Source organism: Lotus japonicus, chromosome 4 (assembly GCF_012489685.1).
Source record: "Lotus japonicus ecotype B-129 chromosome 4, LjGifu_v1.2".
Taxonomy (NCBI): domain Eukaryota; kingdom Viridiplantae; phylum Streptophyta; class Magnoliopsida; order Fabales; family Fabaceae; genus Lotus; species Lotus japonicus.
Window position 1 is genome coordinate 35,031,405 of NC_080044.1, and position 72,089 is coordinate 35,103,493.

The window sequence follows — 72,089 nt, forward strand, 5'->3', positions numbered from 1 at the left end:
GTAGTCACATGTCAAAGCAGCTGGCTAGACAACTGATAGTTAACAAGATTCTTGAATTCAGATTGTTTTGTTGCAACAACAAAGTCCTTTGACCCCTTCTGATCTTCCTTGTTGGCAGCCTTATAGTTAAAACCAATCCCCTTCAAGCTCCTTCCTTGCTTACTTGTTTCTTTCAGAATTTCATCTAGCATGTCAGATCCACTATTCAACATACGAAGTGACTTATGTATGAGTGGCTTCAAACTTACTTTTCAGAGTTGTCACTTCCTCTTGAAGTTATGCATTGACCAACATCAATTTTGCCTTTTCCAAAGGGTCAACATTTTCAAGCTTGGATTGCCACTTGTCACAATCTTCTTTTAGCTTAGTACTGAGTTCTTTCAACCTTTCATTCTGAGTGGAGAGTTGTTCTATCTCACTTTCCTGTTCTTTCAAAAGTTTACAAGCTTCCTCCCATTTGTTATGCAACTGCTTATAAGTCTCAGCCAATTCTTCATCTGAGATATCCTCATCACTCGTTTCTGAATCATAAACAGTTCCAGAGAAGGCATTAACCTTGTTCACAAAGATCTCCTCCTCATCTTCAGTATATTCATCTGACCAAGTTACCACATGTAACACCCCGATTTCGGTGGCGTCACTTTAGTAACCAAAAGTAAACTTAATGCGGAAAAACGTAAATATTTTTTTTTGATAATAACTAGGACAAGACTGAATTAAATAAAACCCAAAAGCGAAAAGCAATAAAACTAATATATAATATATATAAACAGCCCCCGCTGTAAGTAGCAACCTCGTCACGAGTAAACCTCCAGTGACGGAAAGAAAAGTGTAACGCCCGAAGGCAAAAGGTACAATCCACAAGAAAGGTCAAGTGTCCGCAACACCATCCCTCAAAACTGAGAATAAGCTGGCCCATCGGCCTGAAGCAAGACCTCCTAAGTCCAACCAACTCTCTGTGATTCTCGTAAAGAACCACACAAAAAGCTATAGGTGGGAAACTACCCTGTCCCCAAAGAAAACAAATGATGTTCAGAGCTAAGACTCTACTCCTACACTAATCCCATCTCGAGGAGCTCACACCAGCACTAAAACCTACATGCTAGCATGATCGTCGCCCGAATCTGAATCCAGAACGACCTAGTCTATGTACACCATCCGTCCTCCTCTCGCTACCGCGATACGTTCCAGTTCCCGCATCTCAACCCTAGTTCCTCCCGAAGGATGAACCATCATGAATCAGCCCACCAAAGACATCTGACAAAGGGCGTTTGTTCGCCAAAGCACACACAGAAGACGCGAGGGTCAACTCCAAAGAATTATGTAAATAATAGCACCAATAGATATAAATAAGATAATAGCCACTTAGGCTTATAACTAGGGATAACATCCTAGGGTTGCATATTTCTCAATGAACATAAACGACAGTAAATCACAGTTAACATGCCTCAAATAGAATTAACAAGTACCAAAACACACTCATCAACTATGTCAGTATGCATGTTGCATGAAATGATATGCAGGTTAACCCAGTCAACCAATATGCAATCCGGAACGGATGGACATCAACGGATCAGCCCTTCACCAGCCACGGTGGTGCCATTTCGGCCCGCGTGCCTCTTACACCACACAAAGGTAGTCAGATCAGCCGTAACCCGTAGGTCTGCCATTTCGGTCTGCTACAAGAGACGTTTACAAACGCTCTTTCACGGAAATCCGGGTTTTATGACCATTTTGGAATCCGACGAGGTCCAGAGTACGTCCTGTGTTAATACCCCATTAATGTTGCATGAATGCAGGATGATTAGTCAACCAACGTCTCCGATCTCACTCGACACGTCGCCACGTGTTCTAGGTAAATTAAAGTTTCTAAAAGCTTACCCTAAGGTAAAGTCGATTCTGCGACAAAATACAATAATCATAAAATGAGTGCAACCACTCACGATGACTCTTCGGGTCATCAATGCTCTCACGAAGTCTCACGCTTCAGTGAAGTTTCATGCTCTCACAAGGTCTCACGCCTCAGTGGAGTTCCATGCTTTCCACAAGGTCTCACGCCTCAGTGGAGTATCCCGCATTCACAAGGTCTCACGCCTCAGTGAAGCTTCATGCTGTTCACGAGGTCTCACGCCTTAGTGAAGGTCCATGCTTTCCACAAGGTCTCACGCCTCAGTGGAGTATCACGCATTCACAAGGTCTCACGCCTCAGTGAAGCTTCTCGGCTCATCCCTTGGATGGCTAACAAACTGCTCAACGAGCGAAGGAGTACCAACATACTCAGAACTTACCAAACTCCTCAATACTTGGATCCGACAACACTCCTCGTTTTTCCAAAACTATGACTTGACTTCCAATGCCTTCCTTCGAGGTTGTTATCATTACTTAAAGATTTTGAGGTTATTTAAGGTCTTATGAATTTTCTTTATAAAATAGATTCCATTTTGTCTTATCGCAAGTCTTATACATTTGCATGATCTCCCAATCCCAAGTCGCTTCCAGAGGATGTCTCGATCCACTAAACAAAATTAAGGCCCGAACCTCGTTCGTCCTATCAAACTTTCTCAAAACTCTCAAAATAAAATCGGCATGACCTGCCCGCTATTCTCACCATTCAGAATCTCAGATTCCAGTACAGAGCATATTTAAATCATCACAATCAACAACATGTCATATATCAATAAATCGCATCATAAACACTTAGCACTTAGCATATAAAGCATGCACCACACATCCTAGATTACCCACATAGCACATAGCATGTAAGACAATCTCAAAAACATTCAGTAGATGAATCATCTACATTGTCAGCCGAAGCCTCAGAAAACATTTTCCAATCACACACAATTCCAGTGCATAAACAGTAAACAATGTCGAAACATCGACCCTAAGCATTAACTAGAGATTCAGTGAGAATCCCTCACCTGCAGATTCTCCAGGATTATCTTCTAACTCTTCCTCACAAGCAAAGCGTTGCTCCTCAGGAAATTCCTCAAAAGTTCCTTTAAAGCAAAGTCACAGAAATACTATCAGAATCTATCGAGAACTAAGCTATCGATACTTACTAAGGTTACTCGAAGTAATCTATACTCTAAGGTACGATAATCTAGCGCGAAAAGACAAGTTTTCGGAAAAGGAAATTTTCCTCTTCCCCCCTAATAGGGCTCGGCCACTTTAGGTAATTAGGGGACTCGATTTTTCTTCGATCAAACTTGGTTCCTATGCTATCATAAGCCGTAACTAAGGGTATTCTGAACTCGGAAAAATTATCGGATCAAAAACTGTCGCAGGGGTATTTTGGTCATGATTTTTAACTTAGAAATTTCAAAACTGAAATCCCAAAAACCAAATTTTGCAGGGACGTTACTAACGACGTTTATGACAACTAATCCTACTAACACTAAGCTAAGGCGATAGTTTTTAGCCTAAAGGTTGAAGCTTTACCTCAAAAACTCCAAAAATGGGTATTTTAGGTTCAAATTGATTCCGGCGGAATTCCGGCGACATAACGGAAAATCTAACCCGGCAGAAGTGATCTTGGGCACATATAGAAGAGGTTTAGAATCAGAAATGAAAGATTCAGGATAGTTTTGCAAAAACCCATAAACTATCCGCTCAGAAAACTCTACAGAAAAGCTATGGAAAAAGCGATCAGAGGTAAGGATTAGCGACTATACCTCGAAACCTTGAAGCAGCAACTGATTGATCGACGATCAAGCAAGGATTGAACAAAATCTCTTCTCCTCCTCTCCTTAGCAAACTCGCGGCCACCTTGGGAAGAAATGGGTAGTTTTTGTGTTTTTTTCTCATTTCTTGGCTATATATAGAGGTTGGAAATTCGCGGGAAAATGAAAGTTTCGCGAATCTGATTTTTCCGGCGTCATTCTCCGTGAATTAATAGATATGTTTTGGCAAAAGAATTCCAAACTATAAAGAGGTCTCCTTGTATTTTTGGCAACTAATGCATAGTCGGTATAAAACTATTTTACCCGATAAGTTGCTTTTTGCATCGAATGTCGGAATAGAAAACTTCCTTCGGAAGAAAGATTGAAATCATCAAGAGAAATGGGTGTACGCGTGTAGAATATTCATTTGAAGCTCTGAATAGATAAAGTCTTCATTGTCGAGAAATTCTAGGGTTTTGAAATACCAGGGTTTCGGTTTCGGCAAACTTCCGATGATTGGAATCGGACGTTCGTAGATCCTAGAGTTTCGCCTCGAAACGATTGTGATATATGGAAAAAGAGAAGTTCTAACATTTCTCTGAAGATTTTTGGAATTAACTTCCGTCGTGCCTAAAAGTGAAAATTAGCTATATACTAGGGTTTCTGACCTAGGTTTAAGCGTATAACGATCGTGCTATAACTTTTATCGACTTCGATACGATCCTTTGACTTTTCCTGAACTTTCTCCTTCCTAAATTTATTTCATTTGGTAAACTCTTGTTCAGGTTTCCTTTCACGATACATCAAGCCTAATCGTAAATGGAAATCTCTTCCACTTATTCTAAGCTTAAAAACATGGGTCTTACACCACAATACATTTCTTCTGCTTTTTCAGATAGGTAGCACATTCAGACCTAATGTGTCCATAACCTTCACATTCATGATACTGCACACCTTTATTCTGACTAGATTTGTCTTCTTTTTTGTTCTTTCTCTGAGAATTAACAAACTTGGGTTTGTCAAACTTCATGTCCTGGACATTCGACCTGGTTCTTCTATCAATCTTCCTTAGAGCTCTATTAAATTTTCTAGCAAGCATGGCCAATGCCTCAGAAAGATTTTCACCTTCACAGTCTTCATCATCACCCTCATCTGTGTTAGACACAAAAGCAATACTCTTGTTTTTATTTTTAGGCTTGTCACTAAGTTTCAACTCAAAAGTCTGCAGAGACCCAATGAGCTCATCAATCTTCATGCTCTCAATATCTTGAGCATCCTCAATTGTAGTGACTTTCATAGCAAAATTTTTGGGTAAAGACCTCAATATTTTCCTTACAAGCTTCTCATCTGACATAGGTTCTCCCAGAGCAAATGAAGAATTGGACAAATCACGAACACGCATGTGAAATTCAAAGATAGTTTCTTCTTCAGTCATCATCAGGTTTTCAAATTGAGTACTAAGCATCTGAAATCTTGACATTCTCACTCTAGTAGTTCCTTCATGTGTTGTCTTTAGTATCTCCCAAGCATCCTTGGCCACAGTGCAAGTGTTAATGAGCCTGAACATATTCTTGTCAACACCATTGAAAATAACATTTAGAGCTTTAGAATTCCCAAGAGCAGCTTCATCTTCTTCCTTTGTCCATTCTTCCTCAGGTTTCTCAGCAGCAATGATTGAAGTACCTTCAGCTTGTGCCTTGGTGGGGTGCTTCCAACCCTTGACAATAGCTTTCCAAGTCTTGTTGTCAATTGACTTGAGAAAGGTTGTCATGCGAACCTTCCAGTAGTCATAGTTAGTACCATCCAGAATGGGTGGCCTGTTGACTGATCCTCCCTCCTTGTTATCCATGAGAACTGAATTAGATTCCCTGGAGCTCACCCAATCAGAACAGGGTGCCTACTGTGATGCCAATTGAAATTCAGGTTCCCTTATAACAAATGTCATATGCGATGCTGGGACAACAAGTTCGACAATAGACTAACAGTAATAGCAATAACTGTAAACACAAGTAAACAAGACACAAGAATTGTTAACCCATTTCAGTGAAAAACTTCACCTACGTATGGAGAGTTTGCACCTAAAGAAAGGAAATCCACTATCTCAAGATTCAGGAATTACAAACACTAATGAACACCACAGTTCATAGTTTACTTCATAATCTACCCAGTGTATTTCTACTTAGTATCTCAACCTAAGTATGAGAGCCCCTCTCACTTTCTCTCAATCACTGCCACAGTGATTGGTAACTAACAATCAACAATCAGAGTTTGAAGAATCAAGCAACATAGATCAGAACTTTTCTATATAGAATCAGGGAGCAAAGTGTGATCACAAGTAACAAGGACAAAGAACAATGAACAATCCTAAAACACTTGATCTCTCTCAATTAGCTTCGGTAGGCTTCATGCTTTAGGTCTTCATCCTTTTATACACTTCAGCAGCGGGAGCATAGGTACTAGGGTTTTCTTGGGCTGAAGTAACATATTGCAACAACAAACAAATCAGAATTGAATCTCCAAGATATTGTTGCGTTTTTCCCAAGTAAAGATAGAAACAAATCTTTTATCAAAGATTGTTTCAACAAATAACAACCCACAATTAAAACCCTTATGGCAAGGCTACTTGAATCGCAAGTAACTTATTAAAACATATCTTCATAAGATCTTCAAGGGCTCACAATAACATTCCAAGCAGAGGACTGATGTCCTAGCTACACAAAGTCAGATGTCATGACATCGGCTTCGACATCCAGTTGTTTTTGACAAAATGCAAGACAACAAAGTAACAACACTATTGATTTATTGAATGACCGTTTTACCCTCAAAGATACAAAAACTTCACTTTTATATATTATATAGATATAGATAGATATAGATATCGATAAGCAACTCATTAGAAATACTTTAATATAGAAATAGTTTAACAATTTATATAAGCTCATTAAAACAAGCACACATTTAATTTTTATAAGCTAAAGATATATTGAATGGAAGTAGAAGAGATACTTCAACCCAATTTAAAACAAGGTTATAAAGAAATATAGGAAAAAAACTTCATAAATGATGCTTGTTGGTAAATCCGCAAGTGTACGAATCCACCCGGTTTTAAATATCGAACCACAGGGATTGTGAGTGAATAGATTAGGTTCAAGCTTTGAGTTTGAAGGTTTGTTTTATTGAGGCAAACATATGATGAAATAGTAATAAGGAAAAAGAAAATATAAATTCAAAAATGAAACAGAGAATGAAAAGAAAGAGTGGATTACTTTGGGTTCTTGCTCAACTAATCAATTCAAGCACATCATTCTAAGCACATGTTCTCATGAATCTCTCCTTGATGTTATAGCCTAAGCAACTACCTATCGATGCCTCGCATAGATAATTCTTTCAAACCAAAAGATTAGCCAAATTCCTTGTGTACTTAAACATTTGTTTGAAGCATAAAGATTATAAAGTTCAGGCCAACAAACCCCAACCCTTCCTCTATTCCTAGTAGCCAAGATTGAAGGGGCAATCCCAAATCAGTTCCTTAATCTATAACAAACTTCCGTTCTATTATAGTAAAGCATAAAGCTAGCACATGTTCTAACTTGAAACATAAAGCATGGATATGGGATTCAAGGAAAGAAGAAGAACATGTGGGAAAGAACTTAAGATTATAACTTAAAAGGAAAAGTCTTACAAGAAAACCAAAGTAAAGAAGAGAGATTAGCCGCCATGCTTGGCTAAGAACCTTGAACACAAACTTGGAAGCCTTCTCTCACTATCCTAGATGATCCTCTACCTCTGAATTTTACAAAGTATGAAAAGATATCCAATATTCCAAAAGAAAATGACTAAAATCCTATTTATAGGCAAAAATCACGAGTTTGGGCTGTTCCGGGCGCTCAGGCACCAATTCAGAGCGCCTGAGCGCCAATTCAGAGCGCCTAGGCGCCAATTCCAATTTCTGGAACAGGGCAATTGGCGCCTAGGCGCCAATGGAGCTTGCCTAGGCGCTCAGACTCGCTGGAAAGTCCCTCGATCTTCATTTTAACTCCTCTTTATGCCTCTTTAAGTCTCCCTTCTATTCACCAAGCTTCTTGACCTTCCTTCTTCTTCAGTTTCAAACCTGATTACTCTCATCAAAGCTCAAGGAAAAATATCAAGAATACCAACCATTTAATTGCACAAGGGACTCAAAACTAATGACAATTAACAAAAGACTCAAAACTATACTAAAAAGAAACTAAAGCCCTTATAAAACTACAAAATTACTAAACTAATGCAAATGCACAAATAAAAGTTAAAATGCATGAGAATGCATGAAACACTACATGAGACATAAGAAAAAGACTCAAAACTAACAAAGAAAAACCCTAAAAACATCATATAAACCCGGGTCATCAATGCTCAACAACACTAACAGTAGCTTATCCAAAGGTCAAGCATGTAACAAAATTTACCAATTCAATCCATTATACATTAAAAGATGCTCATTAACACTAACAGTAGCTTATCAAGAAGCTTTTTTTTAAAGAGAAAGAGTTGGGAATAAACTCTCTCAAAAGAGGTTCAAAAGCTAAACAAAGCAAAAAGGTATCCCTCAAAAGATAAACACAAACAGCACATTAATACAGCATGCCAGACATTGATCAAGAACGTGAAAGAAGAAGAGATGAAGGGGACAAAGATGGTAGAGGAAGGTGAAGGGAGGAAGAAGATGAAACAATACGTGAGCGAAGCGTTCTTGATGGATGGGGTTAGGGTGGAATAATTTTCAAGTGGCTAATACATCATGGCTTATCAGGTCTTATGTCACCTTTTGATGGTGGATTAAGTTATACATCATTTTAATGTATAAAGATGGTTTGATGGATAAAGTTGTCCAATACATTGTAAGCCCCAAACAACTGATAAGCCCATAATGTATTGTATTAGCTAATACAATGAGGCCTAATACGGTGCTTCAAACGGCCCTAATTATATTATTTACTGCTTGATTAAGTGGTAGGACCTTAATCATACTATTTTCTATCGGATTAAAGAGGATGGACCTTAATCCTATTATTTTCTTGTGGATTAAAGTGGTTGGACCTTAATCCTATTCTTTGCTATTTGATTAAGAGGATGGACCTTAATCATATTATTTGTTATTTGATTAAGAGGATGGACCTTAATCATATTACTTTTTATTTGATTTAAAGAATGGACCTTAATCATATTATTTGTTATTTGATTAAGAGGTTAGACCTTAATCATGCTATTTGTTACTGGATTAAGAGCATAGACCATAAATCCCTTTGTTTGCTATCGATTAAGGGCCTAGTCTTTGATCCTATTATCTGTCTCTTTGAGTAAAGAATATAGACCCTCATCGCGTTAGATGATTGACTCCTGGGTCGTGCAATTACATTAGTGACACTTGCTGCTACCCTAGCGAGGGGGTGGGGAATACACTCACGCGCAAGCGATGAGCGATGGATTGTTGGCTTGACGTTCAGATGCTAGAGATGGACTTACGTCGTCCTTAATAATTATTTATACGCTGCTTTATAACTATGTTGAATCTCGTTAGGACTTATATTACATTATTCTAGGAAGTTGACCCTTTCTTGCCTTGTTTATTTTGTTTGTGCTTGGGCGGTCGGCAAACTTCCAGCCTATAACAGGTAGTGTTACGAATAGTTGTTGGTCGCTGGGAGAAGGTGGTTGGATTGATTGACGAGAAGACTTCCTTGGCAGATTGTTGTACAATTTACTTGGGATTTGGGTAGGTTTCGATGCATTGCTCTTTTGCAATTCTCCATTGCGGGGACTGTAGGAAGTATCGACCGCGCGACTGATGGTTCAGCTCTGGGATCGGCGAGAATAGAAGATGTGAGACGATGTGATGCGAGCGCGGGATGAGGCCTTAGTGGCACGTGGATCATGAGTCGGGTATTGGGTGTGATAATTGAGTATGTTCTTGGGGGTGAGCCGAGTTTATTCATAGAGTTCGAACCTAACCTAGAGACCTTCGTGTTGTGTTGGCTCAAGGGCGGTCGAACACTAGTTTAAAAATTATGTTTTTATTTGAAAGAACCATTGTACGCTTCTGAAGCTTTTATTAATATAATGAAATTATTCAGTCCATTTTCTCATGTTACTACTTCTTTATTGTTAAGCTATGTTTTAAAAAGGTTTTATTTCGACTAAAATTCACCCACGTTTTTGAAAAGGTTACTAAAGTGACTCTCAAGAAATCGGGGCGTTACAGTTACTTCATGAAACATAAAACGATGTGGTAGAATGAATTTGAATTTGGTGTATTCAAAACGATATATAATTAGTTGCAGAAAACGTTTGTTCTTCCAAGGGGAAATCAAAGAAAATTATTATTCAATGCAAAAACAAACAAAATTTACCATATAAATAATTTCCAAGAAGAATAGTCGAAGCATTCTTTATGCTTTGACAGTATAAAGCCTTAATTGGTCTACTACTTCCAATCAAAATAATCTGAAAGCTTAATGAGGATTCAAAATGGGACTTAATTTAGATTCAATCTGATGGGTCATGAATGAGGTGGTTTTTGAAATAGCGAAAATGATTGTTTAAATTATTTTTACGAAAAAATTTGATTGGTCCATAAAGTTGTGGTGGGAGACAAAACTTGATTATTCAGTAATATGATGCATTAAAATGATTAAAATAATTCAAACTATAAAAAATTAAGGTGGCCTATTACATGTTTACCCTCAACCAAATTGAAAATTTCAATTGAGGCACTTAAAAATTGCCCAAGGCGAAAATAAAGATTTCTTTTTAATTTATTTAATTATTGAAAAAATGATTGAAAGGTGCCCCAATGCTTGACATCTGTCAAGATTTGCCTTCTTTCAACCTTTCTTTTATATTGTACTTAGATTTAGATTTTCAGTGATGCCACGATTTTATTATAAATGATTCGAATTTATTTTTAGGTCAAGCACAAATTTTATAAGTTAATTTAGTGTCTTTTTTGGTAAAAATAACTTAATTTAGTGTACATGATAAATATATGTCAAATATAATTTTCGTAGATCTCAAAAATTGTATATCCTCACACGTATTTATCTGTTTAATACAATGTGATGATTTATATGCAATATTTACATTTAATCAGAAACAACTAAAATAACATCTGAATATTTATACAATCTCTATTCATAGTTAAAAATAACGATCGTTCAGGATATCTTTGTGAGTCGGACCCCTATTGTTACTAAAAAAGATGGCGGCGATGGATGTGGAAGTGGACAAAGCACCACCTGATGATGGCGCCACACCGAAGATGCCGTTCCGTGATAAGCTCATGGGGGGGGGGGGCAAGGCTCCTCCCCGGAAGGACTACAAGGATTTGGTGGAGCAAGGGAAGATGAAAATATCCCTCGTCGAGAACAACAGGCTTCTGCCGCAAATAACAACTGATAAGGCAGTGCTAGATGAAATGTCTGCTCCGTGGAAGGAAGCCCTAGTGGTTTGTTTACTTGGAAAAACTCTTGGATTCCGCACAATGAAGTCCAAGCTTGCTTCGACCTGGAGGCTCTCAGGGGACTTTGACTTACTTGATATCAATAATGGGTTTAATATGGTCAAGCTTGACAACCAGGAGGATAGAGAAAAGGTTATCAATGGGGGACCTTGGATGATATTCGATCACTACCTAGCGGTATCTAAATGGAGTAGAGAATTCATAGCCCCGGCTTCTAGGATCACTTCGACCCTTGCATGGGTTAGAATCCCTGGGTTGAATGTGGTGTTTTATGATGAAAGTTATCTGCTCTCAGTGGCTAGAGTTATCGGAACTCCGATTAAGGTGGACAGGAACACGCTGCAAGCAGATAGAGGAAGGTTTGCAAGGATATGTGTGGAGCTAGATCTCACCAAGCCCGTGGTGGGTAAGGTGTGCCTCGAAGGTTATTGGTACAAGATTGAATATGAAGGTCTACATGTGATTTGCACTAAGTGTGGTTGTTATGAGCACCGGAGTAGGGAGTGTAATGCCATGCCGGTGAACGTTCCTCAGGCTGATGCCTCGCCAACCAACACTCCAAGGGCGGAGCCGTCAAACCCTAGTTCAGAGGGGGCCTTAGAGATAGCTGGGTGTGATCCAAGGGTAACGCAAGATCCAAAAGAATCGACGGTGGAGGATGCCATGATCGTAATGGCAGATACGACCCCGGTTGAGGAAACAACGAAAATAGGGGAATCTGGTGGGGCCGTGAATACAGGAAAATTAGCGGAGGATTTCGAGGTCATTGGTGACTGGATGATAGTTACTAAACGAAAAAAGAAACCTGCCATGCAGCAAGGCGTGAAACCCGGGACAATCAAAGGGGGAATGAGTGGCAAATCATCAGCTACTCATGGAAATCAGACTAGTTTGGGAATTAATGGGATAACGAATTTTGGAGGATTCTCAGTGGGCCCCATAAAACGTGTGCAACAGAAAAACCTAGAGAATAAAAAGCGGCAGTTCAGAACCATAGACCCTGAGGGGTCAGGTGGACCCGGATCAGAGGTCAATTATTTGAGGGCCCAACAAACTGGCACCAAGTCTCTCAATGGAGAGCAGATAACGTGCGAGCTGGGCCAATTGTATACGGCAAGTGCTCCCTCTCGAGATCAGCTTCAACACATTGGAGCTCATGGTATTCAGGCCCCTCCAATTAGCAATGTCTGACACCGGTGGGTACCAGGGGCTGGTTCCCCACACATCTTTTAGCCTTTTAATGATAGGGTTTGAAGACTTGAACATTATATCGTGGAATGTACGAGGAGCCTTGCATGAGAATGGGAGGCTTTTTGTCAGAGACTTAATAAGAGCTCAGAAGGTGGATATGGTTCTACTTTTTGAAACTAGGTGCCAATTCGCTCAAGTTAGTAGATTCTGGAGTACCTTGGGTTTTGCCCCTAAGTTTATTCAGGAAGCCCAGGGATTCAGTGGAGGCATATGGGTTTTAATTAGAACCATTGCTAACTTCTCTTGCCGTTTGTTACACATGCATAACCAAGCAGTGTCATTTGAGATATGGAGGGATAATCTTTCCTGGGCATGTAGCGCTATTTATGCCTCTCCGATTCCAACCCAAAGAGAGAATCTTTGGGAGCACTTGTGTCATATCCGTGGCTCCATCACTATCCCTTGGTTACTTGTGGGCGATATGAACGAGACGCTTCTCCCGTCCGAAGTTCGAGGGGGTGAATTCATGGCTCGTCGCGCAGCTAAGTTTGCAGAGGTTCTAGCCCAGTGTAATTTGGTGGACCTAGGTTTGGTGGGTGGTAGGTACACTTGGTTCCGGAAGAGGAATAATCGCATCATCTTATCTAAGAAGTTAGATAGGGGTCTTGGGGATGTAGACTGGCGCATGGCGTTCCCAGAAGCTACGATCGAAATATTACATCGGCTTCACTCTGACCATTGCCCCTTGCTGGTCCACTGTGGCAACTCTAGCGTGGTGGGTGAGGGAACACGGTTGTTTAGGTTTATGGCTGCTTGGGCTGATCATCCAGGATACCAGCAAGTGGTGCAGGGTGCCTGGCAACGGGAAGAGGGCCCAATTCACTCAAAACTGGATCGGGTTCGTATTGCCTCTGAAAAATTTAATAAGGAGACTTTTGGCGGCATCTTCCGACGCAAACGCTGGGTGGAAGGTCGGTTACGAGGTGTCCAACTAGATCTCAGTATGAGGGTCACGTCTTCCATGGCCCAATTGGAATCGGAACTTCAATTGGAATACAAGTCGATACTGAAATAGGAGGAGCTTTTGTGGTTTCAGCGTGCAAGGGGAAATAATATTCGATTTGGGGATCGAAACACGTCGTATTTTCATATGCATGCAGTCATTAGGAAGCGGAGAAACCGTATTCATAGACTAAAGCTTGCGGATGGGTCGTGGTCTTCTGATCATGAAACCTTGAAGAATGAGGTTCAAAACCACTTTCAAGGGTTGTTTGCTGCCACCATGGTCCAGAATGATGGAGGGTTCCAACATACTAGCTTTCTCTCGTTAATAGAGGCTGAGCAAATATCTCTTTCGCTACCAGTGATTAAAGAGGAGGTAAGGAAAGCGTTAATGTCTATGAATTCTTTCACAGCTCCTGGGCCTGATGGGTTCCAGCCTTTATTTTATAAACGGTACTGGAACTTAATTGGGGATGATGTGTGGCATGTTGTAAAAGAAGCCTTCGAGAAAGGGGAGGTGGATGCGCAAATGCTAGAAACCTTAGTGGTCCTCATTCCTAAGGTGGATAGCCCATCTACGGTCAAAGAGCTTCGTCCAATTAGCTTATGCAACGTTATCTACAAATTGATCACCAAAGTTATTGTCAATAGGGTTCGCCCCATGATGAATCGTTTGATTGGACCAATTCAGACTAGCTTCCTACCGGGGCGTGGCACTATGGACAATGCTTTACTGGCCCAAGAGATAGTTCACTATATGCACTCTTCCTTCGCCCGGAAAGGTTCGCTGGCATTTAAAATTGACTTGGAAAAAGCTTGTGATAGTGTCTCATGGGTCTTCCTGGAGGAGACGCTTGTTCTGTTTGGATTCCCTCGGAGACTAGTCGATCTGATCATGTGTTGTGTCAGTGGCTCTAACTTATCTATTTTGTGGAATGGAACTCGTCTTCCATCATTTCAACCGGGGCGTGGCCTTCGCCAAGGAGACCCGCTTTCCCCATATCTATTTGTCCTTTGCATGGAGAGACTTTCAGTTAGGATTCATCACTTAGTGAGTGTGGGAGATTGGAAGCCAATCCGAATTGCAGCCCAGGGTCCTCCTATATCTCATCTATTTTTTGCTGATGATGTTTTACTCTTTTGTCAGGCTAGCACTATGCAAGTTCAATTACTAGCGGATACATTGCAGGATTTTTGTAGCCATTCCGGTTTGAAGATTAACATTGGAAAGTCAAAAGCCATTGCCTCCAAAGGCGTTCGAGAGGAAATCCGCAATATTGCCCCAATTCCTTTCGTCCAGGACCTTGGGAAATATTTGGGGTTCCCTCTGTCTGGTGGTAGAGCAACGCGAGGCCGCTTTAATTTCCTGCTGGACAACATAGCCCGGAAACTTGCTTCGTGGAAGACAAACCTCCTTAATCTAGCGGGAAGGGTGTGTCTCGCCAAATCGGTGTTGTCGGCTATACCAACTTATTCCATGCAGGCTTTCTGGCTGCCCAGGCACATTATCAATGCGATCAATCAATCTATCCGCACCTTCATTTGGTCTAAAGGTAATGGGAGACGCGGCTGGCACCTAGTTAATTGGGGGTCTGTGACCCGTGATAAGGATCATGGTGGCCTTAATGTGAGAGACATGGCAGACCACAACACAGCCCTCTTGGGTAAGACGATTTGGCAACTCCTCAATAATTCCAATAAGTTGTGGGTTCAAGTCTTCAAGCACAAGTATCTACAAGGGTGTTCGGTGTTAGATGCCCCTCATCGACAAAATGTTTCCCCGGTTTGGAAAGGGATCTTGAGAGCCCGTGATTGTCTCAAGGAAGGGTTTAAATTCAGGTTGGGGAATGGTGCATCATCTGTGTGGTACAGTAATTGGTCAGGACAAGGGATGCTTGGCGAGAAACTCCCATTTATTCATATTACAGACACTCAACTCAGGTTGAGGGATTTGATACTACAGAACAGTTGGAATTTAAACAATTTGTATACTATCCTTCCCGTGGAGGTGGTTGAATGTTTCAACAGAGTTTCCCCTACACTCCAACATAATGCTCATGACGTATGGTTTTGGGATGACAGGGAAGCTGGCGGCTACACAGTCAATGGTGGGTATGAGTGGCTCCGTGGTCATCATCAAGATTTGGGGGATGGGCATGATTGGGGTTGGGTTTGGAAACTCCCGGTTCCGGAGAAAGTGCGCATGTTTATCTGGCTCTGCCTTCATGAAGCATTACCAGTGAATGCCAACAGACACAAGTGTCACCTGTCTGATTCAGCGGCCTGTTCTCGTTGCTCAGCAGGAATGGAGGGTAGCCTCCATGCTCTTAGAAATTGTCCGCATTCTCTTGAGTTGTGGTACAGGTTGGGTGTTGCTACCTGGCCAAACTTCTGGGAACAGAATCTGTGGAGTTGGATTCAGGAGCAGGTTCGTGGGGCGCATACTCGGCGGTTCCTTGCTGGTTTATGGGGCGTGTGGAAATGGCGGTGCAATACGTGCCTGGACACCCTGGCATGGACGGTTGATCATGCGTGGCGTCAATTATGTCTAGACCATGACGAGTTCTGCAAGTTTATTAAACCAGATGCAATGGATAGTGATCATGCTTGGATGAGGATTGGTTGGAGGCTGCCACCGTCGAATTTTGTGAAACTAAATGTCGACGGAAGCTACGAGCCAGAGTCGGATCGAATGGGCTGGGGAGGTGCTATGCGAGATTCTGCAGGAAACTGGGTTTTGGGCTTTCAGAATAACTTGATGCATGGGTCAGCTTTTGTGGCGGAGGCCAGGGCTCTTCGTGATGGCCTCACCACTGCCTGGGATCATGGAATGAGGCAGCTTGTATGTGAAACAGATTGTAAGTGCTTGGTGGATATCTTGGGTGATCCCAACGCGTTACTGTACCATGTTCATGCTGAGATCCTTCAAGAGATTCAGCAGATTTTAAATAGGCAATGGCGAGTGGAATTATCCTGAATTCATCGTGATGGTAACGCAGCAGCGGATTGGCTTGCTAGAAGGGGATGTCGGGAAATCAACCAAGGATTTATGGTACTCAATGAGCCGCCTCCGGAGTTGGAAGTTATCCTTCTTCAAGATATGCTTGGTGTAGTGTAGTTCTGTTTTCGCTTGTTTCCTTTCCAATGTATCAAAAAAAAAATCTGAATATTTATAAGTTAGAAATTATACATGTTATTATTTGATGAAAGCAATAACGTGTAACATGTATAAATTTGTTTAGGAAAGCAATAACGTGTAGATTTATATAATGGTACAGTTAATTGTAATATTTACATAATTAAATAGTCACTTTATGAAATAAAATTCTATAAATTGTTCAATTATACTAATACTAGTACTTTTTACCCGTGCGATGCACGGGGATATTCATTTTTTGGGTTTTTTGTGTGTTTTTTTTGTTAAATTTGTTTTTATTTAAAAGATATAAAAAAATTAGTTGATGAATTATTATGTTTTTTTAATTATTTTGTTTTTATCTTTTGACTTATTGTTTTGAATGGAAGATTAATATTATTTTTGTCTTTATTGATTAATGTATCTCAGCTAGTTGAAGTAATATTATTGCGCTAAGAATAGGTGGGGTTTTTTTTTTGCAATTGTAATTATTTCATTGAGAATAAAACTGAGAATGTAATATTTCACATTTTTGTATAAATATCTCCTTCACATTAAATTGCGAAATACTTCTTTGTAAACTACATTTGAAGTACTATTTGAATTACTGTCATCACCATCGAAAATGAAGATTTTTCCTAGTATTTTTACCCGTGCGATGCACGGAGATTTTCATTTTTTTTTTGTGAATTTTTTGAATTCTGCACTATTTTTTAAAGATAATTTATGAATTAAAAGAACAATTTTTTTATATAAGAAATCATAAATTTATGAGTTATCTTTTTTTCAAGATGAATGTGTTTTTCCCTTGTATATGTAAATGCTACATGGAAGGAGGCAGTGTTTGTGTGGGGGCATAAGTCGGAATTGCATCAACATCAATAATAGGAGAAGCAGAAGTAGTAACAACAACCGGCTTACTGGATTCTTTGGCAGCTGCCTTGGTTTCTGCATTAGACTTCTTCTTCTTCTTCTTTGGCTTCTTAATGTGTTTAATAAGCTAATGTTAAAAAAAAAAACTTTTATGAGCTAATAATAGACACTAAGAATTTTTCACTTTTTTTTCAAATGGAATAATTACATTGAGAATTAAATTCAGAATAATGATTGTCTTGACGAATTTTCTGAAATAAATAGGGATAAATAATAGTCAGATTAAATTTTTTTTTTTAATTGCATTAATTATTTTAATTGAAAATTCTTATACAACAATTACATGGACGGTGAAACTTATCATTGGTAATGGCGTTCCATATTTCCTACAAAGAAAAATATAAATTAATACTTATATTAGTTGATTAAGTAAAGGGAGAAACTTAGATCAAGTTCCTTAAATCCATTTCATCAAGTTTACCAATTATGTGATGACACATGTGCAACTATTTCTAAAAATAAATGTCATTTATTACAAATTTATTGTCAAAATTTGAAAACTAACACATAAACTTGATGAAATGGAGGTAAGGAACTTAATCTAAGTAAATTACCATTTGCTACACACCAACCTTGAAAGTTTATGACAACCCACAACTTCATATACATTGAGAACATTCTTCATTCTCTTTTCTCCAATATTATGTACATAAATTAATTAATTTCATACAAAATTTATTTTGTTGATGGAATAAGAAAAAAATGAAAAGAATTTTTTAAGATTCCATAACTGTAACTTGTTATTAGTTAGTACTTAATTATATGTTTAATTAGGATACCACTTAGTGCACTAACAGTGAGATAGTCCCCCGGCACGACGGTAAGATATCTGGTTAAAACCGAAAAAATTAGGATGCCGCTTGATTTGATTAATTTTATAACTCACCAGTGAGAATTTTGTGGGGTATTTTCTACTTTGATAATGACTATGGCAGTGTACAGAAAAAATTTAGATTTATTTTTAGCAACTTTCTTTAATAATGGAGTACATATCACATTACTACTAGATATTATACTCGTGCGTTGCACGGGTTTATTTATAATAGTTTTTTAATATTATATGAAATTTACTATAGAGTAATTATCTGAAAATGAATATTAAAATATTTCTTCAATATAAATATAATAGAAAAAATTATTGTGTTTAGACATCTAAATAGGGAGTATTAGAGTTTTTCTATGCATTAAATTGCTTGTATTAGAGTTCTCTTTATGTAAATAAATGATATTACTGTAATTTAATAAATTTTTTGGTTAATGATCAAATTAGTCCTTGAGTTTGTAAGCGAGTTTAATTTAAGTCCATCTGAAAAAAATTACGTTTAGTGACAGTCATTTTTACAATCATTGACAGTTTTTGACTACCACTAAACTTCATTTATCCTCATAGTAACTAAAATCAAACTCGCTTACAAACTCAAGGATTAATTTGACCATTAACCCTAAAAAAATTTGAAAAGGAAAACATATATTAATAACATAAGAAAACTTGAGAAAATATTTTTACTACTATATAATAGGTCAAAAAACACATTTGAAAGTATTTTCTTCAAATAATACACGCATGCGATACATTTAATAGTAAATATTTTATAGAGACATTTATTTAATTTTTAAAATATTTTTCTAGAGTGTTCATTAATAAATTTTGATCTAGACTATTATTTAATTTAAATTATTAATATTTTCTACATATAAATATATTTATTAATTTTTCCCTCAATTTATGATTGATAGTTAATATTCTAACTATTGTTAAAAACTACTTAATAAATTTTTTTTTTATAAGAAACTGAAAGTTGACAATTAATAGTTAATAAAGTTAATAACATAAAATATTCATCAATAATTTATTATTATCATTATTAAGACAAATCACAAATAAATTTAAAATTATTTTTAAAATAACACGCAACTACATTATAGTTAATTTAAACAACATACAAAATCATTTCATATTTATAAGTAAATTTCGAAATATATATTTACAAAAAGTATATAACCATTAACTAATTTCAATATCTAACATGTTTATTTTATTTAAAAGATATTACTTTGTGCTATTTTATATTTTTTTTTTCAACCTTAGGTTGATAATTAATTGAAATGAAAATGGAAATAAAAATTAATTTATCTTTCCACTAATGTAGCTTATTAACATGATATCTAACTTTATTATTTAATTTGTTATTTATACGTAAAATGTAGTAATAAGTTTTATTAGTTAATTTTTAATATTCATCAACTTATGATTAGTAATTAAAATTAAAATTATTATTTTAATTTTAACATATAAGAATTTGATTTTTTTCTATTAGTTATAAATTTAAAAGTTATTTTTACTATATATTTTTATTAATGTAAAGGTAGTCAATTTAAATTATTATTATTAAAAAAAATTCCTCAAGTTGTAATTAATAATTAAAATTTAATCAATATTAAAAAATATTTTAAAATATGGGAAATTGAAAAGCTTAACAATTATTTATTAATATAATAAATAATAATGTAGATGTTGTTTCTTTTAGTTTTGTATTTAATTATTTAATGTATTTAATGCAAAGGTAAACTAATCAATGCAAAAGTTCAAGTGTGCTTTACATATATATATAGATTACTCATAAGATTTAACAATTTCACTGGAAACTAATTAGCATGCTCAACAAATGCTTATAAAAAAAAAGGGCATGCTCAACAAATGAGAGTGATTGTAACAAAAAAAAAGGCATGTAACAAAAAAAATACAAATGAGAGTGATAAACAACAGAAACTGAAGTTATGTCAGTAATTTCTCCAAGACATAAAATCTGATCATTTATATGAATATAGTTTAAAATAAAGAAATATCAACTTGGGCAAAATAAAAAATCAGTTGTGAAACTCTTTCTGTGCAGTGTCCAAGTGATCAAGTGTCTACTCCATGGCCTCTGCATCATCCATTCTTCTATGAACCACCAGTGTTTAAGCAGAGAAGATCAACCCACTTTTTTTGCAACCATGATATTCTCTTGCAGCTCATATACATAGGCAGGCATGGACCTTACGACAATTGAACAAACAAATAGCATCATCAAAGTGTTTTCCTGCTGCTACCGCCTCCATATGGCTTTGATCACTTCTCCAAAAAATTAATACTTCCCTTTTACTTTCCTTTTTAATTTAATGCAAACACAAAAGAAAAATAAAAAAGAGATTCTAGGTAAGAATTTATAATTTTTGCTCATAAAAGATATATAAGCAGAACAATTAAACAAATTAAACAAACATGTATATATGACATAATTTAAGAAACAAACTTAAAAAACTACTGAGAATTCATACACCACTAATATAAGGTATATTCTATATAGCCTCTTGTAATTTTTTATCCAAAACTGTGCCTAGACCTTAATAAACTCTAACCCTTCTTTTTTGACCTCCCAATTTCCACTCACTCAAGCTCATCTTACCTAAAAGATAAGCTGATCAATACCTCAACTGATTTCATTTGGAAGTATAATTTACTCTGAAATGAGTAATGCTATCTAATTAAATGTATCATTTTATTTCACATTATAAATTATTATACTGTGAAATAATTATTGTAGCTATACAATTGGACAAACACGTTCTTAATGCAGCAGCCATATATAGGAGTAATAGATTTAATAGGTATGGAGGTGAACTTACAGCTTCCATTAGCTTTCAACACGATCTCTGGCTGATTCTGAAGCATATGGTAGTACTGCCCCACAAAGTAAGTCCCAACCTGAATCAACACATAAAACACAGATTATAGAGAAAGCAGGTGGATTTGATGATTTCACAAAAGGAAGAGAGAGAATAGAGTACAGGGAAGGATAAATTTCAAAATGTAAATCACTGCATACTTTTTTGAAACTACTACTACTAAAATGTGGAACAATTGAAGGTGAAGTACAAACCATCCCCAATCCAACCTACAATTTGGCCACTCATTATGTGAAAGTTAGTTTGACGGTAATTTTCTGATATCCACTAAACATATACTTGCCAAACTATGACAGTCAAACTAAACCATTCTAAAGCAAGCAATCCTTCTATTGTGTGAAAATTAAATCAAATTGCATGATCATAAATCTTGTGCGGTACTCTCCCTTCCAATTCATTCACCATTGGTTAATAAATAGGCCTATCCAATAGAATATAATGCCTTCAATGTTTATTTTAAAACAGTCAATACTCAATTGAGATTCAAAACTATATGTTGCATTGAATCACAACCGTTGGCTGCTACAAATGAGGTAGCAGCATCATATATTGCCACCATGGAATATCAGCCAGTATCATGCCAAATTAGCAGCTGCTGGTGCAGCTACTAAATGAAAAGGTGGGGCAAAATCTTTGTCCTCTGTTAAGGCCAAATCCCATAGCCCAGACATTTTCAAAGAAACTCAACATTGTTCCATACATGGCTTGAACTAAAATAACATGTTAGTGGCTAAAGAAGAAGTTACAGAACATGATTGTACCTAAAAAAAAAGAGAATATTAACCTTGGCAAAAATTGGAGTGTGATTCCTTTCATGTAGATATAGTGCTACGACACAATGTGGGGTCAAGGATGGAGTACTATTTCATGATTGAATTATAAAATTAACCATACTGTACATTCAAGAGGATATCCTCTATTGAAGGGTGACTACTGGAAACATTGCTGAGACAATTGATGGTGATCTGAACTGCAGTCTTCAATGATTTGTATGTGCAAGTTCCCCTAAGAGAAGGATCGGTTGTGCCACTTAGTGTTGGTGATGCAGCTTCTGAAAAACCTCTCCAACTAACATGATAAAAAGGAAATTAACCATAGGAAAAACCATTGTCTTTGACCATGTCATATTAAATAGGGCTAAATCATATAATTATGAAAGATCAATATCTATGGTTTATAAGTACTTAATTTAGAGATATCTAACTGAGAGTAAAATGCCATGGATACCTCATATTTTAGCTCCTCTACTCGTGGCACAAATTTCTGAGAATATGTCAAACCTTTGATGCCATCCACTAACTTTTGCAGAGAATATCATCCATCAGAATGTTCTCTATCTTTATATTTTTACCAATTAGCTCTGCATTTGGTACTCAAATCAGCCATTATACCCCCCCTCTTGGTTATGGCCCTCATTCATCTTTTCAGGGTCCTAGCAACAATCTAACATATCGGACAGAAAAATGATATGACAATAGTATTTGCCTTTACCATATTGACCAAGTCACACCCACTTCTATAACAAAATTCTACTACATAGACAACTGATTTCCATATAAAAAGAACAACATATTCAGATCGGCTATTGACACCACACATGTAAAATTTGCATGTCAATTAAGAAGAATGAATGATAATCTAAATGGTTGAGATGAGATGAGGGAGGAGTTTGGCCATTCAGCGACGACATGAACAACCCAAGTGGGTAAAGAGAGAGCTAACCCTTTGGTTCTTACCAGCAATGAAGGTGATGATGGTGATGAATGACACCGCCTGAAATAAAATGTGTAGAAAATATATATACCCACCAAATAAGAGCCACGATATGAAAACCCATAACGAAGAGGCAAAAAGAAGTAAAAATGGATACCTAATAACTATCCTCTCCATACTGCATGAATAAGCACCATGGCTCCCCGGTTTTCCACACTCTCAATGTTAAAAATTCACCTGTAGAGTCTGTAAAAAAAGATCCAGGAGGGAGTTAAGCAAATCCAAGCATGTACATATTTTGACAGAAATGTTGATGAAATTGTGGAAATGATAAGTAAGGACTGAATCCTTATTCAACAGTAGAATGAAAATTTGTGATACTGGGGTTCATATTGACTCTGCCCAGCAAAAAGGTTACCATGTGAATATAGTTGGCTCATATCTGTTGACTGTTGCCATACAATTGGCCATCAATGTGGGTCACACCAGAGGATGGGGAAAAGAATTGTGTACTAATAAGTAAACGCTCAACAGACTAAATTCATAGATCACCATTCTCATAAGGCTTTTGAGTCGGCCTGTGCGAGTGCGACCTACACAGAATTAAAATACAAATGTATCAGTGATGCTGAACTTTGGCTGGATTTAGAATCAAACCCTTTGTCTTCCGCATAATGTAACCCATGGTAGAAGTAAGGCTTAAACAACTCATAAGACATATTTGAGAACAAATAAAAAAAATCCGAGAATGAACAAATAATTTAAGAAATCAGTGGGAGATGTCAAGTTTATGGGGGAGCATTCTCTTTTCTGTGTGAATGAACAAATAATTTCACAATTTAGTAGAAGGAATTTAGAAAGGTGCACTGTCAGCTTTTAAATGCATTGGTGAGGAAAAAACATGGGGAAGAAAGAAGTTAAACATATTGGGGAAAAGATAAAAGAAAAGCCTATCAAAGGTAAGCCCTAAGTCATGCCTTAGAAGTTCGAAAGTTATCAGGTTCAATAAGCATATTGATTACACCACCCTTTCTTTAAGTTTAGCATGGTTCCTAATGAAGGACAGCAACAGAGTAAAATAAAAGGAAAACCTATCAAAGGTAAGTCCTGAGTCAAGCCTTAGAAGTTTGAAAGTTATCAGGTTCAATAAGCATATTGATTACACCACCCTTTCTTTAAGTTTAGCATGGTTCCTAACGAAGGACAGCAACAGAGCAAGACTAAAATCACATTGGTTTTATTTTCTAATTAGCAATCCTTTAATTATTTCACAGCCAACATTAATCATTCTGCTTTGACTCTTCTACTTAAAGCTCTCTTATAATTTGCACAGCTTCTGTTAAAACACCTTCAGCCCTATAGTTTTTCTCAGCATTTTCAGACGAAACTCCTTGTTCTCAAGAGTTTTCAGGGGGCTAGGATGGGTTCTTTTGGTAGTTGTTGGATTAATTCCATTCTTAGGATTAAAACTCCATTTTGGAAACTAAAACAATGGAAGTTCCAACTGCTCATTGATGTCTGATGTAACAAACAATCAGAACAACATTGCATGCATGCTCATCAATTTGAAGTTTTTAAGCATATCAGCTGTGGATTGCTGTTCAGTTATGGGTCCATTTCAATGGCTATTCCTCAACCTACATTCACTTTCATATGCTACTTAGCCAATGTAGTCACTACTCCTGCCACCTCATCTCTATTTCTATACATGGTAATTGGTACTTGGGGCTGATAACCTTCAAGTCAGGTCTTATTTGGCTAAATCATTTCTTTCTTCCTACTCTTTTACCTTGCTTACAGACACTGGTCACAAAGCTGCGGTCAGATAAAGGGTGGTCCTATTTCCTCATTCAGTATGAAATGAAATTCTTGTCATTGTCTTTTTTTTTCTTTTCTTTTTTTTCTGCTGCATAGGTATAAATCAAACTGAAATCTGAGGGTGCTAATTTACCTGTTTCTGGATTGCTGCCAGCAGCTTGTTTCGCTTGAGCGAAGGAAAAGTCATTGAAATTAAAAGACAAATTAGACATATAATCTACACATCATGTAAACCTGTTAGCTTTCACAAAGCCTGTTTAATTAGAAACTTGAACCTATTGGGCTGTTAGCGAAAGTGAAAGTGAGGCAAGAAATTGTAAGTACAATAACGGTTCTAATGCAATCATATTTGAGCAAATGAATAATTCAGTTTACCGATATTTCCAAACATAAAGTAAAAGGATAACTTTAACAATATAGAATATCTATTAAAAACTGTCTTACTTTAGAAGTGATCTCAAGATGGCGCCACAATTCTTCATCATGTTCTTTTAAAAGCTGAGACAATCTTGTATTAATAAATTTGGGCCTAGATAGTCCTAATTCCACTATCAGCCAGATAACAGTAGCCTACAAACTAAGGGAATCAAACATCAGAGACAAAAAAATTGGGCCTTTCAGGGACAACAGAGAGAGAGAGGGAAAGGAAATTCAATACCACAATCAAGAACAACGTAGAAGAACGACACCAATGCACAAACTGGAACCTCATAATCCCAGCATAGGTGTACCAAATCTGCAGAACAGGAATCACAGTGAACAATTTGAATCAAACTTGCTTAGCCAAAAATCATCTCCATCACGAAGTGGGAAAAAAAACAAAGGGAACGAATGGATGCTTGGAGGAAGAACGAATCACAGTCGTGAGAAAGAGAAACAAACCTGAAAATTTGCAGGAAAACCCAAATCGAGTATGAGCACCCAGCCAGCAGCCACCATTTAAGGAACAATTTCCGGTGCCAAACCTCATCCATCTTCTACATCAGGATCAGGGAAGAAAAAAAAAGAAGGGAAACGATATCGGATCAGAAAAAAAGGGGAACGATATCAGTTCTGAATCCTAGAGACCACCAGAGATGAAATACATACCCAAACGGAGCAGACCACCTTCCCTACTTTGATTCGAACCCTCCAAAAAATCCCTTGTCTCCGTTTGTTTGCATAACCGCCATCATGCCAGTTCCTTGACCACCCGTCATAGGCCCAATCCCAATGGCCAAGGCACCTGCGACAGGGGTTACCATGGAAAGAGACGTGGGCTGGTCGCAGATGAAGCCGATGATGAAGGTGTTTCAGACGGCGGTGGAAGGGCGAGGAAGGGTGTCGAGGAGATGCTGGAAATCAGAGGCAATGTCTGACAGAAGGTTTTAAACGAACTTGAAACCATGTGTCTGCCTTTTCAAGTTCGTGAAACGGCTGAGGGAAGAAGGAGAAAGGAAGAATATAAGGTGAAAGGGGAAGCGTTGTATTTTGTTGAAACTGAAAAGGGTTTCACAAATTTAACAAATCCCTTGAATGAAAGATGGAGTGAAACTGATATGAATGAACGGCTGAGATTAAATCTGAGTGAAATAAAATGATGTTTTTACAAAAATATCCATGCCCAGCTTTCATAGTTATTGGAATAAATTGCTGAAGGACTTTTTTGCCCCTAAAGCTGCAAAACTTTGCTTTTATATATATTATAGATAGATAGATAGATAGATAGATAGATAGATTTTAAGGCGTGAATTATTTTTTGATGCTTTTGATCAAATGTTAAAATAAATTCATTTTTAAATTTTTTAACAATTAAGTATTAAATTAAAGACATTAATGTGCAATAACGTGGTTGATTATTATTGGTGTGACAATAAGGATTTATTTTAATTGTTTTTAATTCAATAATTAATCTAATAAATTAGATTCCACACACACACACATATATATATATATATATATATTTTAAGAAAAAAATGTTTAAATTAGAATGGAATGCAATGGGAATAATTTAAATACGAAGTCTATCTTTCGTGATGTCATGGTATTTGAAATGGTTGATGAGGCATAAGTTTTTTATTATCACATACAGTGTTTTATAAATTATTTTAGTGTACTAGATGATTATATGTCAATTTATAATTGGCTAGGATCCCACAAATTATTAATATATTTATCTATCTAATCTAATGTGAAGAATGATACTCATTATTTAAATTTAATAAAAATAATAAAAATAGTTTCTAAAATTTATTTAAAAATTAGAAATTATACATCTTATTATTTAAGGAAAGTAATATATAACGTGTAATTTGTAGAAATGTTTATAGAAAAGTAATAACATATAGATGTTTAAGATAGAATTAATTTTTTATTTTTAAATAATTAAATAATTAACATGCTAAATAAAATTATATAGGTTATTCAATTATAATTATTTTATTTCTTTCATTTGAACCAAAAAATAATTAGTGTTAAAAATATGTTGATGTTTTCCAAAATTTTAAAATCAATTTCATTTATATGTCAATTATAATTTGTAAGAATCTCACAAGTTGTCTGCACATGTATTTATCTATCTAGTTAATGTGATATTTAAAAAAAAAAAATTCCATTTAATAGAAAATAATTACATTAATATTTTAAACTTATTTGGCAAATCAAATTAGAAATGGTTTTATTTTGAGGAAAGCAATAATGTATAACCTATAGAAATATTTATAAAAAGAAATAACATGTATATATTAAGATATTAAAAGGTACAATTAATTTGTAAATTTTAAATAATTAATGTATTAAAAAATTCTATAAATTATTCGATTATAATTAGTTAAGGTATAAAAATTTATAGATGCTTTGCAAATATCTAAAATTAATTTCAAATTTTAAAAAATTAAATACTGGATTATGGACATTGAGGGGCAATAACATGCAATTATGTTATGAAATTGACCCAAAAAGTATTACGTATATGTTTCAAGTCAAACTAATTACTGTGGAAAGTTTTTAATTACTTAGTCTTAAATTCCATTGTTCACATTTCCAAGCTTGACATGTGGCAATTCATGTTCTACGACCCGGAAAACATTCTGATGGAGTCTCAATTGGAAGACAACATATTGGATTACATTATCCTAATTCTAGTAAATCATGCAATTAATTAGCAGAATCACATACCAAAGCTAAGGAACTCATTAAATGATCAATTAATGTTTTATGAGAATACCATGAGAATGATTTGAAAATAAAGTTGACCAAGAGTTGAAAATTAACATATACTTTTATATAAGGTTGCGACCTACACTCTTATTCTCTTCACTCTTCCCTCTACAGTAGCATACCTTAGAGTATTCTTAAAGAAAAACCTTTTAGCAATTCCAATACCATACATAGCCATGGCACCTAGCACAGACAGGTTTAGCTTATTACCTCACTCTTTACTCGTCACCATTGTTTCCTTAATACCATTTAAGGAAGCTGTAAGAACTTCAATCCTCTCTAAAAGTTGGATAGACATTTTTAAGTGTATGTCCAACATAGAATTTGATGAAGTGTCTTTTGTTAAAAACAATCAAACTTATCAAATCAGAAAAGCACAAAGAAAGATCTTTTTGGATTTTGTGACACGTTGGATTTCTAAGCACAAAGATACAGTCGTGGAAAAGTTTTCTTTGAGATTATCCATGCCAGGGAAAGCGAAGAGGTTTGTGAGGAAATGTGTTACCTTTGCCACAAAACAAGGGGTGAAGAAGTTGGAGTTGAACTTTTGTGATCCAACGTTGGATTGTTATTCTACTACTAATTATATTAATCATGAGGCATTGTTTGAATTGCCAGCACATGTTTATGACCACACTTGCCTCGAATCTTTGAAGTTGATTTCATGCAGCTTTGTTGCGGCTAAGTTTCTTAACTTTCATTCACTAAAAGAACTTTCTTTAGGTTGGATGGAAGTGAAACTCAGTACAATTAAGACCTTGTTGTCAACATGCGGGTCGCTTGAGAGTTTAAGTCTCAAGAGGTGCTGGAATTCAGATGACTTTGATCTAGGGGAGGAAAATCTAAGGTTAAGAATGTTGGTCGTGGACAGATGCATGTTTGGATCTAATGGTCGTTATTTTATAGTAAATGCTCCAAACTTAAGATATTTCTATTATTCTGGGTTAAATAATAACTTTTTGATCATAGACGTACGTTCCCTTGTGATGGAAGAGCACGTGCTTGACTTCTGCGTTGAGTTGGAAGGACATGCTCTTTTTCTCTACAAACTAGTAGAAAATATATCTGGTATTCGAGCTTTGACTGTGTGTAACTACTTCCTTCAGGTATGTTTTATCTCCTTTTTTCGAATATTTCTACTTTTATATTTGGCTTTACTACCTAAAGTATGTAATAGAAAGATGATATGCAAAGGTTAATTATCAACTGTTTCACATTTTGTTGTGATTTTAATGTCCAGGTTGTTCCCACCGGAGGATGTTTTCTTCGAATGCCACGTAGCTTGAGTGTGAGGAGTTTGATAATAATGACCTCTTTGGATCAAAATGAGTATTTAGGAATCACATTCTTACTTAATAGTTGCTCTGAATTAGAGCATCTCACTATCGAATTGGGTCTCCCAAAAAAATTGTTGGTAAGCATTTCTAACATGCGTTTATTGATAAGGTTCCTAAATTATAATTTATAATTGGAGAAGATAATATAAAAAATTTAATCTGGACAAATCTAAACATATAAAAATCTCATGGAGAAGCTACATTGCCCTCTTAATTTTACTAATTTCGTTCATGTGTATGAGTTTTAGTAGCTTAGTTTTTATTGTTTTTCTGTAGGATTATGGGCTACCAGACAACTTTAACCCCGAGAGATTTTGGACTGGTCATGCAAGGGCTTATAGATGTATAGTATATACTCTTCGAGAGATGCATATTAAGGGCTTCAAAGGAACAATTAATGAAATTCGTGTGCTTACCTATTTCATCACTAAGGGGAAAGTGTTAAGAAAGATGACTATCAATATATCAAAGGATGATGCGAGGTTGGAGTCCTACCACCGTGACATGGCAGAAGGGTTAATGTCGAAGGTTCAAAGAGCTTCAACAGAATTAGATATTTCAATTTGTTAATGTAAACTTTAGTATTTTAATGCATTTAAATGTTCATGCATAAGTATTGATTCTTAGACTATTTTGAAAATGTATTATTTCTCATGCTACCAATTTCTATGGTTCCTTTTCTAGAGTTATATATCATGTCATTGATCAATTTGCTGGTGAAAAATGAGAACGAAAAGAAACTCAAGGAAGAGGAAAATTTGGGTACTTAGAAATTCAAAGAATTAATCGTACAACAATTTATAGGCTAAAATAATGATAAAAAAATTTGATACAAAAAAAATTTGATAAAAGATTTGTCGTCGTTTGAAATTATCTAATAATTATTTCTCGCCAAAAATCTTGCCCCCGGACTTGGCATGCATAGTACAGACCTTTTTTTTTTTATAAGCAACAAATCTATTAAAGGGCACAAGGGGTGCCAACCCAAAACAAACATAGATACAACTGACACAGCAACAAAAGAAAAGAATGTATAGACCCTATAATAGAAAACACTCACTCAGACATCAACAAACCAATATGATAAATACTCTCCCTCAACAAATAAAAAGCACCTTGAATGACAAAATGACCAAACTTGTTCAACATGGTAACTGGTTCCAATTTTTTAGCATTTAATATCATAATAAAGTATGTATCAATTAAAATAAAATAAATTGATTTTAAATATATGGTTTTTGATGATTGTATTTATCGGTACTTAATTTTCTTAATGGAGGAAATAGTAATCTTTAATTTTATTTTTATAATTTAAATAAATCTCTGAAAATGACCACATCTGTAGAATAAAAGAAAATTAATTTTAAAAAAATTATATTTTTGCATTAATTGTAACATGACCACATTAATGACTAAAATAATTAATTTAATTTAATTTTATCTATCTCAGATAATTTATGAAAATGAGAACCTATTGGAAGAGTGTTAAAGAAGACATTGTATAACGGGGTGATACCGGATGTTATAGAACTTTATTTCTTATAGTATTTGTTTCTGATTATATTAGTAAATTTAGATTGTGCATTGCACGTGCAGTGAAGGATAAAATTATTTTTAAAATATTAGATATAAAATTATAATAGAGTATAATTTTAAATGTAAATAATATTTTAAATTTAAATAAATAATTAATGAAGGATAAAATTAATTTTAAAAATTTGAATTTAAAACATAAATTAAAATATAATTGATATTGTAAATTTAAATAAGTAAGCAGTATTTTTAGATAGATAGTAAATTGTAATTTTTAATAATTATTTTCTAAATTTATAATACAAATATGATATATTACTAATATTAATTATAAAATTTATTGATTTAATATGAATTTTACTTAGCCACTTGTTAAAAAAACATAATGAATCATTAATCAAATGCTTAGTTAAAATTATTTTTGATTTTTTCTTAAGTGCACTCTAGTAGTTTATATTATATATAAAAATAACAAAATATTACTTAGTTTATTTTATTATTCTTTAAATTATTTTGACAATTATTTTTAATTTTACTCAATTGGTAGCGTTACAACTAATTTTTTTGGGTACATCAGAAAGCATTTAAATTCTCCTTCAAAGATTGATCACTGGACGTTACCCTCCCCAACCTATATATCATCAGGGACAATGTTACAACTAATTTTAATGTGTAATACTTATTTAAATGTTTCAAAGATATTTTTCTTTTGAAAATGAAAGATATATTAATAATAAGAAAGCCTGAGCCAAAAAAGCAAAATAGGCAAAGTACAAGTTACATGAAGCTGAGAAACAAGAACCCACCACCAATCCGCAAAATGGTAAAAGCGTAATCCCAAGAAAGAGCCTCATTAAAACCTTACTAGTAAAAACTCATTGGGATAAAAACCTTGCAAGGAAAAAGAGTACCACAATCTTGGGATAACCATTTTGCATAAAGATACAATAGAAAACAGCTCCTACAAGCATGAAAAAACTTATATAGCATAGATGAGAGATGCACATGAAGTTAAGGAATCCAGACAACCCAATCTGCTTATTTTCGTGTAGCAACATTCAACAAACAGCAACAACACCATTTATACAGTGATGACCCGGGTTTAGTAGTGTTTTTGGGGTCATTTCTTTGTAGGTTTTGAGTCTTTTTTCTTTGTCTCATGTAGTGTTTCATGCATTCTCATGCATTTTTATCTTTATTTGAGTTTTTGTTTGGTTTTAGTAATTATATAGTTTTATAAGGGTCTTTCTTGTATTTTTATAGATTTTAGGACTTGCATTTGTTTTCCATGGAATTGTGAGGACTATTGTGCTTAAAAGCCCTTTGAATTTCTTGATATTTTTCCTTGTCTTGGTCCTTAAGTGCTTCAGCAGGTAACTCATGAAGAGGGAAGGCCAAAAAGCTTGAAGAATTGATGGAAACATTCAAATGGGGGTTACAAGAAGCCAAAAAGACCATCAGAACGTGTGTCTGGCGCTCGAGCGCCAGGCATGGGCGCTCAAGCGCCAGCCTTCCAGTAGCAAGGAAGTTGGCTTCTGCCATATGGGCGCTCAAGCGCCCCAGGACAGCGCTTGAGCGCCCCAGCTCGACTATTTTGCCTATAAATAGGCTTTTAGTGGTTTTCTTTTAAAAATGCTGGATACCCATTCCATTTTTACATAAGTTTAGAGGTAGAGGAACATCTAGGAGAGTGAGAGAAGGCTTCCAAGCTTGTAATTCAGGTTCTTAGCCTTGCCATGCTTGGCTAATCTCTCTTCTTATGCTTTGGTTTTCATGTAAGACTTTTCATATTTGAGTTATAATCTTAAGTTCTTTCCTACATGATCTTCTTCTTTCCTTGAATCCCATATTGTGAATTTCAATCTAAGCTTGTATGCATGCTTGCTTTTTGCTTTTCTATAATCAGAACAGAAGTTTGTTATAGATTAGGGAACCGATTTGGGATTACCCCTTCTTTGCTTGCTACTAGGAATAGAGGAAGGGTTGGGGTTTGTTGGCCTGAATTTGCATGATCTAAAACCTTATATAAATGACTAAGTACACAAGGAATTGGGCTTAGCTTTTAGTATGAGAGAATTGCTTATGTGAGGAATCAATAAGTGAGTAACTAGGCTATAACATCAAGGAGAGATTCATGAGAACATGTGCTTAGAATGATGTGCTTGAATTGACTAGTTGAGCAAGAACCCAAAGCATGTTCTTATCTGAGTTTATGTTCATTTTATCTTTACTACATCGACATATCTTTATTTCAATAAAACAAACCTTCATACTCAAGACTTAAACTGAATTTATTCACTCATAATTCATGTGGTTCGATATTTAAAACCGGGTGGATTCTTACACTTGCGGATTTACCAACATACAGCAACCACAACAACAGAACAGCACCAGCATTTTATCAAATTTAGAATTTTCTAGTTTCTGCAACAGCAACAAACCCAGGCGACAGCAACAACACCAGACAACAGCAACAACACCAGCAAATTTCAACAGCAACAACAAAATAGAAACAGCAACAACAGTAACAGCAGCCAACAACAAAAACAAGAACATCATTATTAACTTCAACAGCAACATCAATTACAAAAATTCCTTGGTTAATGCATCCACCAATCTCGTTAGACACTAACCATCTGTCCAATCGGCTCCATAGGTCGTCATTGCGACTTGAGAACCAAGTGAACTCACCATTTAACAGGGGAAAATCTGATAAGGTAGTATCTGTAACAAATTGTTGGGAAAACATATCACCTACATCAAGCACTCCTCCTGAAGAACGCTCCGAACCCCGAAGAACAGCGTTAAAATCGCCACCAAGAAACACCATTCCAGTATGACTCAACACATGCCCCTTCAAGGCCTCAAAAATTCTCTACGCTCCCGCAAAGTATGTGGACCATAAACATTCCCCACCAATACTGTATGTTCATAATTTGGAATTTTCATAGACAAAATAATAAATTTAGTGTGTGTCACCACTGACTGAACTTGAATGCTATTCTCCCTCCACAAACACATGAGGCCACTTGCTGCTCCTACTGATTGAACCTTGACATGATTCATCTGCATGCTTTGTGTCCACTTTTCAATTGTTCGCTGTTTCTGCTCATTCAATTTAGTTTCCTGTAATAGAATCAATTCTGGTTTCAGTTGCTCAAAAGCTTTTTTACTAGCACCCTCTTCCTAGTTTCGCCTAGCCCACGCACATTCCATGTGAGCCAAGGCCCCGACATATCAATTGAGGTGGGGATGATTTTCACGGATTTGAGCTTCCAATCCTCTCAGCATCAAAACTTTTGATCCGCGTGGTTTAAGGCCCAATTGTTTTCCGAGCAACCATGCTCTTTACGCGCGAGTAGTTACCCCGTCTTCTCCTGTAATTGGCTCTAAGAAATCATCTGGCAGAGCTATGGGCTTATTCTTACTCCCTTTTGGACGCCCCCTCTGAGAGCTTTTCTGAGATGAATTTGTATTTGGGGAGTTGAGAGGTGTCGGAGCGGTTGGCACCGAGGATGGGAGCGATAAGGATTTCTGAGGTGTCTTAGGCTCCTTGTCTTCACGTGACAGAGGGAAAACTGATGGCGGGGAAGAGGTTTGCTGTACATTGTTTCAAAGATATAATATTAATAATTCCTATAATTAATTAGTTTTTTGAAAATGAAAGTATTATTATTGATAAAAAACGAACCATGAGTAAAAAACTCAAGGTTTACAAAAAATACTAATTCTCTCTTTTGGAGAAAGAAATATTCTCTTACCATTGATTATATCAGTTAGTTAAGAAATATAATTATGTGAAATATAACTCAAAAAATGAGTAAGTGGGAGTTGAACCCCTTACCTCATAATCACGGACCGCTGGGACGAGGCTTACGTTCGTTTATGTTGTGCACTTGATTTTATATATAACATTTCTTAATTACCATTCATTGTATAGGATTTTCTCAAATTTTGAGGGAGCCATGGCTCCCATATGTCACCACTAAGTTCCGCCCATGCCTGCATATTCAAAATTCTCCAAATATGCCTAAATCAAATAGCATCACCAACCCCCTGCAAATCCAAAAGACATCCGACAAACCCTTTTCTCAAGATCCAAAATGTCAATTAAGTTCCTGGCAGCTCCCAAACGAAAGCCTCTGCCGTTGTCCAAAGCTTCAACTCCCACATTCCTCCCCGATGAATATGATTCACCCCCATTGCAGAACATCAACAGCATGAAATAATCAATCAGACATGCATGTTAACTAAGGTGTGGATGATTGAGACGTATTTGAGCCTCGAGACCCTTAATCATCAATGCTTCTAACCCTCGTCCCTCTAAACCCAACTGCTTTCCAATTAACCAAGTCCGCTGCGCACGTGTCGTCACACCGTCCTCCCCTTGAACTGGTTCCAAAAAATCATCTGACAAAGGCTTTGGCTTATTCTTGCTACCCTTTGGACGCCCCCTTTGAGAACTTTCCCTGGAAGAATTAGTTTGAGGAGACTCCACCACACCCGGCGACGTCGGAGCAAAAGAAAACTCACATGTCTGAGGCGACACACATGGCTTATTTTGCCGCAACGCTTCTGACGCACTTAGAGAAGAAGGGTAGTAGGGTTTGTGCCCTGGTATCTCACGATTTGATGCATTGACGTGTGAACGAACACGGGCTTGTGATCACGCACAAGGGAAGGTTCTGGGGAAACAATTTTGTGAGTTTCTGTAGCAGCCAAACACGCTTGTCCATCCAAACTTTGTAACACATTCTGAAACGCGTTTTGTGTGAACGTAGCTGCTGGCAAACTTGCCCTGGAATCTTGCTGGTAATTAACCAACCGTGGATCCCAATAAAAATAAAATGGTTGCCAATAAAAGCTTGATTCCAGAAACAAATCTTGTGCATTAAATGAGTAATCTGTAACAGTATAATTCTTAGCACAATTATAGGAAGGATTTGATATCTTTTTATTCAAAACTTTAATATCCTTTTCTACTCCCTCCTTGACCATTAAAGCACGTTTCCAGCCCTAAATCTCGTCCTCTGAAAAGCCAAATTCAATCAAATCTTGTAACTGAATAACAATTAATGACTAACCAATATTTTTATTAAGGGTTAATCGTCTACTTGGCCCCTGTCTTTGTATCGCCGTCTGAATTAGTCCCTCCCCGAAAAATTTGCAAATCTGGGTCCTCTCGTTTGCAATTTGTGTGGAGCAGGTCCTCGCCGGAGTCCGGAGCTCCGGCGATGGATGATTTGGCTTGCTGACTGGTTTAAAAATGCTTACGTGGATTTAAAAAAAAAAATAAATTACACATCATAAAATTCAATTTACTTAACAAAATTAAAAACAATTAAAAAATTAATTCTCCCAAAAACCGATCATAGTTAAGTTAGACCTAGAAATTAACCCAACAAATTAAAACATCATCTTCAAATGAAACCATCATCTTCATCCCCTTTTTCAATGCTCAAATTAAAACAAATTAACCCAACAAATTAATACCCCAAATCAAAATAAACCCCAAAATCAACCCCCAAATCCCCAAATCAGAACTATTTCGGATTCTTCTTCCTCATCACCTCCTTCGACTTCAACTTCTTCTTCCTGTTCCAGCTCCTTCACCCAGCATGCAAGACCAAACCCAGCAACACCACCCATACCCAACAACCAAAACCAAACCTGTTTCTCAATTCAAGTCCCACCACACTAACGACGAAGCTGCTCAATTGCAGGAGAGGAAGAAACACGTGAATCAGAGCAGTAAAGAGAAAGGGATACAACTTTAGGGAGAATCAGAACTAAACAGGGAGAAGAAATCCACCGTTTTGCATTAATTTCAGAGAGAGAAACCCTAATCCCAAACTCTGACACACGAATTGGGTTGAAGGTGAAAGAACGAACCCAGAAGCGTGAACCTACATCGAAACCTAACGAACCCAGAAGCTCCAGGTGGCATGCCTCGCCGGCGAAGCTCGTCCTCTGATCCAGCGTCTTCTCCGCGGTGGCCTTGATCTTCATTTTCTGGTCGCTGGCGTTCAACCCAAAGTCACGGAGGTCACCTGAAATCGAAGCTCGATTTGAAGTGGTGGACATGTTTCCATATTCCTTTCTGGTCGATTTGGGTTTGTTGCTTGTTGTAGGAAACAGATCTGGGTTTTTCACATTCTTTTCTTTTGTGTTTCTGGGTGTTTTTCTTCTCATCTTTTTCAAGTTTCAGCATTTTCTTCACTTTCATACCACCAACCACACCAGCATCAAGGGGGAAAGGTGAACAAGTGGCGATGGTGGGGTGAAGTAGTGGTGGGGTGGAGAAGAAAGGAGAAGTAGCGGCGGTGGTGGGCTGAAGAAGTGGTGGGCGGCTTGTTAGGATGGAGAAGATTGGGAAAATTTGTTTCCCTTATTTTAGGGTTTATGATTAGTTTGTTTTTTTTTTTTGAAACTGGGTTAGTTTGTTAATTGTTTTTATTAATTACATTTGAATCAGTTTTATTTATTTATTTGAAAGTTAGGATTAGTTTTGTTAATTTAACTAAAACTGATTTGCATTTTTATTTTTCTTTTCCTTGACACGTCAGCCTCATTTATCCAGTCAGCATGCCTATTCATCACTCGCCGGAGCTCCGGGCTCCGGCGAGGACTTGCTCCAGACTTATTGCAAACGAGAGGACCCATATTTGTAAATTTTCCGGGGAGGGACTAATTTCAGACGGCGAGACAAAGACAGGGGCCAAGTAGACGATTAACCCTTTTATTAATGCATAGTCAAGTCCAATTATTAATATATTTATTATACCTGTAATAACCTAGCTACTTTCGTTTACGAACGGTGTAGATACTTTCAAAAAATAAAAGAACGGTGTAGATCAAAATAGTAACACACAGAGGGATAAAAAAATTACTATTATTTTATATATCTATCTATTGTTCTCTTTTATTTTTGTTCCTAACAAGCACCATTGCTATTTTTCTTATAATAATAAAAAATAATATACATTAAATATATATATATATATATATATATATATATATATCAACATATTTATCTATACCCCATATCACATGTTGAGTGTATATCTACTTATTTCCGTGAGTTGACCCTAGCGCCTTGGCTTTGGTTGCATGTTTGTGTTTGGGCGGTCAGCCTGCTGCCAGATGTCGATGGCCGACTGGTTTTCGATGGTCTCTCCCTCTATACTCTCTAATCAACAAACAGATAACAGGATCAAGGACTAGCCCCTTAATCGATCCAAGTAATAGGAGTTAAGGTCTAACCTCTTAAGCAAATAACAAATAGTATGACTAAGGTCAATCCTCTAAATCAACTAACACATAATAGGATTAAGGTCCAGCCACTTTAATCCAAGGACAAATAATATGATTAAGGTCCAACCACTTTAATCAAATAACAAAAATAGGATTAAGGTCTAGCCACTTTAATCCACAAGCAATAAATAGGATTAAGGTTCATCCTCTTTAATCCATAAGCAAATAATAGGATTAAGGTCCATCCTCTTTAATCCAATAACGAATAATATGATTAAGGTCATACCCCTTAATCAAGAGTAATTAATAGGATTAAGGTCCAGCCACTTTAATCCAGGGGTAAACAATACGATTAAGGTCCATCCTCTCTAATCGATGGATAAATAATATGATTAAGGACAAACCTCTTAATCAAAGAATAATTAATAGGATTAAGGACAAGCCCCTTAATCAAGTCATGCAGGTATGCAAGAGCTAGCAAACCACGATTCGTCCTTACCCGGATACGTGTCTAGCTATGATTCATGTCTCTATCGTTTTTCCCTAAGGTAAACGTCGATCATTTGATCAATCACTTCACACAAGGAGTAGCACCTGCACTTAATGGCGGTTCTACTCATAACGACTCCTCTTCATGATGTTCACAACTCGAATCATTATCTTTCCTCGAACCTCGAATCTTCGACCCTTCCCATTTTCGAACTCATTTCATATCCTAAGTTATCCTCAAAATGGGTTATCTTTATTATTCAAAGTGTTCTATTTTGAGTTAATTCATTATGGAATTTATTCTCAAATCAAGTCTTATGCATTCATTTGTTTCAAAATCTAACAAGTCAAAAGATCAATATCATCCCCAAGTTCACTTTCCTGAGAAAGCCTCGATCCATCACGTCAGCAGCAGCTCAGACCTTCCGTCGGGTCCTACTTGCTAATTCTTATAACACTCTACATTTACAATCGATATAATCATAAGGTTTTGGCATAACTTCATGTTTATGCACATACCTAATTCAAGAAATAGCAAATGTCTATCCATTAAAAGAAATAAGGCTGAAATCTCAGTAAACGGCCGAAGCCTCAGCCGTCAACAGAGGCATAAGCCTCACATATCAATATCACTTAACAATTGTCGATTCTTCGACACCTAAGCATATAGCTAATAGCTAGGAGAGTTGCCCTTACCTTGGGTAATTCTCCTCTATCCTGAAACTTCACAGCTTGTTCTGAATCTTCCTTCCTTAGCTCAACTCGATCCAAACCTTAAGCAAAATATTCATGCTTAGTCGCTAAGAAACAATTCGATCTAAAAATGCTCATTAACGTTGGAAAAAGCTTCCTAAGCTTCAGAGTTAGACACATAGGCACGAATGGAAGAGTTACCTCAAATGGGTGAGTTTGACTCTACTCAAGTTTCACACATAAGCACTTAACACATAATAAAGTAAGGTTCTGACTCCATCTTAAAACACAAATCATATCATCATATTCATGTAATAAACCTAGTCATGTTCCTAGTACATGCTTAACCATTTAGCTTGCCTAGAACATAAGTAAACACTTGGCCACATTTCGGCGACATTTAGCATAAATCACATATTCAAGTTTAGACTCAACCCAACAAATAACCAAATACTAGCAACTCATTTTAGCATATAATTTCATCTTCATTTTTACGCATGTCATCACCGAAACATGGTAAACAACAACAACAATAAATAGCAACAGCAAAACAGCAACAACAGTTACAGCAAAAAGGCAACAAAAGCAGTAGTTACAGCAGATCAGCAACAGTTATTACAGAAACAACAGAAACAGTGACAGCAACAATAAAGACAGAACAGCAACAGCAAAACAGCAACAATAACAGTTATCACAGAAGATCATCAGCAGCAATTACAGCAAAAACAGAAAAAGCAGCAATTAAAACAGGACAGAAACAGCAGCAATTAAAACAGAACAGAAACAACAGCAATTAAAACAGCAAAGTCTCATTTCCTTTCTCATTAATATAAAATTCATGCAACTTGATCATGCTTCAAACCTGAACAGGTCTCTATAATAACTCACAAAGCTTCACCTCAATTTTAAATCACCATGCTTATAGTTGAATCTAAATTTCTCATCATGCATTCATTTAGGCCATAAAATGCACTTACTTAAGAAACAAGTAACACTTAGCATGTTTGAAATAACACATAACATATTCCACATTTCCATTGCTTCTCACATAACTCATGATACTTAATTACTTAAAGGAAAAGTAACATTTAGCATGGTTAACCATTCATCCACAAAACTCTACCCAAAATTTTCGCTGAAATCACCCTAAACATCATGCATCATTACTAGAGTTTCAAGAAAAGGTTTTTCTCCCCCAATACACATGCTAGCTCTCGGCCAAAAATGGATAATCCAAGGTTGATGTTTTCTTTTACTACAAGCTAATTCCTAGGCATCATGCATCATTATTAAGGCATAAGAATTGATTACCGCATGCTTACACTCTCCCCAAGGCGCTAGAATCAAAAATCCCCAATTTGGAACCCTAAAATTTCAAAGTTATGATTTTTCTGAAATTGGTTTTACATAGCTCAAATTAAAGCATATATAAACAACTAATGCAAAGACCCTAAGCATGAATATGACTCTAACATAATTAAAGCTCAAGAATTGAGAAAAATGGGTATTTCTACCCCTTTTCCACATAATCATCAAAGAACATAGCATCTATGCATATAAGTTATCAATTCGGACACTAGAGCATGCATACAAGCTATTTGAAGCAAAGTTTGAAGCTAAACCAACCTCTAACTCAAAAGCTCAAAATTGAGATGAGAAAAGGTTGAAGAGAATGGAGGTGTTGGCTGCCACCGTCTTGAGGGGATGCACGAGAGGGCTGTTGCTTGCTCCAATCAATGGTGAACTTGCTGCCTTCAGAAGGAAAAAGAAAGGAGCTCGAAGTGGTGTTATGGGAGGAAGAGAGTGTTGTGCGTATCTGGCAGGGGAAGGTAACGACAGAGAGAGTGAGTGAAAAGAATTAAATTGTGACTGATCTTGATTTAATGAAGGGGGCAAGGCCCTTACACTATGTTTGTTATAGAAGAGATAGTGAAAAGAGAAAGAGGGAAGAGAGAGTTAGGAAGGAGATAGGGAATCTACCTTTGTTTGGAAGGGAGAGAGATGGAAACGAGAGATTGATTTTGGTGGGTCCCATCACCTTTTCATGGTCTCTCCAAATAGCGAAGAAGTTGGTCTCTCTCCCTATTTTTTCTCATTGTCCCTACTTTATCCTCCATCCCTCCCTCTGTACAATTTATTTTCTCCCTCTACGTTAGTATGTTATACATCCGTGAATTGTTTCTTTTTTTTAAACTGATAAATTGTTAATATTATATTAGAAGGTAAGTATTAAACTAAATATATATAATTTAAAACTCAATAATATAAAAAAGTTTATAAATTTTAAATATTAAATAAATGGTCATATATTTATTCTAATGGGTGGTGGGTATAAATGTCAATTTACCCTAAGAATAACTTTCCACCTCATCTCTCTCTTCTTTATCTCTACCATACCAAACAACTTATAAATCTACTCTATTTCTCACCTATTTCTCTCTACTCAACTTCTCTCTTCTCTACTCTCTCTACTCTATCTCTCTCTTCTCTGCCAAACGGAGCCTTAGACTTGTGCTAGGAGAAGTAATATGGAAATGAAGAAATGGAAGGAGCTGCCAACAGAAACGTTAAACAGAATAAGAGAGGTCGAAGTATTGAGTGGTGGTGTTATGTGGGCTGCGTGAGAGTGAGGATAAAACAAAGAAATCAAAGAAAGAATTGGGGAAATAGTATATATTAAGATTAGAATTGTGAGTGAACGTGACCGAGGGAGGATAAGTATGGTGAGTCATGTGTAGATATTTTATAAATCGCTACCAATTGATTTAGACACCGTAGGATTTAACTCGCAGATTTAAGAGAAAAAATATAGAGATGGTGTATTACTATACCAAAAATTATGGGGAGCTCTATGAAATAATGATATACTCCCTCCGGTCCTATTTATAAGCATGAAAGAGAAGAAAAATCTTGGTCCTTTTTATAAGAACCAAATGAAAGTTTGAGCTATATTAATTATTTTTTTCCAATGATGCCCTTATTAATTCTAACTTGTAAAATGTGTCTCATTAATTATTCTCTCTCTTTCTCACTTTCCAACATTAATAACAAAGGGTAATTTTGGAAGTTTATTTTGATTCAAGACATATTTAATGCATTTTACCTAGTTTAACTACATTTCTTAAACTATGTGATTTTTTTTTTGTTGCTTATAAATAGGACCGGAGGGAGTATAAATTAGGATCACTTTGAGCAAATTAAAATGATCCATGGACAAGGAAATGAGTAAGAATTAAGCTAAAGAATAATTGTTAGACAATTAGAACAAATATGACGTTGTCATATTATGCAATTAAGCTATGTATCCTTCCATAAAAGGTCGATACTTGCTCCGGGTTCATTTTAAATGAGAAAATGACTTGAACGTAGTCTGCCTCAAAATATGCCGCAGAACTACTTTTTGCAATTGACTTCGGATGAAAAAACTTCCTTCTGTAAAGAAATCACAAACATCGAAAGAAATGAGGTAACGCGGATGGAAACTTCGTTAGAAGCTCCGAATATAAAAACTATTTGTTCAGGTTCCTCTCACGCTTACACAGCATCCTAGACGTTATTCAGAATTTAATTAATTATTCTAATTCTAATAATGTGGGTCTTACAATTTCCAAGCGGCACCCTCGGTCAATGCAATGATATGCTTCATGATTAGTCATACAACGTAGTTTTAGTCCTTATTCGTTCGATGACGACTTCACGACACCTCGACATGAGTGGTCGGGATCACCAACCGGCAAGTGTCGCCATCTATCCGTCGCCACGGTAGCCCAACCATCTTAGGTTCTACTTTCGATCTCGTTCGATCCACATCGTCCATACGTCGCATATTATTCGATAAATATCAAGGCATACTTCATCATGCATCATATGTTCATAATACCAGGCATATATTCATCATGGATATCATAAGAGTTCACCACATCATGTTCAACAAGTAATAATGTTCTCAACAAGTATTCATGTTCTCAAACATCAAGGCATTTAGTCATCTCATCATTCGCATTCATGTTATTCAAACATCTAAGCATATAAGCAATCCCTAAATTGTCATGTTCATAACCAATTTATCATGTTAATCAAGCATTCTTAACTCATAAACTTCATGTATATCATGCATATTATTCAAGGCAACAAAACAACAGAGAAAGGGTTGAATTAAAATTGAAAACTGTATTAAACTAGAAATTTAAAAATGATGAAACTTTCACAGACTGAAGCACTTTAAGTTAGAGTTCAAATAAAATTGGTTTCACCCGATTTGGACTCATATCCAAGGAGTCATGCGCAAAACAATACAGACTGTCCAGCTTACTCGGCCAGATCAAGGTTCCTCTAAACATTTCAAACTTCATTCATTTCTTTTGTCCAAGTATTAACCTTTTAGTTTCCTAACATGGTTATGAAGTTCATGAATCATACCAAGCTCATTTTCGTTAGTTCTTCAAGGTCTTAACATGTTCATCATCATCATACAAGTCTCATGCAATTCCTAGCAAGCAATTTTAGACGCTAAAGTCCAAGACCTGAAGTGCCCTTACCTCGATCGTTGGCTTTCTCCTTAACTTCTCTAGTCTGATTTCCTTCAAGGTGTTCTTCACCTTCACACAAACACACAATTCACACAACCATCAATCACCAAAATCACATAGAAATCACACACGCTCTTGACTAAGTCTAGAACTACTCATGAATCAACTTAGTCTTAAGAGTTCAAGGGTTTGAGTTTGAAACAACACTTTGAATGATCTTTGAGAGCTAAAAACTGAACTTTTAGCCTCAAGGCTTTTAAGAAACAAGCTTGAAAACCTACTCTTGAAGTCTTTACTTCATGAGAACATTGAAACATCAAGATTCAACCTTTTGAACAAGAAAAGGTTTTATGATGAGTAGTTTTCTTCCTTGGCTCTCCATTTTCGAAATCTAAGGTTCGAAACACAAGAGATTGAAGCCTTAACATCAAGCTTCAACTCTTTTCCAAAACCCTTTTCACAAATAAGAAGCCAAGGGAATCACAAGCTCACCACAAGCACACAACAACAACAACTCGGTTTTTAGAAAAGATGAAGAGAAAGATAGCTCCTTTTTGAAACCATCACCCTGATCCTCACCTTGAATGCTAACTATTTTGTGAAGTGTAAGGCCCTAAACTCATTTTATACGATTCAAGTGGAAAATTGAATTAAAATGAAGGTTTTGACAAGGTTTGAGTTTAGACAGATTCTGGCTGTCACTTTGTACGAATTTGTAGAGGGTCTTCACGACCTCATTTGGGAAAACTTCCTTCATGAGAGTTGTAGCTCGAGATATCCTTGTGGTTTCAGGTCATTCCGATCTTGGTAGCTCGAGATATCCTTGTTTTAGTGACTGTGGTTAGGGCTGTACAGTTCCAGCGGATTAATTGATGTTTTTTTCTTTTAATTCCGAGTTTACTCTTGTTTTTAATAAAAAGGGATAAAGTTTTCATTAGGTTCAGACCTGATTGTGTGTGTGATTAGTGGGTCTAGGGTTTGCTTTGGGTTGGGCTTAAAAAGAAAAAAAAAAAAAAAACCTAGCCCATCTATAGTGTAGCCGCAAGTTGATTGGGGTGAAGGGGGGGGGAGAAAACCCTTATTTCCTTCTCATGCAGAAATAGAAGTGCACCCATACACCACTCACGTAAGAAAAACATAAGAGAGAAAGAGAGGAAGAAGAGGGAGCCGCCGCCGCTGCACCCTTGCTTGCCGCTGCCGACCACCGTGAGAGAGAGAGAGAGAGAAGACGAGAGAGAGGGAAAGGAAAAGAGAGGGGACGTGAAGAGAAGGAAGCAGCTGTAACACCCCGATTTTGGTGGCGTCACTTTAGTAACCAAAAAGAAACTTAAGCGGAAAAACGTGAATATATATATTTTTTTTATAATGGAACCAAAGACTGAAAGAAATAAACTCCCAACAAAAGATAACAGAATTAATATCTATTATAAATACAGCCCCCGCTGTAAGTAACAGCCCACGTCACGAGTATCCTCCAGTGACGGAAAGTAGCGCTCGTAGGCAAAAGGTACAGACCAAAAGAAAGGTCAAGTGTCTGCAACATTATCCCTCAAAAATGAGAATAAGGCAGCCCAAACGGCCTAAAACGAGACCTCCTAGTCCAACCAACTCTCTGTGATTCCCGTAGAGAAACCACACAAAAAGCTATAGGCGGGAAACTACCCTGTCCCCAAATAGAAAACATGACGGTCAGAGCTAAGACTCTACTCCTACACTAATCTTGTTTCGAGGAGCTCACACTAACACTCAATCCTACATGCTAACGTGATCGTCGTCCGAATCTGAAACCAGAACGGCCAAGTCTATGTACACCATCCGTCCTCCTCTCGCTACCGCGATGCGCTCCTGTTCCAGCATCTCGAACCTAGTTCCCCCCGAAGGGTGAACCGTCGTGAATCAGTCCACCATGGACATCTGACAATGGGCGTTTGTCCGCCAAAGCACACACAGAAGACGCGAGGGTCAACTCCAAAGAATTACGTAAATAATAAATCCAATAGATACAGATAGATATAGCTACTTAGGCTTATAAGTTAGAGATAGCATCCTAGGGTTGTACAGTTCACAATGAATATAAAAGACGATATTAACAATTAACATGCATCAGATAAGATTAACAATTATCAATCACACACAGCAACTAAGTCAGTATGCATGTTGCATGAAATGCAAATGACGGTTAACCCAGTTAACCAAATGCATTCCGGAAACGGATGGACATCAACGGATCAGCCCTAACACCAGCCACAGTGGGACCATTTCGGCCCGCGTGCCTCTTACACCACACAAAGGTAGCCAGATCAGCAGTAAACCCGAAGGTCTGCCATTTCGGTCTGCTACAAGAGTCGTCTACAAACGCTCTTACACGGCATTCCGGGTCTTATGACCATTTTGGAAACCGACGAGGTCCAGAGTACGTCCTGTGTTAATACCTTATTAATGTTGCATGAATGCAGGATGATTAGTCAAACAACGTCTCCGAATCTCACTCGACACGTCGCCACGTGTTCTAGCTAAATTAATGTCTCTAAAAGCTTACCCTAAGGTAAAGTCGATTCTGCGACAAAAGACACACTTCACAACAACACATTATCTCGTGATGATCTCCAAATCATCCGACTCATCTCCATCCGATGGTCAAAACTGCTCAACGAGCAAAGAGTATCAACATACTCGGAAACTACCGGTTTCCCGGACTTATCCCCAGGATAGCCCCACAACACAACTGCTCCCAGAGCACAAGAGTATCAACATACTCAAAAACTTACTAGTTTTCTCAGCTCTTGGACTCGACGACACTTCTCATTTTCAAAACTTAATGTTCAAGCCCTAAACTTTCGTCTGAGTCTTTTATCATTACATTAAGGGTTTTGAGGTTGTTTAATACATTATGGAGGTTCATTATGCAATTGTTTAAGTTTCGTCTCTAATCCTATTAGTTTCAAAGTTCTCATAATTCCAATGATTCCCTGGAGAAGGTCTCAAAACAAAAGGTCCATCATCACCCAAGTAATGGCCCGAGAAGTTCCCAGGTAAGCTGGTCGGGCACAATGCCTCATTAAAAGCCCTTCTTGCCTTAGACAGAACAACCCAAGTTCTTACGTGACTTCAAATGGGGTGTTTCCAATATCATTTTCAAACTCATTTTCCTTTGAGAAGGTCTTGATCCATAAAACAATAATAGGGTACGAACCTCGGTCCGTCCCATCAAACTTCCCAAAATCCCAAAATAAAATCGGCATGACATGCCCGTTATCCTCACTCTAAAGCATAACAGATATATGTGTAATAGCATAGTTAAGTTAGCACAATTCAACAATCATAGCTCATATATCAACACATCCTAAGTTAACCACATAACACTTAGCATATAGAGCAGATATCACACATCCTAAATTAACCATTTAGCACATAGCATGTAAGTCAATCTCAAAAACAATCAATAGATGAATACTCATCATTGTCAGCCGAAGCCTCAGAAAACATTTTCCAGTCAAACACAAACAAGTGCATAAACAATAAATCAAGTCGAATTCGTCGACACCTAAAGCATTAGCTAATAGTTCAGTGAGTAGCCCTCACCTGTAGATTCTCCAGGGTTCTCTTCAAACGCTCCTTCACAATCCTCTTTTCCTGCTCCAAGTGTTCCTCCAAACGAATCTTGAGCAAACGAAGCGAAGGTCAATCAAAACAAGTCAATTCGGTCAATACAATACTAACTAGCGTTTAGACAAAGCTTAAGAAGCTTCAGAGTACAATATTTAAGCATGAATAGACGACAGAACCTCGTTCGCTAAAACGAGCATAACTCGAGCTACAGAACTCGGAATGGCACGAAACCAGCGCCAAAATTTCGACAATCGAAAGAGCTACGCAATGGCTCAGGTCATAGAGACCCAAAAATTATTTTTGGACACGGTACCCTAAGCAATAGGTTTCGGCCACTATGAAAAATAGGGTTTCCGAACTTTTTCTTTGATCTAAATCGATTCCTAGGTATTCTTAGGCGATATCTAGGCAAAGGAAACTCTCAGAAAAATTATCGAATCGAAAACTGTCGCAGGGGTATTTTGGTCATTATTTTCAGCTCAGAATTTCAAAATCAGAGTTTCGAAAAACAAATTAGATGGGGTTGATACTAACGACGATTATGACGACTAATCTTACTAACGCTAAGCTCAGTCGAGAGTTTTAAGCCCAAAGGTTGGAACTTTAGCCAAAAATGGGTATTATGAGCAGAATTGAAACTCGGCAGCAATTCGGCGAGAATCAGCAAAATGAAATCCGCTAAACATGCTCAGGGGCACGCATGGAATAAGTTTAGAAAGAAAGGTGAAGTCATTTGGATAGTTTTGCAAAAAGCTCAAAACTTAGAGCACAGAAAAGTATAGAGAAAAGCTATGGAAACGACGATCAGAGGTAAGGATTAGCGACTATACCTCGATACCTTCAAGTAGCAACTGTTGAATCAACGATCAAGCAAGAAATGAAGAAAAGCTCTCCTCCTCCCTCTTCTCTCCAAGCCGCGGATTGTGTGTGTGTGTTTGTGAGGTTTTTGTTTCAAGCTTCACATATTTATAGGGAATGAAATGGAAGATATTTATTAAGGATAGGATAAGTATGAATAGATATTTATCAAGATTGGATAAGTATGAACAGATATTTATCAAAGATTGGATAAGGTTGAATAGATATTTATCAAAGATTGGATAAGAATGAATAGATATTTTGTAAACCGGTACAGTTTTATTTAGATATCGGAGGATTTAACTCATAGAGTTAAAATAAAAATATAAAAGCGATCCCGATTTCTTCCTACTGATTCCAACGTATTTTAGACACGATATTCTCCCCGCTGAATCTTCTAATTCTTCAAAGAAATATCGGTATGATTTTTGGTTTTCGAGGCTTGTTTTTAATGCTATATATAGAGGTTGGAAAACGCGGGAAAATGAAAGTTTCGCGAACCTGATTTTTCCGGCTTCATTCTCCATGAATTCTAAGATAGGTTTTGGCGAAAGAATTCCAAAACTAAAAAGAGGTTCCCTTGTATTTTAGGCGACTAATGCAAAGTCGGTGTAAAACTATTTTGCCCGATAAGTTACTTTTTGCATCGAATGTCGGAATAGAAAACTTTCTTCTGAAGAAATATTGAAATCATCAAGAGAAATGGGTGTACGCGTGTGGAATCTTCATTTGATGTTCTGAATAGAAAAAGTCTTCATTGTCGGGTGATTCTAGGGTTTTGAAATACCAGGGTTTCGGTTTCGGCAAACTTCCGATGATTGGAATCGGACGTTCGTAGATCCTAGAGTTTCGCCTCGAAACGATTGTGATATATGGAAAAAGAGAAGTTCTAACATTTCTCTGAAGATTTTTGGAATAAATTCCTACAGTGTTCCAAGGGTGGAAGATTTTTTGGAAATTTATTCTTATAGTGTTCCAAGGGTGGAAGATTAGTCTTTTCCTGAACTTTCTCCTTTATAAATTTATTTCACTAAATAAACTCTTGTTCAGGTTTCTCTTCACAATACGCCAAACCTAATCGTAAATGGAAATCTCTCCCACTTATTCTAAGCTTAAAAACTTGGGTCTTACAGCAGCAGCCCTAGAGGTTGACCTAGAGCCGCCGCCACCTCCTTGCACCCTTGCTAGCACCGCCGGCCACCGCACGCGTGAGAGAGAAGCCGATCGCGAGAGAGAGATCGAGGGAACGAGAGGGAGAGATCGAGTGGAGAAGAAGAAGAGGGGCTGGACAGCAGCTGTTGGAGTCTCTTTTACAGCAAAAAAATCCTTCTTTCATCAAGGTTTTAGCAAGGTAAGGGCTGGTCCAAGGAAGGGTAGATTACCTACGAATCCCTGCCATGTTTTGCCATGAATCATGTTGTGTTTTTGAAGGTTTTTCATGAGTTTCTGGGCATGATGTGCTTGCTAGATATTTTCCATTTGATGCTATGTTTGGCTATGCTCTTATTACTATGTTTGATGTTGGTCACGATGCCATGAGAAATTCACATACATGCTTGCAAACTTTGCTATGTAAAATCGTTTGTTGTGACATGAAGATTATTGTATGATTTGCTTCTGAAAATTTTTCATGATAGTTGTGTTGTTGGGGCTGTACCAAGACTCTCATGATCAAAAGGGAAGGAAGGAAAATTGTTTTGAAAACCCTAGGGCCTTGGAAGGGTTCGGCCGAACCCAAGTTTTGAGGGTTCGGTGCATTTTTCCTTTCGTTTTGATCATACAAGTCATATGGTACCTTGCTCGATGTTTTTGCCATGACGTGTTATGCATAAGCGTAGGTTTATGCTTTTCCTTAACTGAACTATATTGCTATTTGATTTATAGTTCAAAGGGTCGCTCACCTAGCTGTAATTCCCTTTGTTCTCTGTGATTGTTGTACTGTTAATATTGTTGTGTGAAGAGAATAATAAGACTCTAGGATTGACTTTAGAGCCTTAATATAAAGAGAATGAGACTTAAATCGCTTGCAAGTAAAAATGTGATTAATCGAACATAGGTCTAGTGAAGACTATGGGCCACAAGAACGATGGTGCCGTTAGAGACAAACGGTAGCTTGCACGCGAGGGAGATTTTGTGGATCAGTGTGGATCCACGTGATTTGGTTGACTGCGGTCACCGTGAGACTTGTGATTGTGGATCATTGCGAATCCATGTGATTGTACATCTGCGGATGTATGTGATTGGCCAAGGAGTTTTGGTGGGTTGTGTGATGTGAGGAATGCGCTAGCCTAACTGTCTAACTTCATAAGACTTAATATTTCGTAATATAAGTGACTTTTGTGCCTTATGACATGAACTGTGTTTATTTTATTTTTGACCTGACCCTTGCACTACTTGTTACTTGTTATTTGTGGGGGGGGGGGGTAGATGGTCGTGAGGGTGTCGATGACGCCAGAGACTTGGGAGATGAAACTCCATGATATGGAAGAGGACTCGGCCTGGACGATCGACGCGTCCGGGGTCCGACGTGTGTATGTCGGCGACATCAGACTCACCGCAGAAGACAAAGATGGCATTCCAATGGAGGTGCAGACGATGACTGGAAGAATCATCATGTCGTATCCGCCACCAAGGTTTTCTCAACCTGTTGACGATGGTTCACAAGCTGATTCGATGGAGTCGGAAGCCGAGGTCGTGGAGATATCTAGTGATGAGGAAGACTAGTGGGGGGGGTGTTATCTTAGGGTTTCTGGGGAGAGATGTCGAACTTTATTATTTTACTTAGTTTTGCCAGACTATTTATGGTTTTGTCGTTTCTTTTCGGGAGTAATGAGTTTACAAATTTTGAGTATCCAGTTATTTTGAATTCACACATGGGTGTGAGGATTATTTATATCATTTTGAATGCAAGTTCTATTTACGTCGAATTATTAAAGGTTCTGTGTTTTAGATTACTTCCGCGAGTTGCGAAAAGGTTAAGTTTCAAGAGTTTTCGTAATTAATGAACCTTTGTAATTTAATCAAGGATTAATAATTGAATCGACGAAAATTCTTTACGAAAATGGGATTAATTGGTTACTAAGTGACACTCGAGAAATCGGGGCGTTACATGAAGGAATGGAAGACAAAAGATGATTTCTTGGTGGTGTTTGAGGAAGATTTGTGTTAGGGTTTTTCTTGAAGATGAAGAAGATGATGAACCTTCTATCTAAGCTCTCTCTCACTTATCTGTCTAAAATCCTCTCCTTTTCTTGACCAAGCGCATTGAAAGAGCGCATAATCATCAAGTTTCTGTAAGATCAAGGTTTGATCAGTGGTTGCATCTCTATATTTTGATGATTACATTTAAGGTTTTTGAAGGTGAACAATTATGGTACTCTAACGTTTGCCTCTTATAGTTGTGACAAACAGGTTCTGATTCTGACCCAAGCCAATTCAATCAGAAGACGAAGACCCAAGAGTAGCCAAAAGAGAGTTGAAAAGCTTACCATGTTCGCTTAGAACAGTGGCAAATCCTTCAGAAGTTCTGAAGATAGAAACTCTCAAGAGGTACTGAAGAACCGAAGTCAGAAATTCTGAAGACCAGATGTTCCAGCGGAACGGTTCAGAAGTAGAAGACTCAAGTTCTGAAGACCTGCAAGAAGTTGGCTCTGAAGACCAAAGCTATTCTAGCTCTGACGTTCAGAAAGTTCTGAGGAACTTGTTCAGAAGCAGAAGTTGCAAGGTCAGAGGATCCAAGCTTCCGTCTGACTCTGATCAAAAGCTTCACCAACGTTCATCTGAAGCACTCCAGATCATAAGTCAGCTGGTGAAAGGACAGGTCGCTGTCATAGTACAAATTGTACAGCCTCAGTCTGTCCACCACCTACCTCGTTCAGCCTAGCAGTCTGATATTACAAGATTGCCACTCCAACGGACAAAACCCTAGCAACGGCTACATCATATGCCTTGGAGTATATAAGGGCTGAAGATAGAAGAAAGAAGCTAAGAAACTTTGCTGATATTATCGAATTCATTCTAACCAATCTCTTAGCATTATTTCTTCACTGTTCTTAAACATCTGAGTTTACCATTAGCTTTTCAGAAGCAATTCTTGTAAACCCGAAAGCTTTTACAAACACTTTGTAAGTTCCTTGAGAGACCAAGGTTGGTCGGATCTTGAGAAGACTGAATAGGTTTGATTCAGTGTTTAGCTAGTCTTGAGAGGATCGTTAGATCAGCTTCTTGAGAGTATACTAGTGAGAAAATCAGTGTATTGTTAGTCACTTAGCAGGTTGCAAAGTGCAGTTGTAACACTCATTGATTTTAGTGGATTGCCTTCATCAGAAGAAGGAAGAAATCACCTTCACGGGTGGACTGGATTAACTTGAGCTTTTATCTCAAGTGAACCAGGATAAAATACTTGCGTGCTTTACTTCATATCCTTCGGCACCTAGTTCTTATCTTTGAGTTTGGAAAAAGTTCAAAAGTATATCTTTTATTCAAAAACTCTATTCAAACCCCCCCCCCTTTCTAGTGTTTTTCGCACCTTCAATTGGCATCAGAGCTCCGGTTCTGATTTATACACTTAACAGTGATCATTGATCCAGAACCTAGTGTGAAAAACAACGATGGCCCAAGCCAATACTTCCGCTGACAACAACAACAACAACAACAACCAACTCAGAGCACCAATCTTTGATGGTGAAAAGTTTGAGTACTGGAAAGATAGAATAGAGAGTTATTTCCTTGGCACTGACCCAGATCTCTAGGATATGGTCATGGAAGGCTATACTGATCCAGTAGATGCTTCAGGAGTGAATATCTCCCGTTCTGAAATGACTGACGCTCAGAAGAAGCGTTTCAAGGATCATCACAAGGCGAAGTCTATGCTGTTCAGCTCAATATCATATATTGAATATGAGAAGATCTCTGACAAAGAAACAACAAAATCCATCTATGACTCATTGGTCATGACGCATGAAGGAAATGAGGAAGTCAAGGAGACCAAGGCTCTTGCTCTCATAAAACAATATGAGCAGTTTAAGATGGAATCTGGTGAAACCATTGAAGAGATGTACTCAAGGTTTCAAACTATGATTGCTGGAATCAGAGTGCTAAACAAGGGCTACTCTACTGGTGATCATGTCAAAAAGATCATAAGAAGTTTGCCTAAGGAGTGGATGGCTTTTGTCACTGCACTGAAACTCTCCAGGAATCTGAACTCGTTGAAGTTAGAAGAGCTCGTGAGTCATCTCAGAAGCCATGAGATTGAACTCAAAGAGCACAAGCCTCAAAAGAAAGACAAATCTATTGCTCTTAAGTCAAAATCTGACAAAGCGAAAGCTTATCAGGAAGAAGAGGAAGATTCCTCTGAAGAGCTATCAGATGTGTCTGGTGATGAAGAGCTATCTCTTTTCACAAAGAGATTAAGCAAACTCTGGAAGAACAGACATAGCAAGGGCAAAGGACTAAAGAAAAGTACAGGAAGATTTGAATCTTCATCTGGTCAGAAGAAGTCATCTGGGAAGGAAGTCACTTTCTTCGAGTGCAAGGAATCTGGGCACTACAAGAGTGACTGTCCCAAGCTAAAGAAGGACAAGAGACCAAGAAAAGTCTTCAAGAAGAAAACTCTCGTGACCTTCGATGCGACTGACTCTGATGAAGCTGAGTCAGAAGAAGATGAACCTGTGGAAGCTCTGATGGCTACCACTAGCAGAGATGCTGAAGCACAGGATGATATGATAGCTTCAGAAGATGACTCAGACTCTGAGAATGACGATGAAGTATTCTCTAATTTTTCTCCATCTGAGCTAAGAACTGTATTATCTGAAATAATGGAGAAACATGATGTTCTGTTAAATAAACATAAAGAGCTTAAAAGAAAATATGCTGTTAAAACCAGTTCATCGGAAGTTCATGAGAAGTCAGTCTCTGGACTCATAGAAGAGAACTATTCTCTTAAAAATGACAACTTTGTTCTTCGCGCTAAAAATGCCATGCTAGAAGATCAACTTGCATCATCTGATGTTAAGCATGAAACATTATATGAGAAAGCGTTTCAAAGATTCCTAGCCAAAGGCATAGACAGAAGTCTTATGGCTTCAATGATCTATGGCATAAGCAGAAATGGGAACAATGGCCTTGGCTACTCTCAATCTATGAGAGATGAGTCATCTGATCCCAAACGCGAACCATTGCATAAGCATTTCGTTCCCGCCGGCACTGTCATTCCAGAAAAGGTTACACCCAAGGTGGTAAAACCAAAGGGAAAATTTAAACTTGACATGTCTAAATATTATAATCAAGTTCCCTTGTATTATCCTCCTGTTGCACCCAAAGTTCCAAAAACCTCTGGGAAAACTAACAAGAAAGGACCCAAGATATGGGTACCTAAAACAAAAATTATTCCTGTTGCAGACATCTTATTCAGCTCAGTTAAAACACCTATCATGGAACCTGGACAGTGGATGCTCGCGACACATGACGGGCATAAGGTCTATATTCCAAAAGCTGATACCGCTTAAGTCAGGAGGAGACGTTGGCTTTGGAGGAAACCAGAAGGGAAAAATCATTGGAAAAGGTTCCATAGGAGATGGAAAAATTCCAGTTATTAATGATGTACTTCTGGTGGAAGGATTATTGCATAACTTGCTCTCCATAAGCCAAATAGCTGACAAAGGTTATGATGTGATCTTCAATCAAACCGGCTGCAAAGCTGTCAGTCAAACAGATGGATTTGTTCTGTTTTCTGGGAAGAGAAGAAATGATATTTACAAAATCAAATCCTCTGAACTGCTATCTCAGAAGGTCAAGTGTCTCATGTCAGTTAATGATGAGCAATGGGTCTGGCACAGACGTCTAGGGCATGCCAGCCTCAGGAAGATCTCTCAACTAAGCAAGCTAAACCTCGTCAGAGGATTGCCTCGTCTGAAGTTCTCATCAGAGGCTCTGTGTGAAGCTTGTCAGAAGGGAAAATTCACCAAGAAGCCCTTTAAAGCAAAGAATGTGGTATCTACAACAAGACCCCTTGAGCTACTTCACATTGATCTTTTTGGACCAGTGAAAACTGAATCCATTGGAGGAAAGAAGTATGGGTTAGTCATTGTGGATGACTACAGCAGGTGGACATGGGTAAAGTTCTTAAGGCACAAAGATGAAACACACACTATGTTCACCAACTTCATTACCCAAATTCAGAAGGAGTTCCAAACTTCAGTGATTACCGTCAGAAGTGATCATGGTGGAGAATTTGAGAACAAAGCCTTTGAAGAATTGTTCAACTCTCAAGGGATCTCTCACAACTTCTCCTGTCCACGCACTCCTCAACAAAACGGAGTTGTTGAAAGAAAGAACAGAACTCTTTCGGAGATGGCTCGCACCATGATGCAAGAATCAAGTATGGCCAAGCACTTCTGGGCAGAAGCAATCAACACTACATGCTATATCCAGAACAGAATCTCCATCAGACCAATTCTGGAGAAGACTCCTTATGAGTTGTGCAAGGGAAGACAACCTGATATCTCCTACTTCCATCCCTTTGGAAGTACTTGCTACATGCTCAACACTAAGGAGCAATTGGGTAAATTCGATTCTAAAGCTTTAAAATGCTATTTTCTTGGTTATTCTGAAAGATCTAAAGGTTTTAGAATTTATAATATTGTTCCTCAAACTGTTGAGGAATCTATCCAAATTAGATTTGATGACAAGCTTGGCTCAGAAAAGTCAAAGTTGTTTGAAAGATTTGCAGATTTAAGCATTGATCATTCGGAAGCGAATCAACCAAAGAACAGCCCAGAGAATGTTGCTTCAGAGGCAGAAGCATCAGAAGAAACTCCAACAACTTCTGATCAACTTCAGAAGAAGAAAAGAATATATGCCTCTCATCCAGAAGAACTGATTATCGGCAACAAAGATGCTCCCGTCAGAACCAGGTCTATGCTCAAACCTTCAGAAGAGACTCTTCTGAGTCTGAAGGGACTTGTATCTCTCATTGAGCCCAAATCAGTTGATGAAGCTCTTGAAGATAAAGGCTGGATTTTGGCAATGCAAGAAGAACTAGATCAGTTCACCAAGAATGATGTATGGTCCTTAATGCCTAAACCCAAAGGTTTCCATGTCATAGGAACCAAGTGGGTATTCAGAAACAAGCTGAATGAAAAAGGAGAAGTCACGAGAAACAAGGCAAGACTGCTAGCTCAAGGCTACAACCAACAAGAGGGAATTGATTACACTGAGACTTTTGCTCCTGTGGCAAGGCTTGAAGCTATAAGGATACTGATCTCATTCTCTGTGAATCATAATATAATCCTTCATCAGATGGATGTCAAGAGTGCTTTCCTAAATGACTACATTTCAGAGGAAGTGTATGTCAAGCAACCTCCTGGCTTTGAAGATGACAAGCATCCAAAACATGTCTACAAGCTCAAGAAGTCACTCTACGGACTGAAACAAGCTCCCAGAGCTTGGTATGAAAGGCTTAGCTCCTTTCTTCTGAAGAATGAGTTTGTAAGGGGTAAAGGTGACAACACTCTTTTCTGCAGAACCTATAAGGATGATATTCTTATAGTTCAGATTTATGTTGATGACTCTTTTCTGCAGAACCTATGATGATGCAAGCTGAATTCGAAATGAGCATGATGGGAGAACTCAAATACTTCCTGGGAATTCAAATAGATCAACGACCATGAGTCACCTATATCCATCAGAAGAAGTACACCTTGGAACTTCTGAAGAAGTTCAACATGAGTGATTGCAACATCTCTAAGACTCCAATGCATCCAACATGCATTCTTGAGAAAGAGGAAGTTTCCTCTAAGGTTTGTCAGAAGCTCTATCGTGGAATGATAGGCTCTCTTCTTTACTTAACAGCTTCCAGACCTGATATATTGTTTAGTGTGCATCTCTGTGCTAGATTCCAATCAGATCCTAGAGAGACTCACTTAACTGCTGTTAAGAGGATCCTCAAATATCTGAAAGGAACCACTAACCTTGGCTTGATGTATAGAAAAACATCAGAGTATACACTTTCAGGTTTTTGTGATGATGACTTTGCTGGAGACAGAGTGGAAAGGAAAAGCACCTCCGGATGCTGCCATTTCCTTGGAGCAAATCTTGTCACTTGGTCAAGCAAGAGACAGAACACAATTGCTCTATCAACTGCAGAAGCAGAATATGTCTCAGCTGCCACTTGCTGTACACAAACTGTAAGACCCCGTTTTAGGGCATATTATTTTAATAATATTATTAAATAATATTTTGTGAATTACTTGTGCTTTGTGTGATAAACTGTAAGACCCCGTTTTAGGGCATATTATTTTAATAATATTATTAAATAATATTTTGTGAATTACTTGTGCTTTGTGTGATATTATGCCTTTTTAAAAGGTGATTAATTTTTAGAAGCAATATTAAGTCTTAGAAACCTCTAGGCGTTGATATGCGCGACGATACGAACATTTTGACTGTAATATTGCTAGGGTTCAACGACGGCGACTTTTAGGTCAAAATCAGCCCGACAGGAGCGATGAGTTGGCGAATCGAGTCGATGAGGACGATTTCGTGGGCCACACCTTATGGGTAGGTGCTGGGAATGATTTTAGGAATATTCTATGAGGGAATATTCCTTACTTTGGTTTTTGAAGGTTTTATTTAAATAAAATGAGTTTTTATTTAAATAAAATGCATTTAAATAATTTTAACCTATGGTTTAATATCAAAATTAATTCTGAAAATATTTTTGAGGTATTATGGAGCTGATGCACGAATTTTTGGAGCCAAAATTATTGATAAGGGTTTTTGATTTTAAATTTGAAGTTTTGATGCATTTAGGAGAGAAATGGTGCATTTAATGCATTAATTATTTTGGGGTTTTTATTTAAATTATTATTTTAAATATTTTTTGGAGAAAATCTGAGCATGGAGAGTGTGTTGGGCGGCCAAGGCTTGTGGAGGAAGGAAAATGAGACTTTTGCAAGTAATTTCCTTTTCTAGCTACGTTTTATGAAGGAGAGAGATATTAGGGATTTTGATTCTTTGACTTTCAATTAATGGGGGATTGATTTCTCAACTTTTAAAACCTCCAAGGATCTTTTCACATCTGATTTAAAACCCTTAGGATTCAGATTTATATATTCTAAAAGATTAAGGATTTAAATGATAGTTTTAAAAGGGATTTAATTAGGAAATAAGCCAAATTTTGAGGACCGAATCAAGGAAGGTTGGAAGAGTCTAGAAACACTAAAATGGGCTGGAAATTTCGTGGGTTTGGGCTTCTCCTTGGGGAGAAAGAAAAGCATTTAATGCTTGGCTCTCACCCCTCACTATAAATAGAGCATTTCCCCCTCTCATTTCTTCACACCAAGAGCTCTCCTCTCCTCTGCATTTGCGTGTGCTCTCTTTCCCTCTCTTGTCTTTCTTTTATTTTTCTTGTTCTTAGGTTAGTTTAGTTTCTAAGCCTTGAGCAAGTTCATTCTCAATATGCTCTGTGGTTGCAGCTTAAGCTGATCTGCCAAATCCAGAAGAGAATGATTTTAATCAAGTTGATTAGAAATGTTTATCTATTTGAGGGTTTTCTTAAAGAAGTTCTTGATTTTCTTATTTTGTTCTTATGATCTTCAAAGAAAGGATTTTATAAAGGAGGTTTTGTTCTTGGGAGGATTGAATCTATGCGAAAATTATGTTTTTCTTCGAAAGTTCTTCAAGTGTTCTTATGATCTTCAAGCAAAATGTTTTAGAAAAGAATGTTTGATCTTATGAAAGAAATGATTTTGGATTTTCAAGGTTTTTGGGGGGGAATTTCGTGATCAACAAGGGGATGGGCTTATGATCGATTCGATTGTCCGATTAGTAACGTTACTCTGTCCGTTCGTTGGTAGGAAATTTCCAAGTATAGATCTACCTTCAAGGAGCAACCCGAGACTTCTAGGAAAGCGTACCTTTGAGGTAAGGGCACTTCGGCTATGATTGATTGTGATTGTTAGAAAGCATGATACTAGGACTATCGATGATATATGTGCTAGATATGTTATATGATGATAATGTAATAAATGTTAGCTAGTATTATTATGAACATACCTATATGCCTAGGGTGTTAGCTATATTTATTGCTATGCATGCAAGTTATTATGCGATGATATGTTGTTCATAAGAGATGAACGTGATAGGCTTAGGGCCTAGTGATGATGACTGACTTGCATGGCATGCATTGTGGACCAAGTGACCTGGATTGGGCTTGGTTGGCCACGGCTAGTGACCTGGATTGGGCTAGTCGATGGTGACATTCAGGGGAGGCCCTGAATAAGGACGAACGTCAAACGACAATGCGTTGGACAGGTCCAACCCCGATCATCAAGCTGTTAGGCAGCGGGGCGTTGGAGAGGTCCAGCCCCGATCGTGGAGTCGTGTTTGTCCAGCCTTTCCAAGAGGGATTGGCTTGTGGATGTCCAAAGCGTTTGCATGCATGTGCACGAGCATTTACTAACAATAAACTATGAGATAGTTCCCAATACTTGCGAAACTTAGAATTATGAGATAGTTCCTTATACTTGTGAACCTTAGAACTTAACATAGTTCCCATATATATGAATGATAGCTTAGTGAAGAACTTGTGATTGATAGGGTAGTATACCCTACTTATGATATGTGTGTGTTAGAAGTTGACCCTTGCTTGTTTGCTGTTTGTTGTTTGGGGCGCTTAACGCCTAGACAACAAGCATGCGTGTGATCAGTCGAGATGCGACCCTATATCTGCTTGATATGGACGATGGCAAGGCTCGAGACATCGACCGCGCGACTGATGGTTCAGTTATGGGATTTGCGAGAGCAGAGGATGCGAGACGATATGATGCGAGCATTGGAGGAAGCCTTGGAGGGCACGCGGTCTATGAGTCGGGTATTGAGTGTAATAATTGAGTCTGTACTTGAGGGGTGAGCTGAGTTTTGGTTATATGGTTCGAACCTAACCTAGAGACCTTGTCGTGTTGGCTCGGGAGCGGTCGAACACTAGTTTAATCATTATGTTTTAATTTGAAAGAATCATTGTACGCTTCCAAAGCTTTTATTAATAAAATGAAGTTTATTCAGCATTTATTCTATCTTTTACTTACTGTCATTAAAAGGTTTTATTTCGACGAAAATTTACACACGTTTTTGGAAAAAGGTTACTAAAGTGACCCTCGAGAAATCGGGGTGTTACATTGTGGTATCAGAGCTTTGGTTGAGAAAACCATAGCTTTGGGTTAGTGGTCCCTAAGAATTGTGTCCGAGAGAGTTGGGTAGAAATTGTTTGCTAAGATGTTTGCTTGACTAGTGAGATTGTCTGGAGCATCATTGCCGTGATGCTCAACCCTTGGAGTCCTTAGACTCTGAAGCCTCATTTGATGATTTGTGGAATGTAAACTTAGATGAGGAACTCGTGAAGGTTGAAAGATACCTCCACGACACGATCCATCTAACACACAGTTGGCTTAGGCCATTGGCAAACGACCCTTACAAAGTTCATTGTGGGCCAATTGCTGGAACTACGACAAGCTAGGACGCCTCGCGAGGGATTGCAAGGCACTAAAGGCAGAAACAACCTAGAATTATGTATCTCATGGCGGCCAAGGGAACCAAGCTCGATGGAAGGACGTAACTTGCTTTAAGTGTGGAAAATTAGATTGATATGCCGACACCTGCAGGGAAGATGCAAAAGTATGCTTTAACTAAGGGTTGCCACTTACCAAAGATCGAGGTTTGAATGAACGCTCTGAGTGGGAATAACCAAAGACTGCTACCGACATCAAGAGCCTTGTGGGTTTGGCTGGCTACTATCGACGTTTCATCCCAGGTTTCTCGAAGTTGACGGGACCCTTGACACAACTTACTCGAAAGAATCAACTGTTCGCTTGGACGGAAAAGTGCGAAGCTAGTTTTCAAGAGTTGAAGAAGCGTCTGACGACTGCACCAGTGTCAGCATTGCCATGGGCAGCTAAACCTTATGAAGTTTATTGTGATACTTTTCACCACGGACTTGGCTGTGTGATGATGCAACAAAAGAAGGCAGTCGCCTATGCGTTGAGACAATGGAGGAGTCGATACAAGAATAGCATGTCGGATCGCGAGAAGTATTAGAGTACGCAACGGAAGCATGGTGTGCATTTACGTGGCAGTTTCGAGGAGGAAACTATTTTAAGAGGGTGGTACTGTGTCGGACTCCTTTAAATAAATGATATTTAGTATTATGTTGTGTGAATTGTTTGTGCCTAATGTGTGTTATGTGATTTGATGTGTTAAAGGCTCATTTTGGAGTCATATAGCGGGAAAACACATTGACCGAGTCAATTTCTTCCCTGAGTTTTTGTGATGTTTTGTGTGATTGTGTTACACTCTCGATTATCCTCGCTTAGCGGTGATGGTGGATGGAACCGTCAGCTAAGAAAGGATGGCGGATGGAGCCAATGATCGGAGTGCATCGATCGGGATGGTGGATGGAACCATCAAGGTTGATGAGATGGTGGATGGAACCATCGGTTAAGCAGGAATGGTGGATGGAAACATTGGTCAGACCGAGATGGTGGATGGAACCATCAGGAAAGACGAGATTGGTGGATGGAACCAACGATCATATATGGTGGATGGAACCATAGATCGGACAAACCAGATGGTGGATGGAACCGTCGAATGGACTAGGTGGTGGATGGAACCACTGAACGAGTGAATTGGTGGATGGAACCTTTGAGCTCGGTGTCCGAAAAGTTTGTTTTCCCGTGTCTGAGCTGTTGATGTTGCATCCGGATCACCTGGGCGGGACGCCGACCAGCGTGGACCGGCATGAGCATAACACCTGTTTGACTTAAACTTTTGTGGTTTTTGTGTGACTGCAATGAGGCAGTCTGGGTCGTGTTCTTACGGGAGAGTATCATAAGGTTCTACGAAGAGTGTCTAGGTTATAGACAGTGTAATGTGAGTAACTCGAACATCCTTACCAGTTATTTTTCTAATTGTCATCTTTTGGATATTGAGCCTGATCAACTTAATATTGGAAAATGGTGATCGGAATGATAGTTGGTGTTGGACTAGGAAAGGAACGTTAAGGAGAGACAGATTCCCTTTATGAAAATGATGTGGAACCAGACAACTAGAGATGTCACGTGAAGACCAGAAAGATGAGACAAAGGACGATAACCTATGCGTTGAGACGACTGAAAATTCGTGGAAAGTATCAGAGTGCGCATTGGAGGCGTGGTGTTTCTTCCTATAGTAGTTTCGAGGACGAAACTATTTTAAGGAGGGTGGTATTGTAAGACCCCGTTTTAGGGCATATTATTTTAATAATATTATTAAATAATATTTTGTGAATTACTTGTGCTATATGTGATATTATGCCTTTTTAAAAGGTGATTAATTTTTAGAAGCAATATTAAGTCTTAGAAACCTCTAGGCGTTGATATGCGCGACGATACGACCATATTGACTGTAATATTGCTAGGGTTCTGCGACGACGACTTTTAGGTCAAAATCGGCCCGACAGGAGCGATGAGTTGGCGAATCGAGTCGACGAGGACAATTTTGTGGGCCACACCTTATGGGCAGGTGCTGGGAATGATTTTAAGAATATTCTATGAGGGAATATTCCTTACTTTGGTTTTTGAAGGTTTTATTTAAATAAAATGAGTTTTTATTTAAATAAAATGCATTTAAATAATTTTAACCTATGGTTTAATATCAAAATTAATTCTGAAAATATTTTTGAGGTATTATGGAGCTGATGCACGAATTTTTGGAGCCAAAATTATTGATAAGGGTTTTTGATTTTAAATCTGAAGTTTTGATGCATTTAGGAGAGAAATGGTGCATTTAATGCATTAATTATTTTGGGGTTTTTATTTAAATTATTATTTTAAATATTTTTTGGAGAAAATCTGAGCATGGAGAGTGTGTTTGGCGGCCAAGGCTTGGGGAGGAAAGAAAATGAGACTTTTGCAAGTAATTTCCTTTTCTAGCTAGGTTTTATGAAGGAGAGATATTAGGGATTTTGATTCTTTGACTTTCAATTAATGGGGGATTGATTTCTGAACTTTGAAAACGTCCAAGGATCTTTTAACATCTGATTTAAAACCCTTTGGATTCAGATTTATATATTCTAAAAGATTAAGGATTTAAGTGATTGTTTTAAAAGGGAGTTAATTAGGAAATAAGCCAAATTTTGAGGACCGAATCAAGGAAGGATGGAAGAGTCTAGAAACACTAAAATGGGCTGGAAATTTCGTGGGTTTGGGCTTCTCCATGGGGAGAAAGAAAAGCATTTAATGCTTGGCTCTCTCCCCTCACTATAATTAGAGCATTTCCCCCTCTTATTTCTTCACACCAAGAGCTCTCCTCTCCTCTGCATTTGCGTGAGCTCTCTATCCCTCTCTTGTCGTTCTTTTATTTTTCTTGTTCTTAGGTTAGTTTAGTTTCTAAGCCTTGAGCAAGGTCATTCTCAATATGCTCTGTGGTTGCAGCTTAAGCTGATCCGCCAAATCCAGAAGAGAATGATTTTAATCAAGTTGCTTAGAAATGTTTATCTATTTGAGGGTTTTCTTAAAGAAGTTCTTGATGTTCTTATTTTGTTCTTATGATCTTCAAAGAAAGGATTTTATAAAGGAGGTTTTGTTCTTGGGAGGATTGAATCTATGCGAAAATTATGTTTTTCTTCGAAAGTTCTTCAAGTGTTCTTATGATCTTCAAGCAAAATGTTTTAGAAAAGAATGTTTGATCTTATGAAAGAAATGATTTTGGATTTTCAAGGTTTTTGGGGGGGGAATTTCGTGATCAACAAGGGGATGGGCTTATGATCGATTCGATTGTCCGATTAGTAACGTTACTCTGTCCGTTCGTTGGTAGGAAATTTCCAAGTGTAGATCTACCTTCAAGGAGCAACCCGAGAATTCTAGGAAAGCGTACCTTTGAGGTAAGGGCACTTCGGCTATGATTGATTGTGATTGTTAGAAAGCATGATACTAGGACTATCGATGATATATGTGCTAGATATGTTATATGATGATAATGTAATAAATGTTAGCTAGTATTATTATGAACATACCTATATGCCTAGGGTGTTAGCTATTTTTATTGCTATGCATGCAAGTTATTATGCGATGATATGTTGTTCATAAGAGATGAACTTGATGGGCTTAGGGCCTAGTGATGATGACTGACTTGCATGGCATGCATTGTGGACCAAGTGACCTGGATTGGGCTTGGTTGGCCACGGCTAGTGACCTGGATTGGGCTAGTCGATGGTGACATTCAGGGGAGGCCCTGAATAAGGACGAACGTCAAACGGCAGTGCGTTGGAGAGGTCCAACCCCGATCATCAAGCTGTTAGGCAGCGGGGCGTTGGAGAGGTCCAGCCCCGATCGTGGAGTCGTGTTCGTCCAGCCTTTCCAAGAGGGATTGGCTTGTGGATGTCCAAAGCGTCTGCTGATAAGTACCAAAAATACCTGATTTTCTCTACTAATTTGGGTACTTTTCTGTTCTAGATGTGTACATTATCTTCCAAATTATCCCTCAATAGGTTAATTTAGTAAGTAGATAGTTTTTATATAGAAAATACATAGATATGTTAGTTTTATCATTTAAGCTCTTTGGTTTTATTGTAGGAGAAAAGTCAAGAGATCCAAACAATTTCAAATGAAAAGGGCTACAAATGTTGATCTTCGCTTAAGCCAAATGCTGGCTCGCTTAAGCCAAATTATATGGCAGTAGCAGTGGCAAGTATGTTGATCTTCGCTTAAGCCGAATGTAGCCTCGCTTAAGCCAAATTACAGGGCAGTAGCAGTGGTTCTGGAAGACAATTTGGCTTAAGCGAGAAATGGTCTCGCTTAAGCTGAAAGACCTTACCTGAACATGAAGAAATCTCCTCGCTTAAGCGGAACCTTTTTCAGCTTAAGCGAAACTGTGCCCTGTTTATAAAAGGCTCGACCAAGATCAGAAAGAGATAATCTTTTGACCTATTTTGGACTTTTGAGAGAGAAAACTTCAGAGAGAAGAAGGGAGGAACTTTGGGAGCTTTGATTCACCATCCATCAAGCTGGAATCATCACCGAGGACGGCACGGATCATAACTTTCGTCTTAGTTCTTCTTGTAAGCATAGAATCCATGTCTATGGATAGCTAAACTTCTCTTTGTTGGGATTGGGTGTAATACTTGACTTAAATGTATCCATCTTAGTTCTCTTTCATATGAATCTATTCTATCTCTTGATTTCAATGATATGATCTTGATTTTAATGCTTGTTTTAGCTTGATCAACTAGAACATGATTTGAGATTTGATATGTGAGTGAAAGCTACATATTTGAATTAGATTTAGGTTGTATCATCTAATTTACCTGATTGCTAGACATAGGGTTAGGTTTATTAGTCGCTTAACATCTGAACTCATTACGTTTTGCTTCGTTAGTTATGCGAGACATCGATAATTAGAGAAGTGAATCGTTAATCTGCTCATGTAAGAAATTAATGAGATAGATAAGAACTGATGTGATGAAATCAAGGATAAAATAGGTTGTATGTGTTGAATTATAGGATATATGAGAGTTGATGTGTGAACCCCAATCCCAACAGCTTTCTCAATCTGTTTTTAAACCCGTTTTTATTACTGTTTTATGTCCACAACATTTCTCAAAACAATCAACCAAACGTTTCTTGAACTCGTTGCTTAAGTAATTTAGCTAAAGAACGGCGTTGTATTTCCAATTCCCTGAGGACGATAAAAACCCTTTACTATACTACAATTGAATCTTGAAAGGGATTTGAAAGTAGTTGTGGTAAAAACCTTTCAACAAAATGGCGCCGTTGCCGGGGAATTGCGTCAATACATTTGCATTGCTTTAGCTTTATTATCTTGAGTGATTGTGAATATTGTATATATATCTTATTTTCCTTTTACTTTCTATTTATCTTGTTATTCTCACATCTCTTTTGAGCTTTGAGTAAGGAGAGATGATGGAGCTTGGATTGAATGATGTTATCTTGGCACAAAATATGCTCTTGCAACAACAGCTGGAAGAGATGATAAAGCAATTGGCCAATCTTCCGAAGATGTTCGCAGAAATGCAAGAATCATCCTCCAATCAAAAGGTTAGGAGATGTGAATTGTGTTTTGGATCTCATCCTACTGGTTTTAGTGCTCCACAGGAAGAACATGTGCATTACATATGGAAACAAGAACCAGAACCTTCTGATAGGCCACCACTATCATACCAACCACCAGAGCAAGATAGAATCACTAAGTTGGAGGATACCTTTAATCAGTTCATGGAAATTTCAATGGTCAATCAAAGGAATACTAATACTTCCATCAAAAGCTTAGAAATTCAGGTGGGGTTATTGGCTACTCAAATGGCTGAGCACCAGAAAGATAAATTAGCAGCCAATGATGAAAAAGTTGATGGTCAGAAAATTGAGGAAGGTGAAGAAATTGTTGAAAAAGAGAATGAGGAAGAAATACAGGTTGAGGTAAGTTCCAAAACATTGGAAGAGTCACATAATCACCAAAACATAGGTATGGACTTTCAAGTTGAACATATTGGCTTTGTGTTTGGTGATATGTTTGATTAATATACTCCGTTTAACTCCTCAATTCACATGTTCATACTTGATAATCTTAAATATAATTATGATGCTAAGCTGAAAACATGTGAATTTTATTTGAAAGAAGAAAATGGAAGAGAATTGAGGTGGAGTAAGAAAAGGAAAGAGAAAACGATGGCCAAGAAAATAAAGAGGCCAAGAAAGAAGAATGGCCTATTTTTCAATCATTGTTTGTGGTCACCATAGAAGTGTTTGCGTCGAGCTAACGACGTTAAACAAGCGCTTCCTGGGAGGCAACCCAGTGTTTAGTTAGATTTTCCAGTTTTCTAGTTATTTTAGTAAGTGACATGGTGATTTTGTGAAGTTTCACTTTAATTTGTGTTTTCCTTTGCTTCACAGCTTTTGGTCACCATATTGAGTATGTTCAAAGGCTTAGAGATCAATGATTTGATGGATTTGTAAAAGATAGGGCTGTGACTTGTTTTTGCATGTGAACTTGAGTAAATTGTGCATCCTGTGATTTTCTGTTTAAAACCTGAGTTTCAAAGTTATAGCAGGTCTAATTTGATGCTTACCATGCATATGAATTGATGATTTTTGAGGTTGGTGTGTTTTGAGAAAATTGAGGTATGTAGTAGTGTGCACATGATGAAAAACAAGTCACTCTAGGTGATTTTCTGCATTAACTGTACAAAATTGCTTTCCATAGCTTTTGAAGAAACTCATGTTTGTGTTTCAATTTTAGTTTTCAAATATTAGAATAGGATCCAATGTGAAAATTTAGGCTTTGAAGTGAAAGTGCATTAAGACTGCTCATTGTGTAGTTTTCTTGATCTTGGAGTGTGCCATATGGCGATGTGCTTCAGCTGTAAAGTTTAAGGATTCTCACAAGTTTTAAATGATATGAATGGTGAGTCTAAGGACTTAGAAAGCTAGGAAAATGTGAAAAGAAGAAATTGAGGTGTTGGGTTGTGAAAATAGTAGAATTGTGTGTAAGGTATGAGTTAAAGTATGAAATAAGAATCTTGTGTCTCTTTTCATGATTTTAATCTTCGCACAAGTTTCTTAGATGATAAGTAAGTGGTTTATCTTCTTAGGAAGCGTTGAGAATGGATGAATCAAAATTTGAGGTATCCACTTGTGTAAATAGTCAAAAAGAGTGCTACATTCAATTCATGTTCTTTGATGATTAACATGTGAAATTCAAGTGACTCACAGGTTTAAATTGAAGATAGAAATGTCTCATTATGATTGAAAATCAAGGAAGAAGATAAATGCAAATTTTGGAGGTTAGACTTGTGAATTTTGGCAAGACTTGACAGTATTCTGCTGCATAATTACAGGTAATTCGCTTAAGCCAGACAAAGTATCGCTTAAGCCAAATTCAGAAAGAAGTTACAGTGCACCATGGGTTGAATTTCGCTTAAGCCAGAAGCAAGTTCCGCTTAAGCGATACTCTAAACAGAAAAGATAGTACTAGAACTGGTATGTTGGCTTAAGAAGGACATGTCTCGCTTAAGCGAGATACTATATAAAAAAAATAATAAATAAGAGGAAACACTCCCTCTTTAAAAACACAAACAACAACCCAATTCTCACACACAAATCACGTACATCACCACACACAAATCACGAATCCCACTCACACACAAAATCAAGAATCACTTCCTCTCACACACAAGAATACACAAAACTTGGTTCCATTGCACACACATGAGCAGGATTTTCAACTCTTTGGTTCAGGTTTCTCCATTCTCTCCCTTTCAATTGTACTTGTAAATTAGGGATTTTGGTTGTCTACTTCTCAGGTAAAGTTTTCTCATTCCTCCCTCAATTTGATTTCACATTCTAGAGCTCTAAATTTGGAGATTTTGATTGTGCAAGCACTGATGAGCATTGAGGAATTTGTGGTCTCATTAGGAAAAGAATTGCATGCTTTGAATAGGACTGTTTGAGGCTCTTAAGTTTGGTTAGGGGATTGTAAACTCAAATTGTTATATGCTTCATATGTTAAAGGTTGTGCACCCTAGGTGTTTGACAAAATGCATGAATGAAAATATTAAAATTGTCTTCTACCTAATACATGAGATCTAGGCTGTTCAGGAGCAAATGTTGCAGCACAGACAGGGTCGTGATGCTTGGCCTGAGGACAGGCCGAATTCCAGGGAGGAGGAGAGAGCTGCTGGACATGGAGATGGAGATGAAGTTACTACTTCTGCAGCAGCTGACTTGCCTGTTGGTGACTACATGATTGTTGTTCAGGAGCAGGATGGAGTTGAGGATTGATGACCACAACCACTCATCCAAGTTCATTTTTATTTTCAGTCATTTCACTTTCTAACTATTAGTACTTTCCTTGGTTTTGGCTTTTATTTTGCTGTGTTCTTAATTGCTAGCACATGTTTTGAATTTTGGATTATGAGTTTGTTTTGCTCACTGTTCTGAGTTGCAAATGATTGGCTGTTGGTTTAGGTAATGAGCATGGGCTATGAAATGCTAAGTTGAGCATGATGTGTGTTTTTAAAAGTTCTTAGTTCATTGTGATTTCACTAACTTGGTGTCATTATATGATATGAATGCATCATTCACATGAATGTCATAGGCTCATTTTGAAAATGCTTGAAATCAGGGACTCCTAAGCCTAGTGAGGAGTGTAGCCAAACACTTGGTGAGATTTGAGAGATTCGCCATTGTTTTGCACAGTTTTACTTGTTTGAGTCTCTAACTATTGAATTGCATGGGAATGATAGAAAATGATCAAGGCAATTTTGTTCTTTAGTGTACATAAACTACTTAGCCAAATAAGCCTACCATTGATTAGGAATTCCAATTGCACCCCTTTTGAGCCTAAATGGAAATTTTGTTGTTCTTTGTGTATGATCCCGAACTTAAATGACAAAAAAAGAAGAAAAAAATGTTTCTCCTATACTTTTTAAGTTAAGAGAGCATTTATGTGAGGATTGTATGCTAATGTGCTAAGTTGGGAGGAGTGGAGGCTTTGATATCTTTTTGTTTAGTTTTCTATCATTTGCACATATACTGATGAAAAAAAAATTTCTTGTGTATAGTCTATCAAAAACAAAAAAAAAAGAGACAAAAAGAAAAGAAAAAAAAAATGATTGAAAAAGAATGGAAATGAGAAGAAAAGGGGTTATGTACATGAAATTGTCTAAAAAGGGTGAAAAAGAGGATTGGTAGAAGGAGAGTGAAAAAAAAAAAGAATTCATAATTATTGTGTGAATCCAAATGTAATTGCTCTCTTGACTTGAAAGTATCCTAAAAATCTAGAAAAACCAATTTTCTTGATAACCCTGGCCACATTACAACCCAGAAAGACCTTTGTGATTCTTGAGTTTCCATGCAGTTTTAATAGTTGATGAGACAGGTAACAAGTTTGACATGTTGTGATTCAATGGCTGATTAGTGTGAAACACTTACGTCATAGAGAATTGAAGAGTAGTGAATAGTTTGATGAGAATTTGAATGGTTCCCTGATTGAAGAGTATTGGATTCAATGTTATGCCAATGATTTCATGCTGGTGTATTTTTGTATCATTACTGTAACCATTTGTTGTGGGCTTCACATGTTCTAGTTGGTAATTGATGCTTGAATCATGCTTGTGAAAAGAAACTTTGACATTAGTAGTTCATAAGCCATGCTTGTTCAAGAACCTTTGTGAATATATTTTTTTTGATAGCCAATACCTTTTGTTTGAGGGAAAACAAAGTTCCAAGTTTGGGGGAGTTGATAAGTACCAAAAATACCTGATTTTCTCTACTAATTTGGGTACTTTTCTGTTCTAGATGTGTACATTATCTTCCAAATTATCCCTCAATAGGTTAATTTAGTAAGTAGATATTTTTTATATAGAAAATACATAGATATGTTAGTTTTATCATTTAAGCTCTTTGGTTTTATTGTAGGAGAAAAGTCAAGAGATCCAAACAATTTCAAATGAAAAGGGCTACAAATGTTGATCTTCGCTTAAGCCAAATGCTGGCTCGCTTAAGCCAAATTATATGGCAGTAGCAGTGGCAAGTATGTTGATCTTTGTAACACCCCGATTTCCAGGTGTCACTTTAGTAACCAAAAATAGACTTTACGCTGAAAACAGGTAATTTTTTTTCGTTTGATACCTTTTAAATCAAGCAATAGAAAATAAAGACAAAACCCAACCACTAAACTAACCAACACACAAATATATGCACATGTACAGCCTCAGCTGCACTCCCATGTCACGCGCACTCGCAGTGACTCCAAAGTAGTGTGCCCGTAGGCAAATAGTTACAGATCCAGAAGTGTGAGTGAAAAGGTTATAATTACAATCCACTGGGAGAAGGTCGGCCTCAAAATGGCCTAAGCAAAGACCCCTATAGTCCGACTGACTCACTGTGATCCCTCAATAAGAGAACCACACAAAAGCCATGCGTCGGGAACCTACCCCGTCCCAAAAGCAAAACGAATCAGAGCTCTACACAAATATGACGCCTGCCTAACTCTACCAACCCATAACTGCTCACACATCCGAGTCCTCGGCGAACTGAAGACGGCAAGTTGAAGCTCAGCTCCATGCGTCGTAGAACTCCTTTCGTCAGATGTTCACACTCGTCAGTCCGGTCCTCCATGACCCTTCCCCGGTACGTCGCTCGATGACCCACAACATCGATCACCCAAGCGGTGGGGGCATCCCGATCCACAAGCTCATATCTGATCCCCCCCCGAGGGAGAGACCATCGAACACCAGTCGGCCATCGACATCTGGCAGCAGGCCGACCGCCCAAACACAAACATACAAACAAAGCCAAGGCGCTAGGGTCAACTCACAGCAATAAGTAGATATACACTCAACATGTGATATGGGGTATAGATATATGTTGATATATATACATATAAACAATCCTAGCATGTTATGGCTCTAACATTGCTTCAATAAACAAACAGCACACAATCTCAGTCAGCATGAATGTATGCGTGAAATGCACAATATGTATCCGGATTTGTGACGCGTTCCCGTTCGCCACAAGTGAAGCATTTTCACTATGGATGGACCATTCCCGTTATCCATCCTGGATGAAATCCATCCTGGATGAACCATTCCCGTTATTCATCCTTGGTGAACCATTCCCGTTATTCACCGAATGATGAACCATTCCCGTTATTCATCATTAATGCAAGGTGAACCATTCCCGTTATTCACCATGATATGCACAGGTGAACCATTCCCGTTATTCACCCGATTGAATGCAACGTGGTTAGCCAAACAACGAATCGTCCTTACCACGAAAGTGTTTAGCTCACAACCCAATCTCAACAAACCCATGAGTTAGTGTCGGTCAATACAACACAACTCGGAGTAAGTGTCGGTCAATA

General features: G+C 37.5%; 3 protein-coding genes across 23 annotated transcripts; 2 read left to right on the forward strand and 1 right to left on the reverse strand.

Moving 5' to 3' along the window:
• The first annotated feature begins 10,896 nt into the window (after positions 1-10,896).
• On the forward strand, positions 10,897-12,348 carry LOC130712667 (uncharacterized). The gene has a single exon (XM_057562486.1). The coding sequence runs from the start codon at positions 10,897-10,899 to the stop codon at positions 12,346-12,348; it is 1,452 nt and encodes a 483-aa protein (XP_057418469.1).
• A 49-nt stretch (positions 12,349-12,397) lies between these two features.
• LOC130712668 (uncharacterized) lies at positions 12,398-13,423 on the forward strand. Its single transcript, XM_057562487.1, has one exon. It carries the CDS (start codon positions 12,398-12,400, stop codon positions 13,421-13,423), a length of 1,026 nt encoding a protein of 341 aa, XP_057418470.1.
• Positions 13,424-20,135: 6,712 nt separating this feature from the next.
• Positions 20,136-41,298, reverse strand: LOC130711911 (uncharacterized). 21 transcript variants are annotated; one of them, XR_009010814.1, is made up of 13 exons: positions 41,164-41,298; positions 40,810-40,999; positions 39,187-39,263; positions 25,769-26,095; positions 25,562-25,656; positions 25,338-25,415; positions 25,124-25,256; positions 23,280-23,454; positions 23,019-23,107; positions 22,376-22,921; positions 21,933-22,216; positions 21,089-21,167; positions 20,136-20,569 (listed from the first exon to the last, which is right to left on the reverse strand). XR_009010814.1 is itself a non-coding variant. In XM_057561691.1 (8 exons), exons 4-8 carry the CDS (start codon positions 25,616-25,618, stop codon positions 24,625-24,627), a joined length of 369 nt encoding a protein of 122 aa, XP_057417674.1. In that variant the 5' UTR covers positions 25,619-25,653; positions 25,769-26,095; positions 39,187-39,263; positions 40,810-41,148; the 3' UTR covers positions 23,461-24,624. The 21 variants fall into 21 exon arrangements, 5 of the variants coding, with proteins under 5 accessions (XP_057417674.1, XP_057417675.1, XP_057417672.1 ...); XR_009010815.1 differs by lacking the exon at positions 41,164-41,298 and adding an exon at positions 24,813-24,845 and having other exon boundaries at positions 40,810-41,135; XR_009010823.1 differs by lacking the exon at positions 41,164-41,298 and having other exon boundaries at positions 22,376-22,508; positions 22,885-22,921; positions 40,810-41,133.
• Between the last annotated feature and the right edge of the window lie 30,791 nt (positions 41,299-72,089).

Coding starts and splice junctions, on each gene's coding strand:
- LOC130712668 (XM_057562487.1), top strand. CDS start 12,398: ATGATAGGGTTTGAAGACTTGAACATTATATCGTGGAATGTACGAGGA.
- LOC130712667 (XM_057562486.1), top strand. CDS start 10,897: ATGGCGGCGATGGATGTGGAAGTGGACAAAGCACCACCTGATGATGGC.
- LOC130711911 (XM_057561691.1), bottom strand. CDS start 25,618: ATGGTGGCTGCTGGCTGGGTGCTCATACTCGATTTGGGTTTTCCTGCA. Junction 25,416..25,561: donor GTTTTCCTGCAAATTTTCAG/GTTTGTTTCTCT, acceptor CCTGTTCTGCAG/ATTTGGTACACCTATGCTGG. Junction 24,700..24,812: donor TGGCAGCAATCCAGAAACAG/GTAAATTAGCAC, acceptor ATGAGGAAATAG/GACCACCCTTTATCTGACCG.